Source organism: Lytechinus pictus, chromosome 12 (genome assembly GCF_037042905.1).
Source record: "Lytechinus pictus isolate F3 Inbred chromosome 12, Lp3.0, whole genome shotgun sequence".
NCBI classification, from domain to species: domain Eukaryota; kingdom Metazoa; phylum Echinodermata; class Echinoidea; order Temnopleuroida; family Toxopneustidae; genus Lytechinus; species Lytechinus pictus.
Genome location: NC_087256.1, coordinates 6,430,991 through 6,503,079, shown reverse-complemented (window position 1 = coordinate 6,503,079; position 72,089 = coordinate 6,430,991). Strand labels below are relative to the sequence as shown.

Here is a 72,089-nt window from a genome sequence, read left to right as displayed (position 1 = left end):
GAGTTTTAAAAGTGAAATACGAAGGCTTTCGTGCACACTTTTGGTGAATTTTGTGATAATTTTCAATAGAAAAATAAGTTTTTAAAAAATTAGGGGTCATCATGCCCCCGTATTGTCGTTGCGAGCATTTTGGGGCCAGGGTGAAATCGCCCCAAACGCCTCAAACAGACACTCCAAAATGTATTTGAAGTGCATTATTAGAACTGAAACTTATTTCTACACCAGGAAAAATTAACTTAACAAAAAAAGCAACAAGAAGGCGCGTTAGCTCAGTCGGTAGAGCGGGGGACTCGTATTCCGGTGACCCGGGTTCGATTCCCACTTGGTGCGCTAGTGCCCTTTGGTAAGGCATTAATCCTCAGTACCAGGTCCTTCGGAGAGGACCTTAAGCCGTCGGTCCTCTGGTTGCTTGCTTACAAGCATTCATGCTTTCTTAGCAATCAGGTAAAAAAACACCACCAATACCAAATATTTATAAAAAGTAGAAGGGCCTGTACAAGTACACTGATATTTCACTCTCTCAGCTCATATGCACTTGATCGACTTCCATCGAGGATTCGGGCTAAATTCCGCCCGCCACTTCCGGGGACCAACCAACGTAGTATTTCGATGAAGAGCACTCCGTCGATTCACCGGTTGTCCCTACCGTACACGCGCGCCTATGGGGATTGTGAACTGTAGGAAAAATCGTATAAAATTACACTTTTTGATATTTCTACGAAGACGAAGTTATATAGAAAATGAAGAATATTACAATCAGACCATATCCCTAGAAAATTGCTTCAAGAAATGTCATTATGAAGAGGAAATGGACAAAAATTTGTGAAGAAAAATCACGAAAAAGGAAATCGCATCATGAATATTCATATCATGGGCGGTCCCACATTTGCATGTTATAGCGAGTTTTCCATTATTTAATAAATAATGGCATTATTTAATAAATAATGGCATTATTTAATAAATAATGGCATTATTTAATAAATAATGGCATTATTTAATAAATAATGGTTATTTGTATATAAATAATGATTATTTGTATATAATGGCAAACTGTAAAAATTGTTTATAAATAATGATTATTTATAAATAATGGGATATTGAAACAAAATTATTATTTATAAATAATGAAGTAGATATTTCATTATTTAACAAATAATCTTTATTTATAAATAATGGAAAACTCGAACATTAAATAATGATTATTTATAAATAATGAGAATAATGGTGCACTCGAAAAAATTATTTATAAATAATGAAGTAGACGTTTTCATTATTTAACAAATAATCATTATTTATAAATAATGGAAAACTCAACAAATTATTTATAAATAATGGAAAACTCAACAAATTATTTATAAATAATGAAAAACAAATAATCATTATTTATAAATAATGAAAAACAAATAATCATTATTTGTAAATAATGAAAAACAAATAATCATTATTTATAAATAATGAAAAACAAATAATCATTATTTATAAATAATGAAAAACAAATAATCATTATTTATAAATAATGAAAAACAAATAATCATTATTTATAAATAATGAAAAACAAATAATCATTATTTATAAATAATGGAATGTCGAACTATTATTATTTACAAATAATGAAGTATTACTTGGAATTATATATAAATAATTAGAAATGATATTTTATATAATAGTAGTTATTTACAAATAAAATGTAAATTATATATAAATAATAGTTATTATTTAATAAATAATGATTATATAACAAATAATTGTTCTATATAATATTGGTACATTCGGCGCCTCATACCCAGTTGACCATATCAAGTAGTCATTTTTTACTGATTTGTTTTTAGAGTGTGAGAGCTACCTTGAATAAAGTTTGTTTTTCACGAAAGGATCAATAATGCTGAAAATCCAGATTTTATCAAATAAGATATAATTTCAAATAAAACAACAACAACAAACAAAAAACAAAACCCCAAAATAGCACATCAAGCCATTATATTGCACATTTTGAAAAAAAAGAAGGTAAGGTAAAGAAATAGAAAAAAATGTGTACTTGTAGATTTTCACACACAAAAACTAAGGTAGTTCGAAACAAACTGTATACGGTTAATACTATTCAGCAGCTATAAACAACGAATTGACAGTTAAAAAGATGAAAAGGCTTGAGCAGGGGGTATATCTATATGCGCTATTATCATTCGAAATAGTGCACAGTGCAACGAACTTTTATCAAAGATAGTAACCGGTGCAACGCACTTTTATCAACGATAGTATACACAGTACATCGGCGCACTTTCATTCAATATAGTATACAGCATTATATTCTTTAGAAACAAACCAAAAACAAAAACCCCCAAACAATAAAAATATCTGCTTTCAGAACGACTATAAACTATTGAAATATTATGATTTATTATTCAGTTGAAATATATAAATAGAAATTTGATTTCGATATGTTGAGTATGTTATCACTTGAAATGATCTGGCTGATCATACATTAACTCGCATTTTCAAGATTATCATGCTTTCACTTATTTGAAAAAGAGTAATCCAAAATGAATTGCCATTTAGGAAGAGTCTAAGATCAGATTTGATATCAAATGATTTGGTGTCTTTTCATATAGCCATGCACAGTCAAACTTTATTTTGTATTATTTCTGACATTTTGAGTGTAGGTTTGGTAAAAGGTGTGAAGTCCCGCAAAGCTTCAGTGATTTTATTCTACATGCGAACAATTTTTTACTTCATCTGTCGAAAATTTGCACATGTAAAATTGTGGCGGATTTGTACCAATCCAGAAGAAAAAGAGCAGTCATTCTGAACGTTCTACTGCCTTTTTCGCAATGACTTTCGTGGTATTGATCAAAGACTTAGGCTGGGGGGAGGGTGCACCCTCCCGCTGAGGTAGACATGGTAGAGGAGTTCCGACACTGGCAAGCAAAACGAAATTTGTACCCCTTCTGCTTTCAACATGCAGCTGATTTTCCAAACTTTAGTTCCACCTCCCCAGGATGTGCACCCCCATACCACCTTAGTTCAACCTCCCCAGGATGCGCACCTACCCATGCTCAAACCAGTCTACGCCCTTGTTGATAGAAGAAGATACCTGCCCATCAGCGTTAGGACGATGACGAAATAAATCATTCAAACCCGGGATCGGGATAGACGGAAAATACCGAGGAGTTCTCGGATTCCGATTACGCTTGAAAAACAATTCCCAGCTGTAGGCCTACAACTCATGTATCTAGGACTAAAACATCGAGCTATTTCCTAAATTTTACAATCTACCATCATGGGGCGTTAAGAGGCGACGTCAGGATATTTTGATAGACGGGGTGGGGTGGGTGGGGGGGGGGGGGAGTGAGGGGGCAAGTTGACCTACATGCGACGTTAGACTTTTTTTCATAATTGCTCAATTAAATAAAAGGATATGATACAGTTAAATCACCTCAATTCTCATTTTTATACTATTCTGTCGACTTTCTCCCCCCTATTCTTTAGGGGGGGGGGGGTTGTTGGGGTCGAAATTATGCTTTTGCTTTCATATTAAAACACTTTAATATATAGCCATGGGTGTCGAACTTCAGTTTTTGTTTTTATGTTAGTATGTGAGCATGTTCGAGAGAAAAAAGCAGAATGAAAGAAAGAAAAAAAAAGAAGGAAAGAAAGAGAAAAATAAAAAATAAAAGAAAGAAAGAAAAAGAAAAGAAAAAGAGAGGAGAGAGATAAATAGAAAGAAGGGGAGAGAGAGAGAGTGAGGAGAAAGGAGTAAATTTAAAAAAAAGAAAAGAAAAGAAAGAAAGAAAGAAAGAAAGAAAGATAGATAGATAGATAGATAGATAGATAGATAGATAGATAGATAGATAGATAAAATACATAATTAAAGACAGATAATAATTTGAAACCAGTCAAGATATTATTCAGAGAAATAGATTAACTGTGAAAACCTCCCCCACTTTCTTTAAACGCTTTTTAGTGACACTCTGCTTTCTACGTTAGATCTGAAAACAGTGAATGTAGCTTTAAAGGCAGTAGTTCCTTTTCTTTAGAAAGGGATACAGCCTATATTATATCACGTTATATTCATATACAGCCTCCTGTTATTCAGAATTAAACTTAAATGACATGTGATGATTTCATGTGATTAAATGATCATAACCTCGGATCTGAAAGCCTAAAAACTTAATAAATATTTCCAAAACTTCATCCTTTTTTTTGTTCGGTCATTCATCACCATGAACATTATTGTTGGTAGGAATTATTTTTCCAGCATGATTTTAAAAAAATGAATGTCACAAACGATCTTTATATACAATCGAACTCAAGCATTATCATCATCATCATCATCATCATCATCGTCATCATCATCATCATCATTATCATTATCACCATCAATATCATCATCCTCCTCTTCATCATCATCATCATCATCATCGTCGTCGTCGTCATCATCATCATCATCATCATGCATCATCATCATTATCATCATCCTCCTCTTCATCATCATCATCATGGCAGAAGGTCCAATGATTATCGTGATAATAGTTTTGTTTGGATGAAAGTTAGGCACACTTTAAACCTTTTTATAGCCTACGTTCTTCTATCTTGATACGTAATTTGACGCCTATAGCTCTTCAATAAAGTCAATAGATAAAGTATAGATAACCAGAAATGTTAGCCGAGTGTTGTTTAAAATAAGTCGGTTGCTAGGTTCACTTTACACAAATTAATTTAACGGATGGCTGACGCTTAACGGATGCTTTACAGGCCTGTATACATGCCAACGGGACAGAGGCGATACTAGAATATGGGGGGGGGGGGGAAATGAGATTATTAATTTTCATGACTAGACTCACTCTTTTCAATACTCGTCCCCCTATAGATTTTAGACTTATTTTTTCCGTTCACAAAATACAATCAAATTAACACCATTACAGAGTCAAACATATCACAGTGAATTTATTGTTTATTGTCAATCATCATTATCTTATAATGATTCACAGAAAAACGGGAACTTAGCTGTTTTTTTTTTTTTTGGGGGGGGGTAAAATCAGTTAAATGTAATAGTACTCAGGGGATTCCCAACAAAATGCTAATGTCATGTCCCCGTGACTTTGTTTCAATACATAATCATTTAACAAATCTTCTCTTTTAAAATTGTTTTTTTATCCCTTGAAAAATATATGAGGTTGCCCCCTCATACCCCTATTCTACCGCCTCTGCTCTCGTGATCGACTGAAACTCGGCAAATCTAGCAACTCCCCGCAGGCTACTATCAGTTTTCGCTTTTTCGTTCTTGTTTGCCCGGACCTTTTTCATCACTGTTATGAAACAAACTCAACGGAAGCATGATTTAAAGATGGAAACAGAAACTTTCTTTGGAAAATGAAGACGAAATGTTTCCAAAGGTAGAAAATGTGAGAAAATTTTATTAAAAAGAGAAACCGAAACTCTCGACTTTTAATTCAAGGGCGATGAAACATTTATAGATTTCATAAAATCCTTCAAACAGGGGTAATACGATAAGACCATTCCTCTCTCATCACTAATTTTGTTATCAATTAAATAATGAGCAGATGAAAGTTCAAATAGAGTGATGCTCAAAACGTAGGGAGCCCTGCCAGTCTTCAATTTATAATATGTTTTAGATTATTGTGAAGTCAGGCGATAAAATATTACTTCCAATAAAGTTTGTTTCTTTGGGATCGCCAAGCATTGCAGTATTGTTGCCTACGATCAACACACAGCATGAATGAGTGCATTTTGTGGTGGGGTTCACTAACTTTTGAGCACAACTGTATAAATATATTGTGAACGGCGCCATAGGGATTGGGACAAGCCCAATATGATTTTCCAATTGAGGGAAATTAATGGGGGAAAAAGAATGAATGCAGAAAAAAAAGAAAACGGAAGAGGAAAGAGAGAAAAAATAGAAACGTTAAGTATAACAATGATAATAATAGAATGGATTTATCGTGTGCCAAATTCACACTGCATAGTGCCCAAGGTACAGTGCAATAAAAAAGGAAGAGAGAGAGAGAGAAACGGAAGTATACGTATATAATGTAACGTTAAATTGAAGAATGGTAGTCATTGACAATTAAGAGATAGGCAGCTTCGAATAATGCATCTTTAAAAAAAAAAAAATTTATTGAATTTCTAGTACACGACGGAATCGGAGCAGTACAAGCTAAGACACTAAGGCAATAAAAATTGTTATACACTTTCATATTATATTTCATTGATTTCTGTCATTTTGTATCAATAATTTCTCTTATTTTTTCAATGATTGTTTTGAACACCTAAAGATGAAGTTGACTTTCCTCCTTTTCATTATTGTTAACTGACTCTGTCTAGATGTTATATAACTATATTTAATATAAACAACTTTCCCCTTGAAGGTTACATTATCAAAGAAGCTAAGAAACTAGGACGGCCGACTGATGGTATAAACATTATGACCATTTCTTTGAAGGCAAGCATCCACCTTTTTTTTACTTGCGTAAGATTTTTCGCGAAGAATTTTGTTTACTGCGTATCAGATGTGGCTGTCATCATAGTTTGACATAAAAGCCATGATTGTTGTTGAATGAATGCACGTGTCCTCTTAATGCACTGCCAGTTGCAAAACGCATCATCACTAAGAAGATAAGACGCCTAGATCATCCTCCGGATCGCATCCTTAAATCTTCATCCATGTAGCATCTCAGAATCCCTCATCTACTTTCCATCTCTCGACGCGCGCGTCGTCTTTCGGAAAGAGCGAAACGCAAAGTACTCATCATTTTTCTTGCCTTTCAAACGTCCCTTTAATGGCTCTTTTATTACTATCAAAAGCGATTCCGATATCAATTAAAGTTGATAAAGCACCCTGGACCGTGTAAAACCGGTTGTCATGGTAATTTCCGGTTTTCAGATATAATTTGATATTTTCTGGAGGCGCTACACTAATCAATCATTTTTTTATGTTAGGAAAACGTTCCACTGACCACAAGTCTTTTGCTGATCAATGTAGTCATGTTTGTTGCACCCTCCAATCTCGCCCCCTCCCCCTCTCTCTCTCTTCCACTCTCTCTTCTCTCCCCATGTTTCTTTTCCCAACTCTGTCCTTGAAGGCTAGCTACAAATGTCAGTACTTCAAAACAAATATTTAAGTGCAAGCAGCAAGCACATTATATTACAGTAAAACACTGCATCTAAAGGAATCTGAAAGGTTTAGAACAAAATAATTAAAAAAAAAGTTTATTCACTATCATCTTTATTACAGTATTTCTCTTTACTTATCAAATTTCGAATTTACGTTTACTTTGCAATTTTTGTTTGTATCAGTCTCCCGACTTTTTTAACGAGGAAGTGTTTTTTTTTTGCAATAAACCGAAATGAATCTGTATCTGAAATACAAGATATGAAAATCACCTTAAATCAAGTTTGTTTAATAATTAAGATTTTAATATTTCTTTATTCACTACACAATATAGTCCCATAAAAAAAGTGTATCTAAGCAGTAGCTTTGATCCAACTGAGGCATGGCGGCTTGTCATTGTTCAAAACGCCTGTACACCAGACAAAGGAAATTTGATCGGTGGTGTCGAGAATCTGTTTATCTGCACGGTCAATCGGATCGGGGCCGCCCTAGCTATGAACCCGTCTCTGTGGTCTAGTGGTTAAGGCACCGGCGATCAAAGCTTGGGGCACGGGTTCGATTCCCGACAGTGACATTTTTTCGGCATCACCAATTTTTCCAAAGGGCAGATAGCTCTGGGGAACCTTGATTTAAGCGACGCCTACCATTGTTCTCTTCATTCACTTCTTTCACAACAATACAAGAGTTGCCAAAGTTGTTGTACACAATATAGTATCAAACGGGAATAAGGCCAAATATAAGGCTTATAAGGCCAAATGTGTGTTGAGTAAGATTAAGGGTAACCGATAACAGCAGGAATTATTATAATCCCAAATGAATGTAAAATCAAAATAGATTCTTCTCCCTGTTAACATGTGTGTGTGTTTTTCTTTTTATGGACAAGTGCCCCTTTGCCCATATATATGTCACCTTTTTCTTTTAAGTCAAATTCCCTTTAGTTGAATTCATCTAACGCTGCTAGTTTGCGCAGAATGCAGAATTAAATCTTGGCATAGGCCTTATGATCCAAAAAAGACCATCGTCGGAAAGATTGGATATGAAGTACACGCGGGGAATAAATCTCGAGGGATTTAAAAGACCTTAAGGGGATATTCATCCACTCGAAAGAGAACCAAGTCTGGGAAGACAGATGAGAAGTGCATTTTCCACAAAAATCATTCTGTCATCTTGAAGCTCCAAACTTTCCATTCCATTTCAAGCTTCTTGTAAGTTTTATTTCTTGACGCTCTCCCCTTGTAGAAAGAATAAAATGAATAAGTAAAAAAAAAATACGCCGTATAAAATACAAAAAAATCAAATTAGTACAAACTCATGTATTAGAGATTACCCATCATTGTCTTTTATCTTGAAGATATATTTTCGGGTGGTGATGGAATCATGGGATGCATCACCCCATATTGAGCAAGAAACATCTTTAACAATAAAATAATCCTAAATTATCGATAGCGACCTAATTATTCATTTCATTGCAAATCGGTATCACCCAACCTATATTGGTATTTTATGTTCTTCTTGGACAAGACACCAAACGTCTGCATATAGCTTCCAATATTGCCATTCTTTAATTACCCCCTTTAAATTTACTTACGTTTGGTTGTTTGAGGACACCTTCTAATGTATTACCCTTTTCCTGTTCGGGCCTTCATGATGAAAGAAAAATAATATTCTGGGAAATAGGACGAGAACTATAGGGGAGAAGCAGATCTTGTTGTATATAGGACTCTGAAATGGTTAAACTTAAACTGATATACAGAATTGGAAAATTGATATACCGGGACAAGATTCTAAGTTTGAACGTCAATAGCGCGAGACAAAGGACCAACAGGGAATGTTAAAATTGAAGTCGAAATAAACAAATGTGTATGGCAGCGTGTCTAGTATTGAGATGAAATTCCTAAATTTGATAAGGGGCAATTTTTAATCAGACTGGAAAAATTGTAAACCACAATAATTGATCCAAATATACGTGGTTGGATAACGCTTTACACCTTTTTTTCATTTGTGTTGTTTTGTAAATCTTAGAATCGTTTCGATGAAAAGCTTCTTAAAATAAATCCCAAGCTTCGAATTATTTGCCGTCAGAGATTGATTTCTAAATGCACAGCGCCATTGGCGACTTGGGCGCCCTTCCTCTAATGGACTTGGGTGTTTTATAAAATAACGCCGATAGGAAAGGCTTCCGTACAGTTGATCGAATGAAACCATGTTCGTTTTTCTGTTTAAAGTGTATTTGGAATCGGCCCCTCCCTGCTTTCAATTGAAATCAAGATGTTACGAAGTTACCAAAGTGCAGTAAGAATAATTTCCTTTTATCGTATTCAAATTAAACATGTCTCATAAGTCGTAGTGATTCATTCTCCACAGAATACATTATACATATGGATACCTTTAAATATTAATATCATAGGATACCGTGGGTCCCGGTAAAAATATCACTCAGAACAAAATACATGCAATATTTTCGGGTAATAATACGAGTATGAAATTCTGAAAGTCACTGCATGGTGTCATCCTTGTCTTTAATACCATATGAGGGCACAGCCTAATTTCGTTTACTTGGTACTATCACTGCGGACAGTAACATCTACAAAATAGTATAAGAGAGAGAAAAAATGCGTATCCTTTACCAAAGAACCCGGTGTTCATCCAACCTTGATATATTTCATAGATTCTGATATCACATTAATATGACAAAAAGACTGTCAGCCTCCGTCATCATAAATCTCTCTGAAAATGATTGGTATAATTTACTTTTTCTAAGTGTTTTTAAAACAAAATCCGGGACACTCCGTATGCCTATATAATAGGTTATTAATCAACTTGATGGACTTCCGAAAACCCTACAAAATAAACATAAAGTAACAAAAGGTTGATTTGAGGTAAGAATTAACTAATGATATTTTCTTTAATGTGCAAATAAGGTCTGATGCATAAACACATATAATTTTGTGCGGAAAGCATGAGCAAAATAACGAGAAAAAAGAATTATTTGAAAATGCGGTAACATTTATCTGCATGACAGCTATAAAGCATTTTAAACTGAAGAAAATATTTCATTAACGGAGAAGACAAAGTAATCTTCTCACTCTAGCTAGCCTTCATTATAGTAATACATTTCAAAGAAAAAAAAACCCCGTTAAGTTCGAACAAGTTGAAAGATTGAAAAGTTTGTAAACGTATTCCATCGTGTTTATAGAAAAGAAGAAGTGTGATCTTGGTTAGATGTTGACAGAGCGTATATCAACATGCCTCCTAAACATGCTGAAAAGAAGGAAAGAGACCCTAGGGCGATAAATGATGCCCCATGAAAACTGCTTTGCAGCGACTGTGATTCCTACTAGACACTTATTACCTCTTATTTACACTTGAAAATGAAAGAAAGAGCAGAAACAGTTCCGATGATTTATTTAATGGACCTTCATAAATCCAGAGTGTGTGTATAAATAAAATAGAATAAAAAGGAGACTGCTTTAGTAAACACATTAGATGAAAATGAAAAACAAAAAATGCATGATCAAAGAGATTTGAAAGCTAGTTTAAGGTTCTGAAATATTGACACGTTTTACCGATTTTATGACTGCGCAGAAGCAAGTTGGCGCCATTTCCACTACGCAAGCAGAACATACAGCATGAATGATGTAAGTGCATGAATGTTACAAATTTTGTCAGAAGATGAGGGAAGTGATTATCAATTAGTACTTAAAGGGATGGTCCGGGCTGAAAATATATGTATATTAATAAATAGAGTAAAATCGGATAACAAATAACGAAGTTATTGAATTTTAAAGTATATCTATATTTTGTGAAACAGTTATATGCACATCGTCATGAATATTCATTAGGTGGGTTGATGATGTCATATCCCCACTTTCCTTTTTCTTATGTTATTACATGAAATCATAATTGTTTCATTTTTTTCATACACGTGTAAATGATGTGATGAATTAAGTTGCGGCAATAAATAACTAATGCACTTAATCAGTTGTCAATCCAATTGTTTTAGTTGTTTTTTGAATAAACCTAATTTCATATAATAAGATACAAAAGAACAAGTGGGGATATGACATCATCAGCCCACCTAATGAATATTCACGAAGACATGCCTAGAACTGTTTCACCGGAATAATGCAAATTTTAAAATTCAATAATTTTGTTATTTGTTATCCGATTTTGATCAAATTTTCAGCATTATGCTTTGTGATTTTTACTCTATTTATTGAGATATAAATATCCCCAGCCTGGGCCATTCCTTTAAAAGAATTATAATAATAATAATAATAAACAGTTCTTGTATAGCGCATATCACAATTATGAATAATGTCTCTATGCGCTTCCAAAGGACTTGGATATTATTACCCCAGCTGTAGCTTGGCTGCCGTAATTACTAAGATTACAGCGCACACGCATTTCAAGGAATAAATTCCTGCCAGGTACCCATTCACCTCACCTGGGTTGAGTGCAGCACAATGTGGATAAATTTCTTGCCGAAGGAAATTACGCCATGGCTGGGATTCGAACCCACGACCCTCTGTTTCAAAGTCCAGAGACTAATCCACTGGGCCACAACGCTCCACTCCAACGCTCCAATTATGAGATCACTCAATCTATAAACAAATTCCAAAATGGTCAGTTGTTGCGTTATCACAAAAGACTTTCCCGTGTCATAATCAGTTTTCTAAAAATTTATTCATAGTGCACTTTCCCGATGGGCAGTGATTTCTTTTTTAAATGAAATTCTTTAAAAAAAAGAAAAAGGTGGAACAAATTAATCTTTGGAAACATTTTGGGGAAGTATTGTCTATTAGGACAATGTAAAGGAGCCATCACTGTAATGATTACATAATGATAAAAAGACCTTTTTGTTTGACCAATTTAATATGTCAAATGTAATTGCAAGACTTGAACTTAAAAATACTCGATTCTCCCTTTTTTTTGTCCGTTTCTTTTTTTCAAAATTTCACAGATCTGCTCCTGTATTTTTCACCATTCCCTAAGCCTAATAACTGAAGTGTGGTGCAACGACTGTACTCTCTTACTGTTTTTTTTTTTTTTTCAATGCAGCCAGTGGCGTAGCTAGGATCTTTTTCCTGGGGGGCACTGGGGGGTCCTTGCTTTTTCAGGGGGGCACCATTTTTTCCGGTGTGTGTGTATGTGTCACAAGGGCGGATCCGACTTTCGCCAGTAGGGGACGGAAATCGAAATCATCGTCACTTATATCTTCCCCGATCAGTCACTTCTTAGTTTTATTCTTATAAAACAACATAAACATGAAATAATCTCATAAGCCTTATAAAAAAAAGTGCGAGCGCGAAGCGCGATCGTTTTTTTTTTCTTTCATGTATTTTGTCCTGAATATTTAATATTCTGGGCAATGTTATATATGATCCTGAACAAGATTCGTATGTAACTAGATGATTACTGCGAACGCCAAGCGCGAGCAGAAATTTATATTAACTGTTCTAGCATTATCGAAAAGGGACCTGTTAAGGACTGCTTACCCACGAAGACGGTATATATTTCAATAATGGGAGTGCGAATTGCAAGCAAATTTTTTTGACATTCCGACCTACAAAATGGTAATTCTAAGCACTTTTTGTATAAATAAATGGGATAGGTACGTAACTAAACAATTTATGCGAGCGCGAAGCGCTAAAGGAAGAAAATTGAGACTACCTAAAAGCGGCCGGGACACTCTATTCATATTTTGTAAATCATAAATAGGATATAGTTAATTGGGTATAATTAATAATGCGATCGTGAAGCGTGAGCAGACAATTATTGATATTTTGATGTGAAACTGGATAATTGAAGTACATTTTAAATAAAGAACATGCAGGCTAGCTATCGCGCATGTTTTAGATTTAGACCTAGAATCTGGGCATTCTGAATACATTTGTTTAATGGAACTTTATGGAATACACATAGACAATAGGAACTTGGCAAATCAAACAATGTGACCACGCAGCGTGAGCTTAAAATGCTGATATGTAGACCATAAAACGGACATTTTACAGAGCACTTAAATTTGTAAATGAAAAAAAAATAATGATAGCTCGATGTCCGAGCTAAAATATGTTTTGTATATTGAATTCAAAACTTGCTCCATATATCAGCCTATTAAGCAAGATATGAATCTCATCGAACAGGCAATTCTGGCGCGAAGCGCAAGAAAAAAATTTATATAGTAACATGAATGATTTTTTTTTTGCAAGTCTTCCCTCACATTATTTCATTCACTCGTCTTCCTCCTCTTATTTTCCTCTTCTTTTTTTCTTGTCTTTCTCCTTCTTTTCCTTTTTCCTTTTCTTCTTTCTCCCTTTTTTTTTGCTATGCCAATTTTTTTCAGGGGGGGCACCTGGGGGGCACACCAAATCTCAGGGGGGGGGGCACGTGCCCCCCAGGCCCCCCGTAGCTACGCCACTGAATGCAGCCCCTTACACAATTTAACGCAGTCCCTTAATTTTGTCGTATTACATGTATTACATCACTGCATGAAAGGTATACTATCCTTGTTTTGTTTGAAGAAATAAAATCTAATCTGATATACTACAATATTCCATTTCAAAATTCAGACATTGTATATTATTTAAATCAATTTCTGCGCATTATGGTTGCTTATTATTTGTACACAAACTAAAACACATGTTTTGTTCAAAGTTTTTACCCGAATATTTATTCTGATTAATACATAAAAAATAAAGTAAATTAATTTATGCTGTCTTGATTGTAATCAGAAAGGGGATCTACATGACATAAGATTAGTTAGTTTTTTTTTTTTTATAGATGAGATCACTCCATTTATCCTTATTGCCTTTGTTATCATTCCATAAATTGTCTTGTATTATCTGCCGTGCAGATTATACTTGTAAATAGTGTTATTATTTCTTAGTGAATGTTAATAATTATGAAGAAATCAAATCAAATCAATGAAATCAGATTAACATGATACAAATTAAACATCCCACAAATGGAATTGCAGACAGATCTTTCGATTGGAAATTAGAGGTCCTGCACCAAGGAATTGATATGAGAAACGAGTAAAGGTTCAATGCATGGGGGCTGAGTGGGGTGGTTTATTTCATTTCCAGTTGGTCTGATGCCGATTCGTCTAATTACCAACTCGTCTACTATCATTAATGCAATTTTGTCCACTCACCATTTCTTCTAACCCCCAGTAGGTCCAATAGCCATTTAGTCCATACACCATTTGGTCTAATCGGAAAAGTGTTACTAGTAATTGGGCGAAATGAATGAAAAGAAAATGGGCATTAGACCAACTGGTTATTAGACGAAATGGTCATAGACAAAATGGGAATTAGATGAAGTGGTGATTGGACCAAATGGTTATTGGACCAAATGGTTGTTAGGCGAAATGTTGATGGACGGAATGGCATTAGACTAAATGAAGGTAGATCATGTGGTTAGTGGACGAGTTGGCAATTTACCAGTGGGGTGAGGGTACCAAGCAGACAATACTGTCTTAGAGGAATTATTGGACCATCATCATTCATCTTTAAGTGACCAGGACTAATAAACAAAAACTTGGATTATCCACAGCCATGACCGGGGTTATGATGGTAAATAAATAGAAGATTCCTTGAACGGCATCATAATATATCACGCGAAACACAAGAGTATAGGTGGCAGGATATTTCGACGGGGGAAGGGGGAATGGCTCAAATGGGAATTTTGGGTGGATTTTGTTTTAGGGGGAATGGTAGGCTTTCCATTTATACTCAGCCTTCTCTTTCCCCACCCCATTTTTCTTCATCATTTTCATTATCTTTTTATCTCCACTTTGGTGTTCATCACCTGAAGAAAAAAAATCAGGGGGCGCCCCTCCGCTTGATGTGGCTCCACCCTAACACGAAATAGGCAGACTCACACAGCTTAGAACATCCCAATAATTACCGTTTGATATAAAACAGGAAAGCAGTCAGAGAATTATATTACAAAAAAATTGACTCTGCATTCCAACAAATCGGGGATACATGCAATGATAGAGCTCCATATTTCATGTAGTTATTGACATTGTGCTTCTAATTGCCAATAAAACATAATGCTAACAGCGGAACTCATAACTTTCTTGGAAATGGTCACGTGCACATTCTAATTATATGTCGTCCATATACCGCATGTTTCTGACAGATAAGGTATATTGGTATAAAATATATTTTGCTTTAATAAAGGGAATTAAAATAGTCATATTGCACACGTAAGGAAAATCATTATAAATATTCATCGTATATATTGGAAAGTCAATTAAAGAATCTATTTTTCAAAAAAATGATTTCGAATTCAAAGTTGATAATTCCACGTCGAAAACGATGTTTATTTACAATGGATGGGATAATAAATGCAAATTATGTATAAAGATGAAAGATAGAATATCTAAGTTTTCAAATTCAAATTGAAATTTGTTTTATTAATTTTTCACAAATAAAATGGTCGTTAATAATTACAATGACATTTGCAAATAAAACTTATGTAAACAATATAAATTGAGGAAGGTACAATGTATGATATTTTTCATAAGTAAAACAATTATTATATAAAAGCAAATTATCATGCACATTGTAAAGATCTGAGAAAATAAAGAGATAAAATGGAGACTAAACAAGCACATGCTTTAGTGTGTGGACCCATCTACAGACAGAGACTTCCCGGTTGACACAAAAGGGTTTTCAGACAAGCCTAACATAGTATATAATTTCCAAATCCCTTTTCATAGTCTCAAAATTAAGAACATTGATAACATGTTACCGACGAAGTAGTTTTCAATCGTTGAACGCTATGCAGCCGACCCGTAGACATGGTAAATTGTCCCTCGAAGGGTATTTCACATTCTTGTAAGGTCGGTGTATTGTATTGTTCTGTATCGGGTAAATATTTACCTTACTCCGACGCTATCAAACATTCGGTGGTCGAAAGGGTTGTGTTTTCTTGGAATTCTAAAATATGATGCCAGTCATTATCTTCGAAGCATAATACAATTGTGGGCAGAGGTGGGTAGTGCCCGGGGGGGGGGGGGGCACTCGACCAAAAAAGTGGTAGGGGTGTGCCGCGGGCGAGACAAAAAACGGGGGCCTTGGAGCGGGCTAATTGTAAAAAGGAGGGTCCTCGGAACGGGCTTCGGAACTACAAATATTTGTGAAAACGGGGGTCCTTGGAACGGATCGCCAGCGTGTGATGAGTGCGTATGCATCCCTATGGAACGGGCATGCGTGCATGATGCAGCTAGCGCGGCCTCCGCCGGGTGCGCTCGCGCAGAGGTGATGGTCGGACAGCGCTCTGCGGCCGCTTTTCACCAAAATGCAGCTCCTTGTAGCAGATCAATGCGACCGGAACGGCGTAACGAAAAATATGCGAAGCTTTGGAGCGGATTTTTTTCTTCTTTTTTCTCGATAAGAAAAAAATGCTATGCTTTGGAGCGGCTTTCTTTGTTCTTTTTCTCAATAAGACAAAAATGCTATGCCTTGGAACGGAAATTTGAGTGTAAAAATGGGGGTCCCCTCCGCGGCACATACCCACTATGCATTATATACTGAGTGCCCCCCCCCCCCCGGGGGGTAGTGTCAGAAAAATAAGGAGGAGCTACGTGTGACGCGTTCCATTTTGAGAGTGATTGTTAAAAAAGACGACAGAAAAATGGAGTAAAAATAGAAAGAGTAAATATGCATAAACATAACATGGTTCAAGTAGTTTCATGATAATGCTCGTAGTTTTTTTTTTGAAGATATTTTAGATATCTTCAGGTCATTTCGACCCTCCTTATATGGCATCGCCTGTGCTTTTGGGAGTAAAAAAAAGTTAAAATGGCGGAACCATACAACACCCGTTATAGGCCTTCTATAATATAAAAGGAAGGTTAGAGTAAACATTCGATTTTGTCATGTAAAAGTAAAAAAAAAATAGTTCATTATTACTCAATATTGTGAAAATTTTTACCCATGACACAGCACACGAAAAAAAACCATAACATTTATCCAATAGGCATATTTTACTTTACCTCTCTTCGTACCCCAAAGCACTGTTTCTATCATAAATTCTATAACTGGTTATCTTAAGTTAGAACGCTAAAGATATTTGTTAAGTTTAACTAATTCTTACCTCGATTTAAATGTGTTATTTTTATTACCTAATGGTTGTTAATAAAAGGAGAATGAAACCCTTGAAACTAGCTGAAAACATATCAAAGAGAAAAATCAAAGAAACATATTGTTGAAAGTTTGAGGAAGATTGAATGAATAATAAGAAAGTTATGAGCATTTGAATATTGAGATCACTAGTGCCATGTAGATCCTCCCATCGGCAATGCGACCAAGATCTGTGATATCACACACGTACAACTCCCTCATTACTTTAGTACTTATTTCACTTATATTCTCACTTTTATAGAGTCTATCACAAGGTTAGGTGTTTTTTTTATGAGATGACAAGTACAGAGGTTTCACAACATTATATCATTGATGAATCGTTTGTCATATGATTAGAATGAGCAAAAAGAGATGTTTTGGGGTATATTTTCAGTGTCCGAATGGGAGAGTTGTACGTGTGTGACATCACAGATCTTGGTCGCATTGCCAATGGGAGGATCTCCATAGCATTAGTGATCTCGACATTCAAATGCTCATAACTCTTTTATTGCTAGTCCTATTTTACTCAAAGTTTTGTTGATCTTATTCTTTGATTTTTCTGCTTTCACAAAAGCTAACTTGCTCCAAGAGTTTCATTCTCCTTTAAGATGAATAGAAATGGATTGTCAGCGGAATATAATTGTATGCCGATTACTGAACTTTCTTAAAGATGAGACTTATTGATTTAACCACGACTTTAAATCAACCATCGTCATGGGAATCGATAAACCTATTTGGGGACGGTAACTCATCGACGGATGTATATCTTAACATGTTTGAAGCGATAAAATAGACTCCAATTGAGTTTCAGTTTCAGGCTTTTAACTTGTTTGGGGGAGAAAACGACCCCGAAATGAATATTCGTTGTTTGGAAGTTCCTTAAGATATTCCCTGACTTGATATAAAAAGTAGATACATCCGACAGTATGTTACTGATTTGGAACATCCTTTGAACATGGTAAGAGATTTCTCTCTTTGTGCATGACCTAAATATTCTAGTCTGCAGACAGCAGACCCTGATTGAAACTTTGATCAACAAGTGGGTCTCCACGTAAAGACTAGCACATACAAAACGAGCGAGAGGGCCTTCAGTACATAAGGCATGAATATAGGCTGCACATTCAGACCCTTCACTCGAGTGAAGGGTTTGTACAGCAGACTACCAATACGGTAAAGGTGCCACGAGCCTAATTACATCAGGAGGGCTAAAGATATTCGTTCGACCCAACCCATTCGAATTTTTTCAATTTGATATCGCTGATTGACAAAAGTGTATGAATATGATTCAAAATCTAACACTGATTCTAGAAATGGTAACTACTGAACTTCCTTTTTCAAATTGGGAAGATATATCAATGATTTGGAACTATTTTTTGACTGGCGGATGAATTGGGGCTATTTTACTGTTTCAGTTGATGAATTTGATCCCAACATAGTTATCTTCATAAATGGCGATTTATTTTTAAAATGAGCGGCTACGATACCCTTCTCTGGTCAGATATGGAATGTCAGATATATATCCTATCCAAAGGTAGTAAACATTCGACCCTCTAATTTCATATTTATTTTTTATGAATTTTTCTTAAGTGCCATTTTAACACACAAGTCTATGGGGAATGTTTTACGCGCGTGACACCCTATATATTATGGCTGTATTCTGGGCAACCGGAAAGTTAAAACAAACTCGTCAAAGAGGGAGTTATCACATTATCCACTCAGGGGGGTGAAACTCCGCTTCTGCATCCGGTCAGACATGGGGAAATTTTGGAAGGTCAAAAGTGCACACTGCTCCCATTTTTCGCGTACAAGCCTATGGACACCGCAACTTTATGACACACCAGCGAAACGGAGGCGTGGTCATAATTGGCCTGCGCGCACAGCGTAAAAATATGCAAATAAGTGTATTGTCACTAATCAGCATAATGCGCGACGTGATTGAATATGAAATGAATTCATAGAGCATGCGATTAATATGGTTGGATAATTGGTTCGTTGGTTGGTAGATTATGTCATTCATTTCCCCGATGTTTTCATCTTTCATTGCTTACATATTTTTTTCTTATTATCCGTCGCAATTATTACTACATCAATTAATACAAATTTTTATTTGCAAATTAAGCTATTTCCCTGGAAGACATGGAATGGAAGCCTGCAAGGGATTCATTAATAGGGCTGAACTAAGGGGTCTGATTGTTCTGTTCATCACTGCATATCATTTATTTTCATTACACATCATTAAGATCCATGATTATTTGTATGTTTGTTTGGTGTTTTTTTTTTTTTTTTTTTTTGGGGGGGGGGGCGGTTAAATGCTTAACTTACCAAAGATATCTGAGCAAGAGAGCATATCAATCAGAAGGTCATTTTGTCTTTATTTTGAAATTGAAATGAACAATCTAGTGCAAATCTTATAAAGATTTTTTTAAAATCTGAGTTTGGGATGGGAGCAAAAGACAGCCCAGTACCCCCCCCCCCTGCATGAATTAGCTCTCATCAAGGCTATCTTATAAAGGTCCCTTCCAAACAAAATACAATTTTTGTACCTGCCCGTCCCCAAAATCTCTATATCAATCCTCCCCCCCCCCCTCTCTCTTCCACACACACACACGTACATACCAGCATACCACATGATTGTGCGAGCAAACAATTATTCTCATGTCATTTTTATTTCTATCCCACTCTTAAATCAAACTCATTTATCTCTTCAGGAAGAATATTTAATTTTGCTGTGCCTGATCACAGTATGCCATGTTGTAATGGCTTTTATGGGCTATATTGCCATGCATGGTATTTTGATACTTTGATACTCTTACCTGTTGTACCGTCTAGTATTATACCTGACAAACAAAATCAATCAATCAACCAACCAATCAATCAACCAATCAACCACCCAACCAATCAACCAATCAATCAATCAATCAATCAATCAATCAATCAACCAACCAACCAACCAACCAACCAACCACCCACCCAACCAACCACCCAACCAACCACCCAACCAACCAACCAACCAACCAACCAACCAACCAACCACCCAACCAACCAACCAACCAACCCCAACCAATCAATCAATCAATCCACCAATCAATCAATCAATCAGTACCACCATCATATTCCAGTCATATAGAAGTATTCTTCATTATCATCACCATCATCTAAATAGTGCCATTTCATCACAACACAGTTTGGTAGCAATGACATCATCATCACATATATTTCATGCAATATGAATTGGTGGATTAAATAAATCACAAATATCAAAATTAGAAAGTATATTTCAAAATAAAATGTTTATTAAGGAATCAATTTTCAAATACGTGATTAAAATATTCCTAATCCTATCCTTTTTTTCTTGCCAAAGCATCACATAATATCAGCAAAATGCATATAATGAATGCAACAGAAATTGCAAGGCTGTTACAAGGGAAGGGATGTAATTTTTTTTGTAAAATCTAGAGAAGAAAAAAATTATGTATTCACTTTCATGAGTATTGATAAGCCTTATATAGTCAATATAAGGGGGCATCAAGGGTGTCATTAAAGAAAGATTAACGATATACCTCTCTCTCAAAGTCGGTTACTCAAATATCAAGTCATTTTTTAAAGCATTTACTGACAAGAAATAGTATGCTAATCTAATCAAGGGCACTTCACAAAAAAGGGGAGCACATTGCCACATTTCTCTAAAAAGTGCCTTTCCAAATCTGCACATCAGTATATCAGTAACAAAATTACTAATTGTCTATTTGTTGTGAAGTGCTGCTAGAGCTGTGTTCTATTTGCAAAAAAAAAAATTTTTTCAGAGCTAATTTAGTTCATAATACGGGATATGGACAATACAGTGTTACAACATGGACCTATTACGAAATAGGTCCATGGTTACAAGAACAACAAGAGATTAAAACCGAACAAAATAGTGCAACTTTTCACTTCCCCCCAAAAAAAATTCAACATCCTAATGTCTAGCACTACAGGTCATTGTTTCATAAAGACTTCAATTATGGTAAATTTGCCCTGATTGTCACTAACAACTAGCATAGGAACCTCAATGCTGATCTGTTACTTTAATGTTTCCATGGTAATTACCAGAATGGCAAAGTTATAGTGGTAAGTCTTAATGAAATGGGGTCCAGAAGTGACGGTGATTTTTTTTTAAATCCTTTGTTCTCTCACCTTTTTTTTTATTATGCAAAATTTTCAATGAAAATCCATTATTTCCATTCCCAATTTCCAATCCATTATTTGTCTTAAAAGACTTATGTATGTCTGTAGGCATGTATGTTGATTGTTGAATAACCCAGAGCTCAGTAATAATAATAACAATAATAATATAGGTATATTTACCCAGGGTAGCCACTTCAGTTTCGAAAACTGTTCTACCAGCGGGCTCTGCTATTATTATTAAAGAACCATTCTAAATTTATTATATTACAAAAAACCTATCCTTTTCAAACTACTAATGTCATTAAAGTTCTTTCATTACTATAAGTATTACATTTAGATGATTAGAACATTAACAGATGTGTAGTTCAAGCAACAATTAATATGTATCAAGTTGACACATTTATTAAAATTGGTTCAATTCTTAAAATGTGTAATTGCGATGAAGAACTACTTGTTACAAAACTGGGCCTACATATTTCTGCTCAATCTGCCCTTGTGATACTCAAACAGCCTGCGAAACCTGCATGGTAAACAAAAAGAGAAAATAACAAAATAAGCTGCTGATATAAATTATTCTTACTCTTCTAGTCCAGTTTATTAAGAAGTTTTAAACTTTTTATTATTCTTCCACGCAATATTCTTTAGATAATGCACATGTAGAATTTTTTTCTACTATAGCCAGATAAAAATCATAGATCAGTATTTATAGATCATTCTTCATATGACTTTTTATGACTAAATGTGCAAACTCATTCAAATATATATCATAAGATTACTCTCAATATTTTGTCCTTTTTTATTTGTATACAGAGTAACTGACTTTTAAAGTTATTTATGTATGACTAATATAGATAAAAGATATGGACAATAAGTATGCATTGATGATAATGGAAATACTGAATCTAAATAAATATGAACTCTCAATTTAGCTTTACTATATGGGATAACACAATGCAGAAAAAAAAAAGTTGCTATAGCCCCCTCCCCCCAAGGAAATAGGGGCCTTTTTAAACAAAAACAAGCATACCTTGCAAGTTTTCAGTTCAGATATCCTGTTCCTCATCAGATTGTAACTCTTGGTGATAAGCAAATGGTAGTTGACTTTGTACTTCTGACTGGGCAGGGACTGCTAAGAACTTGATCCCATTGGATCTGCAATTTAAAATACACACAATACTTTACAGTTTAGAATTTTAGAAGTGATAAACAAACTTCCTCTTTTTAATTTTTGTTCTTCAAAATTTCCAGCTAGTCATATCCTAAGCCTATGAATATTCCCAACTAGAAAAAAGGCTGGTCTGGACCCAAAGCTTCCTTCTCTCTATATCATGTTCTACTGAAATAGGCATACCTGGCTGTTTCCACTGACCATCTTCATTGTTAACAAGAGTCAGTAAATGGTTCAAGCATACATGGCCTACTATAGCGAAGCCTTTTGTCAATCTTCAAGATAATGTATATACACCAAGCCAGCTTTGACAGATGTAGGATAATTGTTATTTGTATGGTAATTTGGCTCTCGCTCATTCACCAGTGCGAGACAATTATTTATTTTCTTGCACTATAGTATAGACATGTGAATCTCTACGTCTAAGTGATTTCCTCTTTAAGTTTGATTTTGGTTTTAAAAAATGAAAATAAAAAAAGGTTAGCTTGCTCGCAAGTTTAAACGACCCTTTACCTTTTACCATAAATACGGTCAAGTGAGGACAAATAAAAACAAATTGGATCAGCCCCTTTCTCTGCTTATTCTGATAAAATTAAAAATGGGGCACTTTAAATTTTCTCAACCCTTCCCATAAAAATTGCACACTCATGTTAGCCTATACGATAATACAGCAGTTTGAAACCTGTCAAAGAAATGTTGGCCCAAACAAAATAAGAATCATTTAACTCCGTTATATTAGGCTAATCACATACTTTAAGTCCAACGGTCCAGGCAGGGACTAGACTAATAAAGGGGTTAACTTCAATCTTCGTAGAAAAAGTCAAACCAGACAGATCTAGAATTTCATTTTCAGAAATCTAGATCTAAGTTTAACCTATCTCAGGGCCTTACTTAGTTACTTTTAGTTTTAGTAAAAAAAAGACCAATGTTTTAATCTATCTCAAATCATTCCATGACCATTTCCATGGGCTTGGTCTTGGCAGTATCTACCAATATCATTCCGAATAAAATAGAATTTAGGGGCCGAGCCCTAAGTTAGGCCTTACTTAGTTAGAATGTGAAATAGCGGTGTAAAAAAATCAGTAGGCCCAGGCCTAACTTTTAACTTCAAAGTTCAACTCTAACTTTAGGCTTAGCTTGTTTGACACCAAGTCCCAACACCTATACAACGGCAATTTCGCAGCCGGCTGGCACCGGCGGTACCGAAGGCTGTGTCCCGCTCTGACTATTTGGCTTAGATTTGATGCAGCTTTGCCGTTACTGAACAAGTCCACATCTACCCCTGATAGTGATAGAACTGAAATACAGATTTAATAAGGACACACATGAAGCATTTCAATTAACCAACTTTGCTCTACGAAAAACTGCATTACTTTTTGAGAAAATATGTCAGTAAGATCTCAGATTTATTTGGGATCAGGAAAGAGAAATGGAAATATGGAAATTGGTTTACGGTACGCAGTACGTAAAGGCCCTGACTGCGACGCCGAACCCCAGCAAACACATTACAATTACAATTGAGATCAAAGCACGAAATTGAACTTAACTTACTTTTATTTGTATAGAATACCATTACTTTGATGTCGATGTTCCCTCAAAGATTTTCTGCTCAACTGAATTTCACTCAGAAATCATGATTCCTGACACTAATTCTATAATCAGATAATTAGTCTTGCTATTGTATTTCAAAAAGTTGAATTTCGCAGAGTCAAAAAGAACGACACTTCGCACAGATATCGTAGGGAATTGTGGGACGGGGAAAAATGTTTAATGCATGAGGACATGAATAAAACATTAGCGTTTTATCCAATCATACAAGTGCATTATGCGTATTTTGACGTCATTACTCATGAATTAAACATTGACCTTCCAAAATCAACCTTCAAATTGGCCAAATGGCAGCCATGTTTGTTATGTACAAAACCTATGGAAAATCAAAAACGCGCGAAAAGAGTTCCCTCTCTAGCTCCCTTCGGGAGCTTACGTATACGTAAGATCGTATCTCTGTGTATCCACTATGGGCTGACACAGTACACATTGCTGCCACTCAATATTGGTTTGTCTTATAGTAATAAACATAAACTCGAAAATGCGAATATTTTACTGAGCGTTAAAGATGATTGTCTTCTTTCTTTTTAGTGAATTCAGGTAGTATTATTATCACAAGATAAGAGGTGTTCGTTGGAACCTTCTGTTCCTCCATTAACAGCGAATGAACATGCATTTTCTCTAAACTTCTATATACACTAAACTTCTATACCCACACTTTTCAACTTTCCATAAGTTATGACAAGTATGGGATACCATAGTCAAAACTTATCATCATCATCATTATACTGACAATAGTGACTGAACGAAAGTTTTATGGGGGGGGGGCAAAATACGAAAATGCTAAAAATATATAAACCTGCGGGAGTAAGGGATTTTTTCTACACACTCAATGGGTGTCATTTTGTGACCCCCCAAAAAATCTGCTGGTACAGAGGGGACATGACCTCCCACCTCCACCGTTGTGCAATGATCATGTAACTGATGAGTAATGAATCACGTATGTATTTACTCTCTCGATTTAAAAAAATATCTTTCAAGCAATCCGCTTATGACTTTCATTCTCCCGCAAATTGTGAATATTATAATAATTTGTTGTAGTAGATCATAATTATTTGTTTAGCATGATATCTTTGATTAATTTTGTTTTCTTTATGATTCACGCCAAAGACAGTAATCAATGTACTTTGCTTGTTACGTAACGGAAATACGAATGAAATGAATGCATAAGAAAAAAATAATCAAATCAAACTATAAGGGCGTGGTTTTAGTGGTTCTGAATCTTCCAGCCGCGCCTTTCAAACAGAGAGTCATGGGTTCGAATGCTAGCCCTGGCGTGTTTTCCTTCAGCAAGAAATTCATCCACATTGTGCTGCACTCGACCCAGGTGAGGTGAATGTGTACCTGCTGAGATTGATTCCTTGAACGCACTGAGCGCTGTTGAAAAACTGGTAGCCCTTGCTTAAGCCGGGGTAATCATAATTATAACAGAGCTTTGTATGCTCACCCAAAAGGCGCTTCATAAATTCAGGTATTATTTTTAAAATGTAGAGTCAATATTGGGTAGGTGCACCTGACCATGCGCTCCCTCGATTACGCCTGGACATCCATACCACATAATTTAAATTAAATAACTGGGCCCCGTCTTACAAAGAGTTACGATTGATCCAATCAATTGTAACTCTATGGAAATCCATCTGTGTCATAATTTTTTTTCCAGGAAATTTGCGAAATGTCCTTTGTAAACAAAGAAGAACACACCACGTCAAAAAAATCAATGAATTTATGGATATACATTTATATCTATTACAAAAAAACCCATGCATTTTAGATGTTGACTTTGCTGGCTTTCCATAGTTGCGATTGATTGGATCCGAATCGCAACTTTTTGTAAGACGAGGACCTGGAGTACCTAACTCAACCAAAACAAACACAAAACATGATTGTTCTTCTTGATACATGATACAATATAGAAACATGATTGTTCTTCTTGATACATGATACAATATAGAAACATGATTGTTCTTCTTGATACATGATACAATATAGAAACATGATTGTTCTTCTTGATACATGATACAATATAGAAACATGATTGTTCTTCTTGATACATGATACAATATAGAAACATGATTGTTCTTCTTGATACATGATACAATATAGAAACATGATTGTTCTTCTTGATACATGATACAATATAGAAACATGATTGTTCTTCTTGATACATGATACAATATAGAAACATGATTGTTCTTCTTGATACATGATACAATATAGAAACATGATTGTTCTTCTTGATACATGATACAATATAGAAACATGATTGTTCTTCTTGATACATGATACAATATAGAAACATGATTGTTCTTCTTGATACATGATACAATATAGAAACATGATTGTTCTTCTTGATACATGATACAATATAGAAACTTAAAGGGGAAGTTCATCCTGACAAAAATTTATTGTAAAAATAACAGATTTTTTTTTGCTAAGTAGACTGACTATGAACAAATCAGAATTGCTCTTTGAAATTAGCGATCAATCGCTAACCTTTGTGTTACGGGACCCTGATCATAACTTTTGCCGGGCAATCTCAACGACGAAGATGGCGCTATACTGAAACGAATCAGATGACATATCGACCAAAAAATACCTATCTAATGTAAGAATTATTGAAGTTGATATTCATAGTATATTCAGCCTATCAAATTGTTTTATATTCCTGTTTCTCGACTGTGTTCGTGAGAAAAGCTTTCTGATACGTTTGAAACATCTGTAAAATTACGAAACTCAAAACAAAAAGTTGACTTTTATTCTAACTTTTAGATGTAGATAGATGCTCGGGTCATATTGACAAACAAGAACTATTAACAGTGGCGGATCTACGGGGGGGGGGGGTGTGAGGTTTAGGGGGTTTAACCCCACCCCCCACCCCCCCCCCCCCCTTATTCGGCTGCCAAGTAAAACAAAAAGTAATGACCTATTTTTTGGAGCCAACGCTAAATTACCTTCATTTTTTTTTTGGCTTGCTTGCTTGTCAAATTTCTCGTTCAACTCAACTCCTGATAAAACCACCCCCTCCCCGTTGAGTATTATAGGCAATTGCCTTTTTTTGTCAAACGCTTTTTAGATCAATTTGATGATCGAAATCTGACTTGCCAGCTCACAGTGTTTCCTTTCTCCACTCCCAAAGGAACAGAAATAAAACAATTTAGGCCTACCTCCGTTCTGGCTCACAAAATCATCTCTCTGAAATTACTCTCAAGACCAAATCATATGGGGATCGGGCATTCCAAAAAGCTGCACCAGCACAATGGAATTATCTTCCACCGACATTACGAAATATTAAAGGTATTGTTTAACTTTGTGAGCAGCCGATTTAAGTTCTCAAACCAAGATGAAACATGTGTACAAGTGCATGTATTAGAACTAATAAACCCTGAAAACAACCATTATTGAGAATGAAAAGCTAAAACTACAAGGCAAACCCCGATTTTGTAAAAAGGCGTCTTATAGACGCCTAATTAGTACACATAAGTGTATGGGATGAAATTAAGATGGTGTTTTCGGTCACTTTATATTTCAAATTTTGAAGCACTAAATAATTGTTTTCGAACGCAATTTTTTCTGGGCTTCATTTTTGTAACATATCACAGACACAGGTGACAAGTGTAACCTTCTAGCTCAGATTAAAAAAAAGTCAAACCAATGTTAACCAATCACTTTAACCAGCTTGAGAAATTCAAAGTACAATTAAAAACCCACCTCTTTCAGACTGTTTAACTTTATAGTCACATGTATATTCAATCCATGTTTAATACTTTTTGATGTTATGTATGATTATGTGAGGGTCTAATTTTTAACCACGTTTCCTGCTTTCCTCACGCATAGAGACCTGTAGGTGTTACGCGAATTAATTACCTAAATCCTACAAGTAGCGCTAAAATGCAAAACCGTAATAACGATGGCGTGCACTATAAATGTGGACGTAGAGAGACCAAATGAAGAGCAGTTTAATCCGAATAGGACTGAGGTTGCATTCATCCTGATTTCTTTTTCAAACTTATAGCAATTTTCTTTGGACTTCCTCAGAGATAATTCAAATAAAAAAGGATTGTTTTTTCGAATTTATGAGCTTTCGTTAAATCACCAAGTGCATATCACAATTCATATTCATCACTAGATTATAATGGCTTACAATGTGAAAGATGTAGAATAATAATAAAACGAGCTGAATAAACTTTGCCATTTTACTTCGAAATTCATTTTAATCAAGTACCTGATCAAAATATAACATCGGCGTTTATTTTGTGAAATAATTTTGTTACCATTAATACACTTATTTCAATATAAAACACGTGCTTTCTAATATCCAAGTGCTCAACGGTTCATTTTGAAAAATAAAAACATTACGGAGAGAGAAAGAGAGAAGAAAGATAGAGGGAAAGAGGAGAAGGGGGGGGGGGCTCCGGATATTTCAAAATTTATATTTTCACAAAGAATACAGTGACCACTCCAATTTTGTAAGACTATGATGTTCGGGTATAATTCACATGATTGACCCTCTACCAAAGATTGCATTTTTATGATGATCGATAATATCATTTGTAAGCTTTGCTTTCCGTATTAGAAAGATGGTATTAAGACGATGCCTCATTTTATATACAGATTTATGAAACACTCGTTTCAAAACTGACAATTAACTAATCATGTATATATGTGATCGTTTCCAATATTGAAGACGCATATATTTTGACTAGGTTTAGCGCTCTGAGAAAGATGTGAAGCATTATGCCTACTTTTGATAAACAAAATATACAATTTCTTATGCTAAAATGTGAATTATTATTATTTTTTTATTGTATGTGCATGTTAATTTACAACAGTTGGTTTATCACTCTTGTCCAAGTACCACTCGGGAAACATTTCCTTTTAATGGAGGGGGGGGGGGGGGGTGGGGGACGTCATATCATATGATATTGCTTAGGGGCACCAAAACTTGGTCCGCGCCTCCCATCCAACTACCACCCCCCTCGGTCTGAAATCCTGGATATGCGTAATATGGTTATTACTTTTTATTTAAATTCATGAGGAGATTGACTCAATTGCCTTCGGGAATTCATCATTTCCAAGAGGTTATCAATAATATTCCTGAAGGATATTCCAAAACGACTAACAAAAGTAATTACAATTCCCGCTCATTATTCTATAGTGGGGCCTACTCTGATGAGAAGTTAAAACGAAATTGTTTAAAATATTTCTTTTTAAGAATAAGGGCATATCTTTACGATTTAACGCATGCACTAATAATTTTTTTATATCATTGTACAGACTAACTGATTAAACGAGATTGTAGATTACAACACGCATCCAGGCTTTCGTCGCCAATGCGCGGACAACGGCCGAGATACGTTTTTTCCAGTCATGATCATGATCATCATCATTATCCTCATCATGATTATCATCATGATCATTATCATCATCACACCCTCTCTCTCTCCTTCATAAGTAGACCCCACCTTGACTATTTGAGCTTCAACATATTTGATACCTAGAAATATTAAGTTGTTGCCGCCCATGAATGCCATGGTATGAGAATAAAGCAATGCATTATATTAGAGTAGTATTCGGATACAACTATGACAACGTGATCTAAAACGTCGGTTCACGTGGGGAAGTTCATTCTATTATCAGTCTGGGATCAAGGCAGCTGAAAATGAGAAAAACAAACAAACAAGTGGAGCGCCTCTGGCAGTCTCACCTGCATCACGCGATTCAATATAGCAGCAGTGCTGACTTTGAAAAATACTATAAAATAATTATTCACAAAAAACACTTTTCATATTATGATACATTACTATGTTCATTGACAATAAATGACATTTGACCTTGATCATGCGACCTAAGACTTGTCAGTGATACTTGACTACCCGTCTATCAACATTTTCTAAACTATATCTACAAACTTTGAAAGTTATGACAGCAATTTAATAATTACCTCCAAAATGGCCAACGTTTATTGACCTTAAATGACCTTTGACTTTAGTCATGTGACCTGAAACTCGCATGAGATGTTCAGTGACACTTGATTACTCTTATATGTCCAAGTTTTATGAACTAGATCCATATGCTTTCAGAGTTATGATGGTTATTCAACAAATACCCCCAACAGACATGGTAAAAGGTAAATTAACGTTGGCCTTGTTGGGGGTATTTGTGACCTGAAACTCGCACAGGGTGTTCAGTTATACTTGATTACTCTTATTATTACTCTTATATGTCTAAGTTTCATGGATCAGATCCATAAACTTTCAAAGTTATGATGGTAATTCAACAGATACCCCCAACTTGGCGAAAGTTCACTGAACCTAAATGACCTTTGACCTTAGTCATGTGACTTGAAACTCAGACAGGATATTTAGTAATATTTCTAAGTTATGCTGTCATTTCAAAAACTTAACCTTTGGTTAAGATTTGGTGTTGACGCCGCCGTCGGAAAAGCGGCGCCTATATAGTCTCACTCTGCTATGCAGGTAAGACAAAAAAAGTATCAAAGCGTATAGGTTTGACATCAATGAATATTGCTGTTAAATATTACCGAATTGATATAATGGGAGTGAATTTCATAACCCTAATAAAATTCAAACTTAAGTTTTGCATTCTTAAATCTAATTCCTTCAGCCAGTACAAACATCCCCCCACTTTTTACGAAAGAAATGAAAAAAAAAATCACAAGAGATAAGTGTTTTATTGGTGAAAATTCTTCCTGAAATACCGCTTAACAAATAAAACAATATTATTGAATCATAAAATGCAAATAAAGAGCCAGTTCACCATTTCCAAACGAAATTCTTATGTCCTTATTATAACATTGAAGAGAAACTCCCGTTTCTTCCAATTCATCAATGTTGGGGTCTTTGGGAAGGGATTAAGATGGAATGTCAATTCTTTTTTAATGTAATCTCTAATAAAATCATTAAACCATCATGGGGTAAAAAAGATAATAATATTGGAGGGGTATTTGCCATATGGACATACAGTGGCGTAACTACGGGGGGGGGGGGCATGGGGGGCACGTGCCCCCCCCCCCCCCCAATCGGCTGACCAAAAAAAAAACGGGGAAAAGGGGGAAAGGAGAAAAGAGGGAGAAAGGAAGAGAAGCGTATAGTGGGAAAGAAGAAAATATTATTCATTATAACGTTATATTATAATTGTGTTATGTTACATTACTTAAGAAACATTTTTATCATAACTTAATGAAACATAATTTGCCCAGGGCCTACGTCCAGGGCCGTAGCCAGAAGCATTTTGTTGGGGGGGTGTGCCGGCTAAATTTGCCAACTAAATTTGGCGTGACAGCGCCAACGTGAGCACAGGGGGAGTCTGATGGGGGATGTGCCCCCCCCCCCTACAATAATCACATGCTAAAGGATTTTGAATTTTTAAAATTGAATTAGTGGCATTTGGTGAATACTTTAAGGTAAATTATACAAATATATACAAAGATATTTGCACTTTAAAAATAAACATTTTGGATCAAAATAGATAGGCTAGTGTGCCGTAGTTGCTAACTTGCAGTATAATGATATACCCTATGCATTAATAATATCAAAATCAAAGATTTTTTAATTTTTTATTGACCTTCTGTGCAAGATGTCTCAACTAAAATTTCAAGTGCTACTGCTAACAGTGGCGTACCGTGGGTCACGGCATTGGGGGGGGGGGGCACCAGCAAAAATTTAGAGTCATTAAGTGGGCGCGCGAAGCGCGCTCAATTGCCAGGTATACTGACCTGATAGAGACATTTTAAGGACTGTGCCATTAAACGGATATGTATCTTAGTGATCAAATAATGCGAGCGCGAAGCGCGAGCTGAAAATGTTTGATATTCAGTCCTAAAAAGGGACATTATAAGTAAAGTTTTGTAATCATGATACGTACCTGTCTTACAAAACAAACAATGCGAGCGCGAAGCGCGAGCTGAAATTTTTTGTATAACTTAACATTTTCAGGACTATCTTTTGGAATTTATGAAGTGCGTACGTATCTCATCATAGTCATCTAATGCGAGCGCCAAGCGCTTGCTGCTTTTGTTAGAATTACACTGGCACATGAAGCACTTTTTGTGGTCATTGTAATCATGAACATGATACGTATTTCACTAATGAAATATTGCGGGCGAGAAGCGCGAGCTGACAATTTTTGAAATTCAGACCTGAAGAGGGGCATTCTATATATGGCTTGTTTGTAGGAATTTACTATTTCACTAATTAAGTGTAGCGAGCGCGAAGCGCGAGCTGAAAATTTGTTATAATTAGATCAGAAAAAGGGACATTTTAGGACTGTCTTTAGGAATTCGTGCACTGCAAAAACGCCGGTGTTGATTTAACACCAGCCTGGTATCTATATCGGTCCACACCAATGCGAACGTAAGCACATACTGGAAATGTTTTATTAAGGCCTTAAAAGGGGGCAATCACTTTAAGTATATAGTCATGAAAAAAGCATATGTCACTACATAAAACAATGATAACTTGAAGTGCGAGAAGATAGTTTGGTGCATAATCTTTGTGGACTTAAAATACAACAGGACTATATATCTCATTAGTCAGACAATGCGAGCACCAGGAATGATGCAACCCCAACCTGCCCCCATCCCCACCCTAAGCACCTTCTGACACCATAAATAAAAATAAAAAAAGTTTAGTAAAAATAACTTAGAACATTTTTTGTGTTTTTTGCCAACTGCAAACTTGTATACAAGTCTACCAGTTGTAGACTTGTCTTCATGAATTTGCCAACTGCAGAGTTACCAGTTTTGTAAGTCTTGTGTTCTGTTCTTTTCAAATCTGAAACGGGGCAGTATACGTGTACATCACTTTGCTGACTGGTAGAGCGTATAGTGTTCTGCCACTTTAATAGGCCCACTTTATAATTTGCCAACTATACTTTGGCTTTGATTATTCAACTTAAACCTTGGAAATTCATCCCACCCAATATTTATGTACCTATTCTTGCCTCTAATTTTACAAAACTAATGTGTTTGTTAAATCGTCAATAATTGTGGTATAATTTGCAAACTAACAAGCTTGTTCATATTGGGGGAGGACTGGGGGCTTACTTTGTGTGTTATTATAGCTCCATCTGTTTTGTACTCAGTATTTTGCTGACTAGTAGGGCTCTAAGCCTGGCTACATGGACTTGGATTTGCCAATTGGTTGTCTTTACTCTAAAAGTCGTAACCTTCTTCGAAGTTAGTACCCCTATTTTTCTTTCCTTTTCTTTCTTTCTTTCTTTCTTTCTTTCTTTCTTTCTCTCTCTCTTTCTTTCTTTCTTTCTTTCTTTCTTTCTTTCTTTCTTTCTTTCTTTCTTTCTTTCTTTCTTTCTTTCTTTCTTTCTTTCTTTCTTTCTTTCTTTCTTTCTTTCTTTCTTTCTTTCTTTCTTTCTTTCTTTCTTTCTTTCTTTCTTTCTTTCTTTCTTTCTTTCTTTCTTTCTTTCTTTCTTTCTCTCTCTCCCCCTCTCTCTCTTTCTTTCTTTCTTTTTCTCCCCTATCCCCCCCTATCCTCCATTTTGCCAACTGGTACATGATTTTGCCGACTGCCACGAATGTTGGGGGGGTGTCACACCCCCCCATACCCCCCCTCTAGCTACGGCCCTGCCTACGTCTTCATTGTTCCTGGTGCTTGCATTGTCTGTTAACGAGATATATAATCCTGTTGTACTGAAACATCCCGTTTTCAAGTCAATATAAACCAAATATATTTCCTAGCACTTGAGTTATCATTGTTTTATGTAGAGACATATGCTTCTTTTACATGACTCAAAAAGTGATTGCCCCATGTTAAGGTCTTCGTATATATGAAACATTTCCTGTCCGTGATTACGTTCGCATTAGTGGATTGGTGAGATATGTCTGCTCTTCATGAATTCCTAAAATCAGTCCTTAAAATGTCCCTTCTTCTGATCTGAATATCGCGCTCGCATCATTTGGATATTGAATTACGTATGGTCCTAGTTAATTCCTACAAAGAAACCTTAGAATGCCCCACTTCAGGTCTGAATTATCTAAATTTTCAGCTCGCGCTTCGCGCTCGCAATTTTTGATTAGTGAGATGCGTATGATAATCATGATTGCAATGACTACAAAAAGTGTTTCATGTGTTCAGATGTAATTCTTATAAACCAGCAAGCGCTTGGCACTCGCATTAGATGACTATGGTGAGATATGCATACTCTTAATGGATTCCTAAAATATATTCCTCAAAATCTCGCTGTTTGGGGTCAAAATATAAGAAAACTTCAGCTCGCGCTTCGCGCTCGTATTGTTTAGCGAGACAGGTACCTATCATGATTACACAAATTTGACAATAATGTCTCTTTTTAGGTGAGAATATTAAAAAAATTCAGCTCGCGCTTCGCGCTCACATTATTTGATCAGGGAGATGCACATCCGTTTAATGACATTGTCCAGAAAATGTCTCTATTAGGTCAGTATAACTGGCAACTGAGCGCGCTCACTCAGTGATTCAAACATTTTGCTGGTGCCCCCCTCCCCAATGCCGTGACCCACCGTACGCCACTGTGGACATATCAATGACAATTCCTTGCATATCTAAAAACATGTAGCAAAAAAAAAATAGCCAAAATATTTCAGTCATCCCTCCCACCCATCAACACGGATTTACGCCAGTGCCTTCAGCTGATGTAAGGATTGAGAAACTGATTTGGCATTTTACAGCTAAAGCTTGTAAGTTTCGAAAACTTCGTAATTCACGAACAGCTTTATGAAACGGCCTCAAGTATGGTCATCTCGCAGGGACGGATCCAGCCTTCGCCAATAGGGGGGGGGGGGCAGCGGATTTTTTTTCAGCCACATTTTCCCCGATCGGCCGCTCGAAATGGATTTTTGATTCTTTGAAAGGGTAGTCCTAATAGTCACTTCTAAGCTTTATTCTTATATATAATAATCCCAAGCTTTACTTGAATAGTGCGAGCGCGAAGCGCGAGCTATTTCTTTATTTCATGGATTTTGTCCTAAAATTTAAACACTCTGGGCAATGTTTGTGATCCTAAACGAGATGTTTATCCAACTAAATGATTACTGCGAGCGCGAAGCGCGAGCAGAAATTCTTATTAGATCTACATGTATACGTTTTTGTCTGATAAAAAAAGATCTGTCTGCGGCTGCTTGCAGTTAGCCATGAAGACATTACATATTTCAACAATCAAATAATGCGAGCGCGAGCTGAAAATGTTAACATTCTACCTGAAGAATTTAAATTTTGAGCACTTTTTGTAATCGTGAAAAGGGTAAGTATATAACTAAACAATTGATGCGAGCGCGAAGCGCGAGCGAAAAAAATCGAGATTTACACCTAAAAATGGGACACTCTATGCATGTTTTGTAAATCATGAAAAGGATGAGTAATTGGAAATCTTCCTACATTAATAATGCGAGCACAAAGCGCGAGCAGACAGTTTTTCATATTGTGATCTGAAACTGGGTAATGATTTAAGTAGAGAACAAGCTGCGTATCTGAATCAAATATGCGCGCTCGTATTTCAGACTTCGACCTTTAATCATGGTATTCTAAATACTTTTTTTTTACCATGAAAATCAACAAAGCGACCGCGAAGCGCCAGCTTAAAATATTTGATATTTCGATCTGAAAAAGGGTCAATTTAAGCTTTGTATTCAAGCACTTTGTAGGAAATTGTGAGGTGGATATGGATCACAGTTAAAAAAAAAGAGCTGATATGTTTCATTATTATTACTTTGAGTTTTGACATAGCACCGGGACATTCTAAGGACATTATGTCATCATATGAAAATGATGACTATCTTCCTATTTCTCTTCCTAAGCGCGAGATGAAACTTGTCGATATTCCATTCTAAAAAATAGACAATTTGGTTATTGAATCAATATCTTACTTTTTTTTTAATCTAATAAGCCTAATGAGAGCGCGAAATCTGTTAATATTATGGCCTTAAAAACTGGACATTTAAAGCACTTTTGTAATTATGAATAAGATGCATGAGTTAACATATTTACAACAATCAATGCGAGCACAAATCGCAGGCGGAAATTTTTGATAGACTGTCTTAAAATGGGGATTTTAAGAAGTTTGTTATAGAATTATTATTGAAATATACATAACTAATCAATCAAAATGTGAGCATGCAGCGCTAGCTGATACGTTTTGACAATCTGACCTGAATAGGGATATTTTTAAAACTTTATGGAATACCGGAAAATAGTAGGTACCTGACAAATCAAAATTTGCGAACGCACAGCGCGAGCAGAAAATGCTTATATTTAGACCATAAAACATACTTTTTTACAGAGCACTTAAAAAAAAATCGATTTGTAAATCAATCAAAATAATGAAAGTTCGATTGACGAGCTGAAATTTGTTTTGTATATTGACATCAAAATTTGAAATTTTAAGCTCCATATTAAGCTAGATATGTAAATCACCTAAAAGGAAATGCGAGCGCGAAGCGCGAGCGAAAACTTTACATAGTGATATAAAAGATTAAAAAAAAATATTTTCCGAGTCTTCCCCTCATCTTATTTCATTCACTCGTCTTCTTCCTCTTATATGTTTCCCTTTCTTTTCACTTCTTTTTCTTTCTCCCCCCCCCCTTTTCTTTTTTTTGCTCCGCCAATAAGGGGGGGGGGGCTCGCCCCCTGGATCCGCCTATGCCTCGGTATACATTGCTGACGTCATAACGACCCTCCAAAGATTTTGGTTTACAATGCATCTCTTCCAAATTATGTCACCCTTTTTTCTTTCCCATCCTTTTCATCCAGCACCTTCTCAAGCGTCTTCCTTGAATAAACGTGTGCATTTTCATACTCCCAACTCCACGAAGTCCTGAAAACGTGTTGTTTTTACAGATTTCTGATGTAATTAGTCATTTTAGTTTGGGAAGCGCACACGAGCTTTGCCTCAATCAACGCCTTTATAACCGTTGAAATCTCGGATGCGACTTCGCGAGCCCGCGCCTGCACGTGCGAATTATCACACCTTTCCTATATGAGCTCCAATAACATACAGTGTGTCTTCTACCAGTAGTTTCCTTCACAAAGAAATTATCTCTTGAATTAATTCATCGATCTTACGCAAATAGACCATAATTTTGTTTTTATTTGTGAGATGCATCTTCCCCAAGATTGTTAAGGTAAAGCCTGGGCCTAATTACCCCCTGATCACGAAATTGCCATTTTCCCGCCAGCAGAGGATGCTGAAATCAACGCCTTTGCATGACTGTATATTCCATTGACTTCATGGTGGACATTATATACCAGAAGTAATTTTTGTATGATGTCAGTCTGATTAAAAGAGAGATGGGGTAGGGAGGGGGTATTCATACATGATGCCTATATAGGCTGAAAACTTACATCACAACTTTCTTTTTTAAGTACGTCTGCGTTCATGATACCAAACAGATATAAATGTTCTTCAAGACTGTTTCTCTTTCCCTTACTTACAAAAGGAAACACTGAAATGTTGCAAATTGGTCAATTCATTTAGAAATAGGATGCAAGTATTGAAAATATAAAGGGGTTTGTGATTGTTAGCAATTAAAGCTAAAGCTTTATAGTCCTTACAGTCTCGCCAGGACTTGATGGAGAAAGAAAACAAAGAAGAACGAGAATATTGCTCGTTGTCCATGACGGCCGGGTACTGAATGATGGGTGACGTGTGAGATGATAGACCACTAAGTACAACCCTGGCGCACCATCTTCAAGAGAACTATGTGAGAAGCTTACTTGGGTCCCTTTGCATAAAACGTTTGATTTTGTGGAAACCTTTCCAATACTGCAGATGAATTGTCACTAAATCTTCAAAAACAAAATATATGTTGTTTAGCAACTCTATAAATACACTTCCTGTTGATATTATTTTAGATGGAACTCCCTTGGAAAATGTATCCCATATTAAGTTTCTTGGAATAACAGTCGATAATAAGCTCTCATGGAAATTTCACATAGATAACATATGTAAAACTATTTCACGCAACATTGGTATAATTAACAAGCTTAAATTTTGTTTACCATTATCGTCCCTGCTTACATTATATTCATTTTCCCCTTATATTGCCTTATTTAAATTATGGAATTTTAGCGTGGGGTAATACACAACAAACACTCTTAGACAAATTACTCCTATTACAAAAGAAGTCTCTACGTATTATGTGTCACACGGCATATTTGTCTCATACTGACCCATTATTTTTTTAACATAAAATATTGAAAACTAAAGACTTATATTTGTTTAATCTCGGTCAGTTTATGTATAACTATAACAACAACAACCTCCCAAATGTATTTATTTCAATGTTTCCAAAAAATCAATCTATTCACAACTATCCAACAAGGCGATTGGGTGAATTTCATTTACCACTTTTAAGAACTTTGCGGGCTCAGAATACATTTATATATGATGGACCGAAGTTATGGAACTCACTTCATAATGATATAACAAATGCAAAATCTTTGAACTCTTTTAAGACTAAATTCAAATTATCTCTATCAAAACCTTATAATATACTCCCAAATTAAGTTTAATTCATCATCTCTGTCAAGTCATCATTATTACTTTAAAGACTACAATTAAAACATAAAATAATTATTATCCTTTTTTATTAAAAAAAAAATCTGACACAAGTCCTTCTCACATGTGCTCATTATTGAACCTCATACATTATTGTGTCTATCCTCTCTATTTTCTCCTCTCCTGTCCGCTTATCCGCCTTCCTATCGGTTATTTGTTCACGGCATCAATCACATTCTTCGTGCATTATATTCTTTCCAGGTTATTTTATATATTTTTTTCTCCTTTTATACACATCATTGAATCCAGTTTGCTTGAGTCCACGACGGCATGTGTTCTATCTACGTACAGCAGCACCCATCCATCTTCTCAGGGCATTCTCCCCTTTTTCTTCTCTTTTTCTGGGGGGGGGGGGTGGGGTGGGGAAGGGTGGATATTTTTAGGACGGGTTGTTTTGTCCTTTATCAAACTATATATTTTTGATAACTTTCTATTTATTTTGTGAGTATTTACCTCTCATGTATTTATTTTTTTCTCATTTGATTATCTGTATTTATACTTTATTTTGTTATCTGTTGTGTTATCTATTTTTTGAGGGGCCCACATTGTACAAGCATTGCTTTTTAGTGGGTCCCCCCATTTCCATCTTAATTTAATTTCTATTGAAAAATAGTATACATATTTAAAACCTACAATGTGTTGCCCAAATTGTCTAAGTGTTTTTTCACAACATATGTATCATTAATTTTTTTTGCAACGGATACAAATATTTATGTTTATATATGGTATACAATTTGTTTTTGTTTGATGGAAGTGAAATAAATAAATTTGAATTTGAATTGAATTGAATACCATATAACCTTGATTTCACTAATTTCACGTTACCATGGTACTAACCATATTTGCAAAATACCATGATATAGCAAGCTCCCATGCAGCTTGACCCAGATAATGTTTTATTATTTTATTGTTTCACTATGTAAATCAACTGATCCACACACTGTCAAAGGCACTATTGATGACACTACAGTGCGTATCAAAAAAAAGTTTACACTTTGAAAAAGCCCTGGGAATTCAAAAATATACAACATGAGGGTAATTTTTTCACATATAATCTTGGGTTTGGGTCTCATCCATCCAATAAAAATAAAAGTTTTGACAGAATGTTACACTTGAGTGAGCACTGTCCATTTTTGTAAAGCTCGCAGAAATCTGTTTGCGCAGAAATGCTCGTTTTCACGCTGTGTCAAGGGGAAAGGGCGAAATTAAACTTACCCTGCGAAACATTTCTCATACATTTCCCTTGCACTTTTGGTCAATTGAAATAAAACGGATACATTCAAGCATTTTGTTACAATTTTGCCACCCAAATTGAAATTTCAACACTTAGTAAGCACAACCTTTACCCTTTTTGTGCTAGCTGGATCTGAGGACATAACTGAATCTGAACAAAAGTTTATATTAGACATCTCCAGCATTTTATTCACCAAGTTTTTATCATTTAAAGTGGGTTTACATTTCATTTTTCATTAATACTTGTTTCTCCACACTTTTCCCAAGCTTTACAATGATTAACAAAATTAAAGTGAAGCCTAAGCCATTTCATGTAAATCACAGCTCAGTGTAAAGCAAATATCGTCACGATGGCCTCGGTGTGTGGGGGAGTGGGGTGGGGCGCAATGCACTCTTCGAAGTGTTTTGGGCAAGGTAACAAGTTAAAAAAGGTAAAAGATGTCTTCAAATCAATTTTACAAGCTAAATCCAACGCATTTTTCATGATTAAGGTCTACTTTTATTCGCATAACTATTTCAAAGTTCTGCGCAAATCATTTTTCACTAACTTTTCAAACGTAAGTGGTGCCCACTCAAGCGGAAATATTTTTTTACAGTTATATCGTCATTTGCTTAAATAGATCTGTACCAATGTTTAAATGTGGAAAAATGTTCAGGATATTACAAATGTAAAATTTTACAGGATTTTTTCTAAGTGTAAACTTTTTTTGATACGCACTGTATATCGATGATACCACTTCAAGAGAGATGTATTCTAAGTATGTGCAAAGACACAACGGTCAGCAGCGCGGTGCTACGATACGCTCTCAATCGCCACTCGGGACATTCTGATGTCAACAACCTGACAGACACGAGCTTAATGTTGAGCAGGTTCTGAAGTAGTTCACCAGTTTCCAATACTTTAGACTAAATGGCAAATATTGCATCAATATTGTGACATAATGGGTATATGCAAAAAGAGGATTGTAATTATGAAGCAGAAATAAAAAGAAAGTGAAAGGACTTATTTACGACATTAATTTTACTGTACATACAGCACAAATAATCTTAGACGCACTGTCTCTCTCTACCCCTTCTTTCCTGTCCTATCGTTCCTGTCCATTTGTATTTCTATGATTATATATGTATTGTGTATGCTTATGGATGTCATTTTGGGCCATCCAAACAAGCCTGATGAGCTTTCACTTCGTCCACCACTGTTTGAAAATGTATTTGTATATTGCTTTGCATATATTTTAATTTTGTGTGTGGAAATAATTGAAATGAAATTAAATGATGATGGTGATCATAATAGACGAAAGAAGTAGAAAGAGCAAAAGAGGGAGAGATAAAGAGAAAAAAGTCAGACAGAAAGTGAAAAAGAGACATCATCTTTATCTATTCATTGTAGGACTGTCACAGTACGTAAGTAAATACAACAATAAATACATGTAAATATTTTGGAGACACAATTTTGACAAGTTTTCTCAAAATGTCACCCTTTTGTGTAGCATTTACTCAGGAAGTGTGACAATGATTATTTGCGACGGAGAAAATACGTAAGAATGAATGATTTTTAGGCGAAACCACTTGTAGATTAGGACTCAATAAATATATCGCAACATCTCTTATTTCTTCCTTTATACTTCGATGCCTCATTACTGGTCTTTGTTTAGGGCTCAACTTTAGCGGGTTTCACTTGATGACGTAAGTGCGCAAATCATATGCGCAGAATGTCATAATCGTGATAACAGAGAATGTTGATGAAACCATACAACCTGAGTATATGTGAAAAAATACTTTATCTAACGGAAATTAGTTCGTAGTCATGCCAGTCTACAAGAACAATAAGACGGAAACACTGAACTGTATTTTTTAGGAGTTATGAATGATAACTATTTTATACAATTACAAATATCTAGAAATAATAAGTTGAGAGAGAAATGTCATATTTAGAAGAATTGCAACTGTTTCATCCTTTGTCAATCCTTTATATTCCACGAAACGCGCAAATATATCGCCCATCCTTTCTGAAACACCGCTAAACTCGATCAAGGAGTAGTATTATTTCTTTAATTTGTACTCTTTTGGGATGTCGCTTTCAGAGCGAGCAAGAGCATTTTCCATCGACGCAATTTTGTCGTCAACGAAATCTCCAGAAAAGGTAGATAACGACAATGTTGACGCTTACAGGCCGACGTTTCATCCAGGCGTCCTCAAGGCTGACGATGTCACCCACGACACTGACTACGAACGACGATACGAAGAGGATTATAATCCTACCGGGTTTGAATTCAATAGTGATATTCATTTCCAGCCACGGATGTCATTGTGGAGAGGACGAAAGGCATCAGTCTCATCGAGCACATCGACGTTGAATTCAGCCTCGTCAACGACTGATGTCAACTTCGGTAGCTCACACAGTATCCGCAGAAGCTCAGACGAAGCCGATGGCGCGTTTCCAGGCACCCCCTTCGGGAGCCGTTTGGGATCGCTGGCTGTTAGTGACGATTCCTTAAATTACGAAGACCCGATGATCGTAGGCGATATCGACGATGACGCCCATCCGATCAGTTCGACAGTTAATGGGATAACGATCACGTTGGCGCAGTCTTCTTTGTGGAGGAGGTTCCACGAATGTGAGACAGAGATGATTATCAACAGGTCGGGAAGGTAAGTAGTCATAGAAGACAAATCTATAACAAAATAAGCCTATATCAAATGCAGACCTTCAAACAAATATTCGCATGATGCTTATATTATATAAATATATACAGTTCTGTTGTGGTTAAAAGTTAGTGAACCCCAATACAAATTGCACTCCGTCATGTTGAGTGTTGAATGTATATAACACGTTATACAATTTTCGGCGAGTCTAGAAAAACAAACTTTTATTACAATTTATCACCTGACTTCACAATTGAAATATATAAACATGGCAGAACTTGAACACATTATGTTCATTCTCTGGTGGGGCTCACTAACTTTTGACCAATATATCTCTCATCGAAATAAGGTCTGTAATGTATCACAAATCAGATTAGAATGTTACACCACTTCACTCGAGATGTCTTGTTATATTCCAATAACTATCGTGCCTGCCCGTAAAAGCGTTATTTTGAAGAGCAGTCCCTTGCTCTTTCATTAAGGCTGGTTTGGTTTATTGCAATTATTCTCACAAAACCAATTTATTCAATAATTACCCCCAAAACTAATTACTACCAACAAGAGTAAAATACTGAAGATGATTAGCTGCAAATATTGTAATGACAATTAGAATAACTCAAGATTGTTGGTTGTTTTCAAAAAGGACTCTGCATTGTATTTTCGGAGACGCGGTATTGTTTGTGGGATATCTACGTTAGATCGCAAGTAACTATTATGTGAATACCATTAACAGATACAAAATTTACCACAGAATTAACTACCTAGTAGGAAATAAAAAAGGAAACTTGTAATTGACCAAAAAAATGTATATGACACCAGGGGAGTGTTTCATGAACGGATTTTATCAGTCAAGTCCTGTTTTATCCGATAATTACCATAGTAACAGTACTTCTCAGCCAATTAGAATCAAGGAAAGTTGCCAGATCTGACAACTTGTCGGACAAAAATGTTGATGAAACACTCCCCTGGGCTATATAACTCTCCATCTGACTCGTATGCAAATAAAGCCTAACAAACATTTCCATCTCTAAAAAGACAAATCATGAACAACATCACTTCAAGTTGGTACACCCTCTGTTGAAACCCGTCATCTATCTTTCTTTTTTCCTACCTTCTTTCTTTTTTTCTCTATCATTCTTTCTTCCTTTCCTTTTTTCTTTCTTTCTTTCTTCCTTTCTTTGTTTCGTTCTTTCTTCCTTTTTATGTCTTTCTTTCTTTCTCTCTTTCTTACTTTCTTTCTTTCTTCCTTCCTTCCTTCCTTCCTTCCTTCCTTTCTTTCTTTCTTTCTTTCTTTCTTTCTGTCTTCCTTCCTTTCTTTCTTTCTGTCTTTCTTTCTTTCTTCCTTCCTTTCTTTCTTTCTTTCTTTCTTTCTTTCTTTCTTTCTTTCTTTCTTTCTTTCTTTCTTTCTTTCTTTCTTTCTTTCTTTCTTTCTTTCTTTCTTTCTTTCTTTCTTTCTTTCTTTCTTTCTTTCTTCCGCCCCTTCTTTATTTTATTGTAGGAGAATGTTTCCATGTTTTGCAGTTACGTTGTCAGGTTTACAACCGGATGCCCTTTATCGAATTTCTGTGTCTATCACGTCAGAAAACCGGTGAGTATTAATTGAAATGTATCTTCAAAGAAGGGATATTATTTGGAAAACCATTTGGTTTATTAATATTTTCCCTTATTGTCGAGCGCGTCTAATTTCCTTGCATATCTTATCATATCTAGTTGTTTGAACCTTATTCCAATTAGTAGGTTAATACGTTTTCATTGGAAAGAAAATTCGATATGAATTTTCTAAAGTTGAATTCTTCTAAAGTATAAATGTTTATGACAAATGTTTTAGATTTGCAAGAAAATAGTGTTTTTACTCTCTGTGTTCGTCCGCTCTCGAGTGGTGAAGTTGTGTCGACTTCACGCTTCCAGGTAAAACAAAAATATTAGTTTTCTTGGTATCTGCATGGATGAGTGGCGTTGGTGTTAAAAGTGTAAATAACGAACGCAACTTATTCCAGTAACTATCGTTAAGGTTGCTATGGTTAAATGGGAGTTAATGCTCAAAGTAAATTCAAACAAATTTTTAACTTGAAAAAAAAATCACATTTGCCTTGCATTCTTGATTAACCATCATAGTAATCGTATCGATATTTTTTTATACCAATACAGAATTTTTTATACTCTCTAGCGATATTGCATCGTAGTTCATAATCAGAGGCAGCTAATTAAATGGCAATTTGTCGCCACGTCCAAACTTGTATAGATTTCCCAACATGCTCCAAAAATGGCTTCCATCGTAATGTGTGTAAATAAAACACTCCACCATCATCATTAGGAATAGCACAACCCTGGGAAGAGGAAGCCTTTCAATCCCTGGTTTCGAAACCCTTCTATACTCTGCATGGTTAGCCGTAGTAGTCTGGTGAATAAAGACGGCACGGGTCTATCTTCATTGTATCTATAATGTAATTAGTAATCCGGATTCATATCTTTCTCTGTTGAAATAACTTCTGTAGGAATTCAGCACCACAATTTTATTGTATGGCCAATGCTAATGACTAATTTTGAAAATGCTGCGAGCCAGAAAATATGACTACCATGTTCACGATTTTGCATAATATCAACTTTTGAAGAGGTAATACTTTGAAACGAATTCTGAAATCGGCAAGTAGATCTGATTAATCTGCCCGGGTGCGAATACTTTTTACAGGAGTCGCTATAAGTTCATAAATGGAAAATGGCTGGCTGTTGGCAAAGCCGATCCGGAGGTTCCAAACGAACCCTACGAGCATCCTCTGTCGCCAAACCGTGGCCTCTTCTGGGAGAGCAACGTCGTGAGCTTTGTAAAACTCAAGATCACCAACAACAAGGACACCAAAGCGAAAAATGTAAGATTATTTGATATTTCTCCATGCAGTTCTTTAGTAAGGCTGTTTCAGTATCAATCTGATTCAATTTGATACCCCCCGAAAATATTAATTCAAGCAAGTTCAGCGAAAATAAGGAGAAGAAGAAGAAGAAGAAAGAAAGGAAGAAAGAAAGAAAAGGGAGAATAAGAAGAAGTAGAAGAAGAAAAAAAAAGAAAAGGGAGAGGAAGAAGAAGAAAAGCGAGAAGAAGAAGAATCCTTCATTGGTATTTTTTTGTATTTCAAAATTTTGCAGTGTCAGTGGTCAAGTGTTTTTTTGTTGTAAATCAATAGCAAGTTCGAGGTTCATCCATTTTGCAAACTGTCTTAAAGAAATTTTTATTTAAAGTTTGCCTTTGGTTTTATTTAGTTCCATTTCAGAGCATCGTTGACATGCTCGGCCGACTGACAGAGTAGTTGTGTTACCCGGGTAGGGGGGGGGGGTGGTGGGTTGGATCATTGGATGTGATTGTGTCATTAAAAATATATTAATATCTTATATGAAATATTCACGTTGAGTTAATGGAGCTTTAAAAAAACAATTTCAGCAAATCGTTCTGCATTCAATGCATACTTACACTCCTCGACTGTTCATTGAACGACTATCTGACGAACCATCTCCAAACAATTCCAAAGGAGAGAGAGACTTGACGTCCGGACCGTCGTCATCGTCTCATTCGACCTCGATATCATCTCCTTCTACCTGGATGCACATGCAGACATCAGACTCCTCATCCAACGACACAGCATCGACGTCGACAGGGGTCAGGCATCCAGCGGGTTCCATGTCGTCACCGATGACGAGAAGCCCATCACACGATCACCGATTGGAAGAGAAGACATGCATATCATTCCCGGAGACATCTTTCATCGCTGTGACTGCATACCAGAATGATCAAATCACTCAGTTGAAGATACAGAACAACCCGTTTGCAAAGGCATTCAGAGATGCCGAAGTCGCGGCGTAAGTGCTCATTTCTTTAAACTATACATGTTTTCACATGCGCTCATTATTTTGAAACTTCATTATTCTGCTTCCCGAACCAGAAAGGCATTATAAGGTCTACTTTTTTTTCATAGACCCTTTCCATTAACGTTCCTCCACTGCGCCTTTTTTCTGCATTATTGTATAGTCACTTTCCTTCCTAAGAAAATCAAATATGTTAATCAACCTGTAAGACAATTTATTGCATTTCATTTTGATAATATTCAAGAAGGGAGGACCCTTTTTAAAACTATTGAATTATCTGTATCCAGTCTCTTGGTGAAGACATTTACATTATGAACATTTTTAGAATAATGAGCAATCTATTTACTTTGTTTTTTCATTGAAACAGAATGTTACAAGGATCTCCCATGTTCCCGGTTGAGCACCATCTACTTGCTGATTACAGAGAGCGAGGAGGTATTTAATTCTCTTCAGAATTTGATGACATAATATGAATTATACTCTTGATCATCATAATCATCATCATCATCATCACCATAATTACCCGGTTAATTATCATAACGCTCATCTGATTTTATTCATAGTTTTAAATAGATTCTCATAGACTGTTTTTTGCAACTTGTAGGCTTCGTAGAGCTCGGGTTGCACCAGATTGCAAAATTGAAATACTGTTTATAGACCTAATAACGGGGGGGGGGGGGGGGGGGCTACAGGTATGCCTAACGAACGATAATGTATTCTCCGACAAAGCAGCACACCTGACCGTTGCCTAACCAGGGCCCTGGGAACGATTTTCTTTTACAGGGGGTGCTGATGTAAATTTGACAAGTCCCCAAAAAAGGGTTTCACTAAAAAGAAAATGAATGTCATTTGGGTCCCGAGACAAGCAAAAAATAAAGATTCGATACAATACAAACGTCATTTAGGCCACAATTTTCCATGTTGTCGCACCTACAAGAATGCCAGGGGGCGCTGCCTATGGAAAATAATACACGCAGCACTCCCTATAGGAAAATCTTCCCAGGGTTATGTGCATAACAAATTGAAAGTGTTTTATTTCTTTTGGAACCCCCACCCTCCAGTTAAGGCTGCCACAAGTTACAGCGCTCTGTAGTCGAATTAATCATGTTAATCTACAGAAGAATACAGATTTCACAGAAGTGGGGAATGGGGTACGTGAAAACACCATTACATTAAGAGGGTGAGGGTCGTGAGTTCGAATCCATGGCAACCTAATAATCCCTTCTGCAAGAACTTTGTCCACATCATAGGATCACCTATCCTAACAAATGAAATAAATGGGTACATGGTAGGATCATGGGGATAGCTTACCTCCATGGTAAAATGCATTCCTTGAATGAGCCGTGGAGATGATGTTTATGAATGAGCTATGTGCAAAGAGTTAAAGGGATCGTTTAACTTTGTGAGCAGCTGATTTAAAAAATTCTCAAACTGAGTTGAAACGTGCGTATGAGTGCCTGTATTTGTCCTCAAAAACCCTAAAACAGACCACAATATAGGATGAAAAACTCTAATTTAGATACAAGTAGCAATTTATTAGCCTGATTTTGAAAACCGTCTACTAGACGGGTTCAGCTTATGACCAGTTTTCTCCAATTCAAAAAGTCCGTTGGCTATTTTGACTGCCTTCTGTTGTGTGTATCTCCTAGCTGCACTGTACATTCAGTGTATTTACACACTGTATGTAGGTCATGCTGTGTTCATCTAGGATTAATGTGTTGTGGTGCACAGATTCCCTGTATACACATAGTCATTGAAACCAACTCCCAATTATTTCAAACTTTGGTTTACATCTCCAAGGTTTTAAAATTGATCCTGTTAATACAGTATAATATTTTGAAACTTTTGGGATGGTATTTTTACACTATAAGCCTAATGTTTAGCCCATTTTCAGGAACCAAAAGGAGAATTTTTTAAATCAGAACAAAGTGAAATTATCACTTTAAGGCGTTCGAGCTACATTTTGGATGTAAAATGTCTTCCAAAGTCCGCGCGTAAAGACGCTATCTCAAAATGCGAAAAGCGCTGTACAAGCACATTATTAGTTTAGTTTATACTTTAAATGTTCCCCTTTTATTTGACAGCTTTTTCATCAACCCATTCACTAAATGGTCACATGATTGGCAAGAGAAGAATCGGTTTACCCGTTAACATGCAGCGCTTAATACCTCACCTCGGTGTCGTTCCGGGTCATCATCAACCACCACCCATGGCCAGATCAATGGCGAATATGCGAGCAGAAACCAATGACAGTCCTAACCCAAATCTTCTTGGACATGACCTGAACTGGAAGGTATGTAGGTATAACGATACAACGATCACAGATGAAGGAAGTTTGTTGGTAGGCAGAGGCAACATGGTCAAATGAAGTTTAAGACGGCCTCAAAATGTCACGCACGGTATACCCGATTTGTTTATTTTCCACCCTTTATGCCAATTTCGAACTGATGATTCAGGTCGATGGCTTGAAGGGCAGTAGCTTGGAAAACATCCTAAATCCACTCGAACATGCCCTCTTCACGGGAACGCCACCGCACTCCTTTTCCCTGTATTCCATGGCATTGTACAGATAAAAGAGCGGTTCTCTAAACAAAGAAGCTCAGCGGGCAACCCCTTACGGAACGGTGTTGCCACAGTGAGTTCACATTGTTGATTATGTGTAAATTGTGTGTTAACTATGTGGTCACAGTGCTCTCACAGTGTGTGACTTCAGATCACATAGTTAACCACATTATACCCACATAGTCGGCATTCCGAACACAGGGTGGCACACATATAGCACAGTGTAGTATGTAATGAACTATGCGTAAACCATTTGTTCATAGTGTTGTCACAGTGTGTTCTCTTAGTTAACCGTTATGATTGTGTGTTAACTATGTGGTCACAGTGTTGTCACTGTGTGGAACTTCAGATCACATAGTTAACCACATAATTGCCCACATAGTTGGCATTCCAAACACAGAGTGGCACACATATACCACAGTGTGGTATGTAATGAAATATGTGTAAAACACGTGTTCATAATGTTTGCCACAGTGTGTTCACATAGTTGACTATGTGTAAATTGTGCGTTAACTATGTGGTCACAGTGTTGTCACAGTGTGGGACTTCAGATCACATAGTTAAACACATAATTGCCCACATAGTTGGCATTCCGAACACAGAGTGGCACACGTATACCACAGTGTGGTATGTAATGAACTATGTGTAAATCCTATGTTCTTAGTGTTGTCACAGTCTGAATTTTAAGTTTATGTGATTTTCCACATAATTTCTACATAGTTGGTATACTGAACACAGCATGGTATATTTTGAACTATGTGTTCACCCTGTGTTCATAGTGTTGTAACACTGTGAGTGTTCAGATAATTCATTTACCACTTCTCTTTCCCCACAGACTTGGCATCTTGAACACACAGTGATTCGTAAGCTTGCCACAGTGTAATGCTTAACTATGTTTAAACCTTGCGTGTGTTCATTGTGTTATCACACTGTGAGGTTTCATATCATTCATTAATTTACCACATCATTATGAAGTAATTACGACATCATTTAATTATCAATCAACGACGGGTAAATTTGAATCGACACTTATGAAGTGATTATTTATTGATTAATCAACGACGAGTAAATGTTCAGTTCTATCGGAGTGACCAGATTCTTATTTATTTATTTACATTTCCAAAACGTTCCTCAAACGTTTTTTTTTATGTATTTGCGCATGGCCCTGGGGATTGGGGGTGCTTCCTTAGGCGTGCTGTGTGTATTACTCTCCATAGGCAGCACCCCCAGATATTCTGGAAGATGTGTAAAAATTGAAAAATGTACCAAAATGACCTTTATTTTCTAGTGAAACTTTTTTTTTTGCTTTTCAAATTTACATCTTCACCCCAAGGCAAAAAATCGTTCCCTGGGCCCTGTATTTTTGGTGACTATTATTATTATTGTTGTTGTTGCTTTGGTTACATCATTATCATTATTATCATAATGTATTTTTCTAATTTGTTCACTATTATCAGGTCTACAATTTTTCAATTTCTTTCTTTCAACAAAACTACTTTATATTGGAGGCACTCACGAAACATGCTGCGTTCATACTGAAAAAAAGTGCAAGCAACACAAGAAATAAAAACAGCATAAAACTACTGTGTTTGCTAAACATGATGAAGTACTTACAGATTAATACTCATTATCATCAGCTTTAACGTTAAATTGCCAGATCAGCATTCAGGTGACTCCAAGGAGGAATCTGCAAATTGTAAGACTAGCTCTATATGCACAGAGCTAATGCGATATGCCGATGCATGCGCGCCATATAATTCGTGCATTAAAACCAATAGGGTTAAAGGTATTGTTTAACTTTGTGAGCAGCTGATTTAAACAATTCTCAAACCAAGATGAAACATCTGTACAAGTGCATGTATTTAGAACTAATAAACCATGAAAACAACCATTATTGAGAATGAAACTAAAACTACAAGGCAAACCCCGATTTTGTAAATAGGCGTCTTATAGACGCCTAAATAGTACACATAAGTGTATGGGATTAAATTAAGATGGTGTTTTCGGTCACTTTATATTTCAATTTTTGAAGCACTAAATAATTATTTTCGAACGCAATTTTTTCTGGGCTTCATTTTTGTAACATATCACAGACACAGGTGACAAGTGTGACCTTCTAGCTCAGATTTTTTAAAAGTCAAACCAATGTTAACCAATCACTTTAAGACTACATTGGCGTCGATTCTGCAGAATCAGTACTGAATATGGTTTATTCAGTCATAGTTACTACTCCTCATGAAACAGAACATAGCGTAAATTCCAACAAGTGGGTCCGTAAGACTGGTGTGGCGTAATTGGTAAAACAATGCGATGTTGTGAATTTACTGTTCTGCTGACAGGGGTTCGAAATACAGTGTTACCACACGTCCCAAAATCATTTACCACATAGTGATAAAACCCTGTGTTTAACACTGTGTTACATACTGTGTTACACAATGTTACCTCACGTCCCAAAAAACATATATTGCACACACTGTTTACACACTGTGTTGCACAGTGTGGTAACACTGTGTTTTTCCAAAAGGGACCCGGTTATCCAAACCTTCATTTTGTAATAAGTAGAATGAATTTCAGCTCCTTTTGGAACAAATTTTGCTCCTTTTAGACCCAAAGGAACTACAATTCACACTGAAAGGATGTACAGTTCTCTCCAAAGGCAATGGTCCATATAGTCTCAAGGAGATCAATATAATGAGGCAATGAAACAGAGTCTAGGGATAATTCAATGTGTTCCTTAAAAAAAATGACAATAAAATATGAAAATGAAAAATAATTGATATACCTTTTTGATTACCGACCTCATCGTGCACTAAATACAAATTAAAGTGAAACCATATCACATGAAAGGGATTTCTGAAAGTAAATAGTATTGCTAAATAGGCCTACTGAGTGAGTGTATGGAAAGTCGTTCAGTTGGCTACTGCCCCTACTCCTTGTTTTCAACACCATTGTCTGATATATTTTTTGTTCCAGGTGTCATCTGCGACTAACCTTGCTGGAAGGGTCAACGAAGGTGCGATCCATGAGAGTTGTGGATTCCTTCCGAGCCTAAGTTTATCACAAAGAGCAAACAGTGATGTAGAACTGTCCGCCAAAGCCAATGCCAGTAGGAACCAGTCGTTGATCTCTTCTTTCCCATTCGGAGGTCTGGGCATGGGTTCCGATGGAGGGTTTAGGAAACGCGCCCTTTCAAATCTTGGAGATAATGGAAGAGAATCTGATAAGTAAGGGCGGGGTCATTGTTTTGTTTTTGTTGTTGTTCTCGTAAGGAAGGGGTGTGTTTTTCTGAGATTGTACCCTAGCTGTCTACAGAGCTCTTGGTCTTCATGTTTCACAAACAAATAACTTAATGAAGGAGTTTGCAGTAACTGGTTCGAAGATTCATAGACTATGGGTTATTGGGTTACAGGAGCCAGCTTCTTGTAAACACCATATTGCTTCTTTGGTATGCAAATTCATTATGGTTCCACAGGTTGCTCAAGTACTTTGTAACGTACTGCCTGGCCATTATATTCGATGGCTTGCATCTAAAACTGTCATCAACTATACGTGAAGCATGGTTTCACGCTCAACATCCATGGAGAAGTGAATTTTATGCTTTGCTAATTAGAAGGATGGGCCAAAAATAAAACAAGATGTATTTGAAGAGAAATTTATTTAGTGTTATACGTTCTTTTAACGGATCGATGCACACCAAAAATAAGAAAGGCCTCAATTTTCTTTAAAAAAAGGAAAGATGTATTTGCACTTGGGCCTTGTTTCAGTAGGTCTGATTTTAGAGAAAATAGCTCAAAACTAAACACTTTTATATGCGACCCTGTCTTTTAATTACGGTATGAGCATATCTCATGACGCATCTTGTTATATACATTCCTTTTTTAAAGGTGGATGCTTAGGAATTCTTTGATAGATGCAGCAAAGAAGCATCGTGGATCCCAACCAATAATCTATCCATCTCAGTCTCGGTTCTCGGATAAGGAACAGACCACCAAGCTCTACAAATCGCTACCGTGGTTCTTAGATTCCCCTCAGATAATTGTAAGCGATACGGCTAAGGCGGAAGGTCAAGAAACACCATCCATGCCATCGGCAGAAGCTAAGCCAGTCCCCTCTTCTTTTGATGATAAAATGAGCACAGATGATCGAAATACGAAAAGGAATTCGGCGGGTAAATTGGATATAGGGGACATTCCGAATGCAGAAGAATCCGGAGGTTCATCTGGGAAACTGATGGTCCCGCCAAACCAGGCCTCTTTGACCCCGAATCAGCGATATCATTTAGTAATGAATAGAGGGGACCTTACGAGACGCGTGACCATCCACACCACGGATTCCTTCCGATCGCGCATCAGAGATTCGCCGGTGATGAAGCCCCGGCGAAGTCTGGATTTGGCAGAGATGTCAGCAAGTCTCTACCACTTCCGGGGCTCCAGCCACTCGCCAAGGCTGGGCAAAAGGGATAGTGTGCTTGGTACGGAGTATACTGGGTCGTGTGGAAGCCTGAACGAAGAAACACCAGAAGATCCAATGGAACCACACCATTAAGATTGGGGTGCGAATATGCTTTTGCAGACACGCCCACCCACACCCACACGCACATTCCCATCCCACACACAAATATGACTCTTATTATGTGGGTTTCTATTTTACTTGTCAGTGGTATTTGTCGGTTGCCTGAGTTCGGTAAGTCGTTTCTATTCACTTCAATTCAACTGAAATCAATTAAGTTACGATCTATTCACCAATAATAGTCGAATTATGTTGAATTCTATTTAGGGCCTTTTCACACGTGAATCTTGAATCATCATTGTAATAATGATTGCTATTGTAATTGTTACTGTGGTTAGCGTTCGTGATTCTAATCATGTTCTAGTTTGGTTTCACACGTGCTAAATATCCGTCATTAGCCTTATTTTTCACTGGAATCATCATTCAAATTACGATTTTTTTTTACCGTATGATTAGTTCCGATCACTTCCGTTTAGTTTAGTTTTGTCAAGTTTCTTACCCTTTAGTTATTATTATTATGCGTGTTTCCATTCAATTCTGTTCAGATCAGCTCAGTTGAGTTGATCTGAGTTCTGTTAGTTTTGTTCAGTTAAAATCAAATAGGCATACGGTTCAATACTTCAGTTCATTTCAACTCTGTTGTGTTCAGTTACATTCAATTTAGGTCAGTTTTGTTATATTTAGTTCCGTTCAGTTCAGTCGTGTTCAGTTACGTTCAATTCAATTCAAGTCATTAATTCCGGAAGCTTAACAATGCCAACCAGATTAGGAAATGATTGAGAGACAACAAGAAGGGTTAAATAATGAAAAGACGGGTTGTTGAAACTTGGCAAGTCGATTTGTATGGGACAAGAAAACAAAATGACGAATTGTTGAAAATGCAAGTCGACTCGTTTGGGATGATGAGTTGTCGAAATTTTGAAAATCGACTTGTTTTGGACAGGAAGACGAGATCGGTTTTGTTCATTTACATTCAATTCAGTTTATCTATTTAGTTCAGTTCAGTTTTGTAAATTTACATTCCATTCAGTTCGATTATAGTATTTACTTTAGTTCAGTTCAGTTTTCTTCAGTTACATTTAGTTCAGTTTTGTTCTGTTCAGTTTCATTGAGCTCTGCATGCTTAGTTCAAATTAGATATGACTATAAATACCACCTTGTAAAAATTGAAAGTTCAAAGTATATATATATATATATATATATATATATATATATATATATATATATATATATATATATATATATATATATATATATATATATATATATATATGTATATATTATATATATATATATATGTATATATGTTTATATGTTTATATGTTTATATATATATTCTAAATTTATTTGTCAAATGATTTCTTCGAATAGAGCTATTATATAAATGACTCTATAAATAAAGTGTCCGTTCTTTATCAAAAAAATATGTGCGTTATGTTAACACTTTATTTGTAATTTAAATCATGTTTACACATTATTTGGACGTTTACTTTGTGGTGCTGATAATGTGGAGGAACTGTTCACCACGTGGAAAGTACTGGGGCCCGTAACACAAAGCTTAGCAATTACCGTGGACAATTTAAAATCAAGCGTACGATTAATCGTTAACCTTTTTGTTACGGGACCCTGAAAATATCTGTGAAAACTGTAGAATGAAGAGAACATGATGAAAAAAAATAACAAACTGCAAGAGGGAGGAATTCTGGGATGAAAAAGATTAGAGTGAAGGGAGTATCATTTCTCTTCAATCATCCTTATTTCGTCTACTCTTCATCTACTTCAAGTCATGATATCTCATCCAGATTTCAGTCCTATATTGCCATCCTCGTTAATACGCCGATTTGCATGAGTGATATTGAAAAACAAAGAAATCTGGCAAAAAATAGGAAAGTTCTGGCTCTTTGAAAACTATATCAATAAATATGTGAAAATCTCAAACCTGCATCTTGGCGAGGAGATGCATCCCTTCTATATTAGTCTTGTTCTTAATCATCATATATTGTTCTCCCCTAAAAATCCTTTCCCTTTGGGCTGTAAGCCTTAACAAGATATATCCTCTCTATGTTGAAAATTTAAAAATCCTCATAAACGAAAAAAAAAAGACTTCGTGAGTGACACTAGAAAAGTGCAAGATTTTGATCATAGTGCATGTGTATTGGAACCAATGGAGGAGTTGCCCCTACCCTACATAACAATATGACATCACCTCTTTCGCCAAAAATATTATAACATAATTTTTGCCGTTTTCCCTAAATTTTTCACAATTTTCCCCCACTTTATTATCTGATATTTCTATTTTCTTTCAAAATAGGTTTCGTCATCCAATCATTCCGCTATCCGGAACAGCCTTTTGTAGGGAATATCACATGGTGAACATCAAGTGCGTTATTTAAAAAAAAAACATATTTTCTATCATTATTTTCACTGTAAGATACAACCGATTGCACTCCGGGATCCGTTTCATAAAGAGCTATAACTATAGTAACTTTGCTATTATGGCAGTTACCATGGTAAGATTTTCCATAGCAAATGAGCACGCTGAGAATTTTTTTTTATCTGAGTACCCAGTCTGAATATTTCGCCTTGATTTCAAAAGTTTTTTTTAGAGTCCCTGCATGGCTTATTATTTTGTACATCTTTGTGATTGTAAATGATTTGATGTGGACTTTTAAGGTCGCCATGTTGCCGAATATATTCAACTTAATTTCAAAATTTTAATTATAATTCAAGCTTATCACTTGTATCAACATTTCAAAGGGCCTTCTGATGTCATTTTTTTTGGTAATTGCTGCCATGTCCTGACGATTGTAAGAAAGTAATTAATTATATAATTCAAATTTTCTTCGGATATAGCAGCCTCGCTCGGAGTACCAACTGTACAAAGGGCATTCTTAGGTCCATTTTTTATAATTGCTGCCATCTCTTGTGATTCTAAGAACGGCATCAATTGCGGAAGCTTAATATAAATGCCGACCAGATGACAAGATGAGTTAAATAAGGAAAAGAAGAGTTGTTGAAACTTAGCAAGTTGACTTGCTTGGGACAAACAGACAAAATATCGAGATGTTGAAATTTGGCAAGTCGATTTGTATGCGACAAGAATACAAAATGACGAGTTGTTGGATAAACGCAAAGTCTATTATTACTGTAATCATTTACTAGGAGCTGAAGTGACTGATTGATGTAACATGACCAACGATTATATATCAAGATTAAGTACATTTGACTTGAATTTAAAGACATTTGACATTTGAATTAAAGATCAAGTCCACCCCAGCAAAAAAAATCAGAAAAATCAAACTGGCATAACACTGAAAATTTCATCAAAATTGGATGTAAAATTAGAAAGTTCTGACATTTTAAAGTTTCGCTTATTTTTTTTTTTTTTTAAATACAGTGATATGCACAACTTAGTGACTTGCAAATGGTGATGTTCCCCACTATTTCTTGCGTTTTTTATTGTTTGAATAATACAATATTTCATTTTTACAGATTTGATAAAAAAGACCAACTTGCTGAACCATATAGTATAAACCAATGATAATACCACATGTTCAGGGAGGAATTAATCGTTGTTTCACTTGACAATGAGGAGGAACTTAGAATATTACATATAATAAAATACAAAAAGTGAGTGGATGACGTCATCAGTCTCCTCATTTGCATACTGATCAGGATGTGCATATAAATGTTTTGTGAAATTAAGCGAAACTTTAAAATGTCATAACCTTTTTTATTTTACATCCAATGTTGATGAAATTTTCAGTGTTATGTTTATTGAATTTTTCTCTTTTTATTCAAATTAACTTTTTGTTGGGGTGGACTTTAATTTTAGGTGGTGTTTAACCCGGACCCTATTCACTCTGGGATGTGTTTCCTAAATCTCTGATAAAGGGTTACGTTTTGTACGACAAAGACCGACCTGAAAATTGTATTTAAAAAAAGAGGGGGAGGTCTGTTCAACTTGTTACCAGTAAGTGGGTCTTCTTCTCCTCCCCTTTCTCTTCCCTATCTCTCTTTAAATTTGACTATTGAGAAGAGAAATCATTATTTTTTAAAGGGCAGGTGTGGGTTAATAGCAGGTTAATTAAAAAAAATCCAACTGGAATTAACACTAGCAATTTCATTCAAATGGGGTGCAAAGTAAGAAACTCGGTACAGTTTGATTTTGAAGTTTAGCATTCGTTTTATGAATCAGGGATGTGCATTATCCTGTCTTCTTTTCCTAAACAAGTCTACTTTCTAAATTTCAACAACTCGTCATCTGGGTCCCGTATCACAAAGGTTAGCGATAGATCGTACGATTGATTGTACATTGTAGTCAATGCAATCGATCGTAGAAAAATATTCTACCATCATTGCTAAGCTTTGTGTTGCGGGCCCTTAGTCTTCATTCTCCATATACAAGTCGACGAAAAAAGTTTTAACATCTCGTCATTTTTTTTCTGGTTCAAACAATTCGACTAGCTAAGTTTCAACATTCCATCATCTTGTCTATTTTTCCCAAACAAGTCGACTTGCCAAATGACAACATCTCGTCATCTTGTATTCTTGTCCCAATAAGTTCAAACAACTCGTCATTTTGTATTTTTTTTCCAAATAGTCAACTTTCCAAGTTTCAACAAATGTCTTTGGGAATTTTACCCATCTTCTCGTCTTCTCAGCTCGATCGTCATCTGGTTTGGCGTTATTAGCTTCTGTAATCTACAAATATGGCCTCGAAATTTATTATTTAGAAACAAACGTTGTCTGCATTCTGCAATGTTTACAATCAGTGTCACTATCAATTCTTTATTTGCAATATACATTTGGTATAATGTTCACAAAAATCATGGAATATGGTGATAATGTTTCCACCTGATGAAATGTGTTTAAATAAATTGAACATCATGTGTAGGCCTATATGATATGAAAATACAATGCAAACTTTGTTATTTATTGAAGTAAAGAGGTTTTTACGTTATCACTTTATATCACTGTCTTGTGAAAAACAAGCAAAACTTTAAACTGTTATCATAACTGTCTGATTTTTTATGCATATTTACGGAGCCTTTAAAGTGCCATCGACTTGACGATTTGGCGAGATACTTTATCTTGCCATGTCGACATAATAACCTTATTATGTCGACATGGCGAGATACGTTATCTAGCCAAGTCGACTTATAAAAAGTTATACGTCGACATGGCGAGATACGTTATCTTGCCAATTTGACTTATAAAACGTTATATGTCAACATGGCGAGATATTTTATCTTGCCAAGTCGACTTATAAAACATTATATGTCGACATGGCGAGATATGAAGACTTCAGTGTCCGACGCCCGGGGAGAGTCCAAATATCTCGCCAAGTTGACATATAACTTTTTATAAGTCAATTTGGCAAGATAACGTATCTCGCCATGTCGACATATAACTTCTTATAAGTCGACTTGGCTAGATAACGTATCTCGCCATGTCGACATAATAAGGTTATTATGTCGACATGGCAAGATAAAGTATCTCGCCAAGTCGTCAAGTCGATGGCACTTTAAAGGCTCCGTACATATTTGATTTTCTCAAATCAACCTTTTATTCGGTTGGACTTGTCCTTTTCCAACATACATCTGTTCATTGTCAAAGAAACTTGCCTACTTAGCATGTCTAGTTTTTTTGTTTGTTTTTTAATTTAAATCTTTTTAGCTTACATCACATTTATACAAGCATTAATTATACAGGGGATCTTTTTTTTAGTATGTGTTGTACAGAGGATCTTATTGTTTGTCCCAAATTGTTCAAAATTTAAACTATGAAAGCATTCTTTCTTTCCTTTATTTCTCTTCTTTTAAAAAAAATAAAACCTGCTTAGTTTTTTGTTATTTACACATTCATTCATTGTACAAAGGATCTTATTTTTGTCCAAAATTGTTCAATATTTCATTATCACCTTCCTGATACAGATAATTCAGATCATGATACAATTTGACACAAAGCATAAATAATAATAAAAAAATACATCGAAATATGAATCGCTGAAAGACGCAACAAATTCGATTAACACCAGAGGAAATGGCGCGCAACACTGGATGTGATAGAAAACAACCTACTTGAACACATAGCTGAAAACAGACTATCGTTATTCTGAATGGGGGGGGGGGGGGGCGAGGTAGGTGATGACCACTGACGGATTTTCTTACATGTATATGTTTATCTATTTACTTTATATCAAAGATTGAATTTATTTCATTTGTACCGCATTTATGAATATATGTATGTGTGCTATGTATTTTCATGATGTTTATGGTGAATGTAAATATCAATAAAACCATAAAATTAAAAATAAAAATAAAGTAAAAAAAATAGTGCAGTCAAAGGGGTATCAATATTTTTTTTGAGGAATGAGAGAAATCAGACATGCAGACAGGCAAAAATTTGAATAAAATTAGACAAATTACTATACCCTTGGAGATTTCAAATTTGCCACATTGGTGATTTTACAGTGATGTATTGCTTTCAAAAGCTTTACTTTTCTTTCATGAAAATATAACATAACAATATGCTATTTTATTACTTTTTATTACTACTCCAGGGGATTATGTTCTTACGAAACCCACCCCCAAATCCCTGATAATTAAATACACAACCGATGGCCAAATTGTTCATTTGTCATAATGTACTTACCAATTACCAATTTGAAATTTACAGTCTTGGGAGTGTTGCAACAGCATATTTGTAATCAATTGTAAATATTCTGTTGCAATTTTCCAAATGATTGATCAATTTTAACTGTAGCCAATCAGATTACACTCCTTGTTGCAAGCAACAGATCAGAAAATTCCCAGAAATTAATCAAAAGTTTACAAATAATTACAAGACATATGATCAATTAAGGGACCAAATATAGACTTTAAATCTATTGCACGTTTCTTACAATGCTCCATAAGTGAGCTCCTTTACAAAAAGAGTCATAAGTTTCCTATTGCTTGCCCATTTATTTTCAAACTTTCAGTTTTATCTATCTATTTATTTTTCTTTCTCATTCACCATTGTATGACCAAGATTGGATTCTCTTTAAAGGGGAAGTTTACCCTGACGAAAGGTTTGTGGTAAAAATAGCAGAAAGAATACTTTAAAAGATATTGATGAAGGTTGGAGGAAAATCCATTGAATATTAAGAAAGTTATTAGAATTTTGATTTGTGACGTCATAAACGAGCAGCTGTCCCATAATACGTTATGTAATATAAGAAATTCATAAATTCCATTTTTAATGGGTCGTGATGGCTTCTTTTTTTTAATTTGTTTTAGGAGCGCGTGTGGAATGACTTGTGTATTGATATAATGAAGGTACAATAAAACCATTTTCAATTTTCTGAGAAAATGACATTTCATTGATATTTTTACCAGCAAATCTGCTCGCATATGACATCACAATTCAAATAATGAAAATTCTGATTACTTTTGGATTCTTTGATGGGTGGTCCTAAAACCTTCGCCAATATTTTTTTTTCTGCTATTTTTACAATAAACTTTTTGTCAGGGTGAACTTCCCCTTTAACTCAGGAGGGATAAATAAATTTATATTATGAAATTTGGGAAACCTTAAAAAAAGAAGCTTTGAGAAAGATCCCTAGAAGGATGTAATTGAGTAAGTAAAGAGAGCGAGAGAGAGAGAGAGGGGGGGGGGGGAGAAGGGGGAGAGAGAGAGAGAGAGGGGGGGGGGGGTTGGATGGTTGAGTGATACCAAGTATATATTTATTTTTACAATAGACAAAAATAAAACTCTTGATGTTTAGCATTACAGTTATGCACAAATCAAACTCAAACTCTCTCTAGAAAAGAAAGGGATTCAATAGTCAATAATACCTCAGTGTATTATTAAAAAAAGTTTGGTTGGATGATAATAATGAGCAGTCCGCATGCACAGACCCTTACGCTGCAGTCATATTTCCCCTACCATGCCTACGGCGGTACAGCGCGATGATTCGAAAACAGCCGTTTTAACATTTGTGTACCAGCTACATATAGGTGGTTTGAATAAAAATGAATAAAACGGCCGTTTTCGTATCTGTACGGCCGCCGTAGGGGAAATGTGACTGCAGAATAAGGGTCTGTGCATGCGGACTGCTCATTATTATCATCCAACCAAAGTATTTAGATAGTACATACACAGACTCCACTCTGATATATCCGCTGACCACGCTATAAGTTTGAATAGCATTATTGACACAAACTGCCCACAACAACAAAAGATATAAATTCTGTTATAAAATATAAATTCTGTTATAAACTGTTTTAGTTTATTAGGCTATATAGCTTTTGATTTCCTTACAAAAATTAATACTTTCACAAAAAGCGCATAATGTATATCACATAATAATCAGATCAAGGCACTCAATAATATAGCCCAAATATATATGGTAGATTACTCTCATTCCCCTAAAATACATTCCCCCCTCACATAGCTTGTATAAAATGAAGTTACAGATAAACATCCAAGTCAAAATATGTGACTGCGATCATGCTGATTATTGGCACTGATTTCTTAACACTCAAATTTGAGGTATAAGCTGTAAATACATGTATTACTCTTAAAAATACAACAATTAGGTTCATACTGGTACATAAAAAAGAGGAAAAAAAAGATAACTGGATTTCAAGTACATTATACTCCTGTTTAATGAAAACAAGCTAAACACATCAGCTTGCAAGCTCCAAGAATCACAAAAAAATAAATATGTAATTCAGGGACGATGCCATGGAGGGGGAGGTGAGCAAAACAGGAGATAGAAAGTTAAAGAGGAGGTAAAAAGAAGAAAATTGAGAGAAATGTATCAAAAAGAGGAAGGTGTATAGGTTTTGCAACTCCATAAACTCAATAATCATCATCTTACCCCCCCCCCATCATAATACCCCAGCGTCACTATTGATGGAGTCATTGAACATATATATATTTATAAACATAATATATTACATTTAGATGTTAAACATAATAAATTACAAAAAGATATGATCCATTCAACAGAAGAATCTATATAAAAAATATTTCGAATCCTGCGATGATAAAGATTATCAGGTTCCAAGTTAGAGGTTTGGGGATTATGGTGAGGTTCAAAGAAAGAAGCAATTGTTTTATAGAATCATGGAGAATAACCTCTTTGCTAAAATAATCTCATGTAATAGCTTGTCAGTCTACTCCGAACATCACAGCACCCATGTTAATAACAAATCAAACAACTTTATCAATAGCCTTGTCTCAAATGTCATTTCTATTCTAGATATTGGAATACTGCACTTTCTAAGGTATCTCCAATACTTGTTCGTCATTGTATATTAAGAAGCACGACAAGGTTTTACAAAAATAAGCCTCCAGATGCTTGATATTAATGTTTAATTCTACAGAATTGTAAAACTATTAATAACTTTGAAGGCTTTGTGCTCTATTACAATGATCCACAATGCATGCTGATCATTATTAGGAATCGACTAGCAATTGTTTTTGTGCATGATGACATTTCAAAAACCAGTTTTGAAATAACTTGCAGAGTAAGAGAAAGATACATGTAGCATTGCAATTGTGTTCATACATGGCCAGCCAATTAAGGAAGGAAAAGCTATTCTCAAAATAGCATGATTGCAAAGTACATATTTTTTGTCATTATACCAAGATATTATGTATATAATCACATATGAGACAAAAGAAAAAATAATTTGCAGCAACCTGAATATAAAAAAGAGAATAATTTGCAGCAAATAAAATAGGCAATGAAATATAATGTATAGTTGATGCACAGCTTATTTTTCAAAGTATTGAGAAAAAAATTGTTGGTATTCACATACCAGTACCTTATGAAAACTGAAACAAAATATACATAGTGGAACTTATTCTATGTGATTGACAATATCCCTAAAAGTTCATAAGATTAAATTTTAATACAGGAAATTGCTCATACATTTTTTCATTATGAAGTACTTTACAGATATAATATACAAATATGAATAAATAAAATAACTATAGTATAGCATATGCATTCATAAGCAATGGTAAAGGAACATGAAAAGCAAACTAGCTTGGGGGGGGTAGATCCATATTTTGGATAGGGGGGGGGGAGTTATATTACAGAATTCTGTGTGCAAAGCACTGCAAAAAAGTTGACAATATTGTACGTTTAATAGCATATTTAGCACATGTTTAGTGGTGTTATAGTGCTTTCCAATGCCTTTTAAGCAAGCTGTATTGCATGAGGTTAATCATATTGATTTGCTCCCCCCCTCAATTATTTTCTTGGGGGGAGGGGGGGGGGGTGATCACCATCCACCATGCCGGAATGACACCTTTGCTTCCATGTATAAACCAACATACATTTCAATTGTGCAATGAAAATTCCTGTCCTTTATTTTGTTGGATGTTTACCAAAAAGTGTACAGTATTTCTATGCCAACCAATTGCGAGAGGAAAAATGTTTAAAGTGATGTGTGTAATTCTGGTTGCATCTGAATAGGTGCCAATACCCGCCACACAGAAATAACGTGAAAATGCAATATATAGGATCAAAGTCGTTTCATATGGTAAAAAATAAAAGAACCAACCTCCATTTTTTTCAAGATTTCAATTTAAGGCAGCTTTGAAACAAGTTTGCATTCTAACCTTTAACTTGATCCAGAACAGAAAAGACTGGATAGAAAGGGAAAAAACACCTAATTGAGTTTAAACTTAAAGCTTTTCCTTGTTGGTGGTGGAGAATTATTGCATCTACTTCCTTGTTTTGTAAATGGGAAAAAACATCAGTTCATTCCAAAAGCAATCAGACCTTATAAGGTAGACGGAACAATATTCCACTGTGCAGAATAAACACAGTAGAGTGAAAGAAAGGAGGTAAAACTGCCATCAATCACAATTTTAGGGCCTATATACTTAAGTCAAATCATTCTTAAGTGTACTGGTGAAAATCATTTGTAAATATTTGCAAACTTACTGGAAGCTTGCTAGGATTGAAAAAAATGACAAATTGTCTTGAATATCGTCTATTCTGTGGCTCAACAATTTTCTTGTTAATCGATTTTCGAATTTTCAACTATATAAATTCCAAATTATCATTTAAAAACTGAATCCAAATACTGACAAGATGCCAGGTATGAACCTGTAAGTGGAAGTGGGAGGACAACAAGATGTTGCGGACACACTAACTGGACTGCATACAACGAAAGCCGAGGGATGGTGCAACTAGACAAGGGAATCTTTAGGGCCGCACATAACCATAAAAGCTTGATTAAAAAGCTTGTAATGGCTGAAAATTCCAACACAAGAATGGGACAAGTATTTAAATTTTATCACATTACTCATATCAGCACTTGTGAGTTGTTTGAGTTTTGTTCATAACAATGAAGAGTTGAAAAGTTAATCGTATTTGTTGGCAGATTTCCTATATTTAGCCACACATGCATATTTGAAATGTTGGGCAACATACTGTCCACTGTGTTGGGTATATATATATATATATATATATATATATATATATATTCTGGGCAATTATTATCAAATTGAGCAAATGTATTACCCAATTATTAGTTTTTATTACCCAATTTGGGCAGATTTTAACCAGTAGTTGTGTGGACAGTATGTTGCCCAGGGTTGGTTAAAAGTTGGGCACTTTGAATGTGACAGTTATCCCCTTCCAACTGACATATTTCAATGCATTTTTTCATTATTTTTGCCCTGAAACTGCTTACCCTAATCGTTAATTACTTTGGATGAGATGCTTTTCCATAATTTAACAATTCAAAACCTCTGAGTTCTTTTTAAAAACATCATTATCATGATCGTTAGCATTTTGAAATAGCCCTTCAAGAAAAATAAGGCTAAAATGTTATTGTTTGTTTATTCTCCAACACTTCTTGTTGCAGCTAACCTCCAAACATGCACATATATATGAAAGAAAGCACTCAGAATGATTCATAGCTGGCTTATAAACAGCTCTATTCATGTGATGTAAATAAACTTGAAGATCACACCAGAATCTATATCTGAACAAGACACAAATCAACTACCTTAGGTGAATAATCAAATTGGTTGATTTTTACCATATTCGGTGAAGTCATGTCTTAAATACCATTTTTGTGCCCTAAGCATGACTTTACGTCAGACTTAAATTTTTGTGAAATTCCCCCATTTTTATTCTGATAATGTCTCAGACATCATATATCGATGTGCCAACAGCAACATTTGGTGGTTTCAGACCGCCTTGAAGTTTGTTAGGAATTTTGTCAGTGTGAAAGAAAATTATGCGTAATCTTCCCTGAAGAAAATACCCCCTAAATAGTAGACACTTGTCAAAATTACGAGAACTTTCGCAGGGATTTTTCCAAGGCCGCAGGTATTTTGGCAGTGTGAAAGCAAATTATAGAAATTTAAGCCCAGCTTGTAGTTGGGCGTGGGCGCCATGGGTGGTAGTCTAGTTCTAGACGATATTAAACGAATTTATTTGCACCGATATATACGTACTATTCCGTGCGTACGCCCAGCCGAGTGTGCGCGCAAAACCGAGAACCTGTACTCCGAGGAAATATCGTCTAGATCAGTTGCTCAGCGGTGACGTCACTCCCTCAGATTTTTGAGGGAAAGTCGTTAAAAGTGGACACGCCTCCCGTTCAGCTGCTAGTCTTTGTTAACAGCAGGGAAGATTACTGGGTTGAGAAATATGGTGTGATCTACCGATAAAATGAATATTAATTACCTAAGAAAGGACTTTTCGTTGTAAATAATTTATAAAAGAAATCAAATTAAACACACAAAAACATCATAAATGAATCGTATCGTGTATGTTTCCCCTGAAGGTTTTTGAGCGTAGACTATCGTATATGGATTACATAATCAATCGGATCGCACAAAGCAGCACAACATAAGCCATAGACTTGTGTACTGTACCGTCTGCCGTGCTGTTGTATTAGGGAGACTCCCAACTCCCTGGTTGTATTGTGTACTGTAGGCCTATACATAATTATACAGCGCGCGGTTTCCAAATTCAGTTTCTTGCGTGTTTACCAAATCAGACAAGTCTTGATCACTTATCTTCGTTTTTTTCATATATGGTGTGATGGCGACGGGAAATTAACGTCATTCTATCAGAGATTCCATCCTGCATATTTCCAAACAGTTGGGAACAACGACTTTGAAGATCCTACAGAACAAAGCTCTCGAAAGTTTCCTCCGAGGCCACGATGTCTTCTTGAATATACCTACTGGGTATATATGGAAAGAGGGTAGCGACTTTATATCCTTCAAAATTGACACTCCCCTTGATTTGGGTTAATTATGTAATTTCTTCATGATGCCAGTTTAATTGAAGTCACATGGCCCCAAGTTTCCTAAATGGAGTCACTTAAAAAGCAAGAAATTCTATATTTCCACATGTAAAATGACAATGACAATTTTACACATTTCCTCATAAACTTGTTCCACAGAGTTGCTTCTTTTGTTCGCATGACAGTAATATATAGCAGGAAAATAATGGCAAAGTCATTAAAGGTCAAGTCCACCCCAGAAAAAAATGATTTGAATAAATAGAGACAAATCAAACATGAATAATGGTGAAAATTTCATCAAAATCGGATGTAAAATAAGAAAGTTATGACATTTTAAAATTTGGCTTATTTTTCACAAAACAGTTCTATACTCAACTCGGTGATATGCAAATGAGAGAGACGATGATGTCACTCACTCACTATTTCTTTTGTTTTTGTTTGAATAATACACTATTTCAATTTTTACTAATTCGACAATATTAGTACCCCTTTGCTCGAACCACAAAATGTTAGAATAATGGAATTACATGTGTTCAGGGAGGAATGAAACTTTGTTAACAGACAATGACGAGAAAATCAAAATATTTCATATTTCATAAAATAAAATACAAAAGAAATAGTAAGTGAATGATGTCATCGGTCCCCTCATTTGCATGCTGACAAAGATGTGCATATAACTGTTTTGAAAAATTAAGCGAAACTTGAAATTGTTATAACTTTCTTATTTTACATCCAATTTTGATGAAATTTTCAGAGTGTTTGTTTGATTTTTCTTTATCTATTCAAGTCAGCTTGTTGGGGTGGACTTGTCCTTTAACTGGCAAGTTTGGTCTGAAATGTACTGTTCTTTCATAATATGGCTGACCAAACAATAATTGGAATTTGCAGTAGAACAAGAATACAGTAATTGTCTCCCTTTTGCATATATTGAAGTGGACTGAGTAAACTCTCTCTGGAACAAAAAAAATCCTAAAGAACCATGACCAAAACAAAACTCACAAGTCGGTCATATTTGTACGTACAGTATAGCACTTTAAACAGTGGCGTACCTACAATTTTCCACAGGGGGGGGGGGGGGGGCAAAACCGTCCGCCAAAAAAATTGACAAGCAAAAAAAGTCTTCAATCACAAATAAAGGACTTCGTACCTGGAAAAAAAATTAACAAGCAAAACAAAAAAAGGTCTTCAAGCTCGTCAGGGGGGGGGGGGCAATAAAGGTCTTCAAGCTCGTCAGGGGGCAAAAAAGGCTATTTTTTCAAGCTCGTCAGGGGGCCAAGATAGTCCTTCGCCCCACCAATAGAAATAATTGGGGGGCAAACATATCGTTTTGCCCCCCTCCCCTCCTCCAATAATTCCGCATGTACAAAAATAAAATAAGATGGTAATGTTACACAGAAATCAGCAAGCGATATTGAGCTACACAACTCGTTCTTTGTTTAAAATCGTGCTCAAATTGTCCGCTTTTCAGATTGGAATACAAAAATTTTCAGCTCGCGCTTCGCGCTCGCACCATTTCTGTAGCAAAACCCCACACTTTTCATCATTAAATAGGTGAATAGAATGTCCCGTTCTCAGTTCTAAGCCTCAAAAGAAGTCCCGCTTCGATTTGCAATAATCTTTTGTTGGATATAATCTTGTTCTTTATTAAAAACGTCCATTAAACTGTCATTTTTTTCAGATCGAAATATCAAAATTTTAAGCTCGCGCTTTGCGCTCGCATGTTTTGTCTTTTTTAGATACCCATCTTAATCATAGGTACCAAAATGCAGAGGATATCAAGCTTTCTGGTCAGAATATAAAGAAATTTCAGCTCGCCCTCGGCACTCGCATTATCTGTGTAGTGAGATATGTATTCTCCTCATGAGTTACTACAAACAGTCTTTAAAAGGCACCTTTGTCCTATTTTCAGGTCAGTTTACTAAAAAATTTCAGCTATATATATATATATATATATATATATATATATATATATATGAGTGTGTGTGAGTTTGTTTGTTTTGTGTGATCGAGCGCCGTTGGAAAGTTGATTCATGATTCCCCCCCCCCCATGTGAAAAAAAAGATCGACGCCCCTGTGTATATATAGTAAAAAAATTGCATCTCAATTAATATACACAAGTATCGGCCTCATCGCAATAAAAGGGTTAGTACACGAGATTTTGTGTTACTTTTTGCTTGTTTCTTTGATAAGTTTTTCAATCTCTCTCTATATATGTCTAAGAAAGATTATATGTCTAAATTCATGTATATTTTATGTTGGAATGATATATGTTTAAGTGGACTTCAGGGAATGGTCGTACGCAGCAAGGGGGAAGGGGGGGGGGGGCAAATTCCCGATCAGTTGTTGTGAAAACACATTTTTTTCCCTTAACATTTCATGAAAACTATGAAAAATGTGCAAATGTGAGATGTCACGGTGTACCAAATACTTTTATTACACTTTATAAAAAAAAAATAATCGCCACATGAGCAGCTCGGTCCGTTTTTATTTTTCAAAAATATGTTCGAGATTTGCCCCCCCCCCCCGGAAATATTATCTGCGTGTGGTCATGCAAAATGGCATGACTGGAAATCCTACATTTTGAAAAGAGCATTTGACAGGGTCAGACTTCTGTCAACACAAGTCCTTCTCAGATGTGCTCATTATTGTGTCTATCCTCTCCTCTATTTTCTCCTCTCCGCTTATCCGCCTTCCTACCGGTTATTTGTTTAACGGCATCAATCACATTTTTCGTGCATTATATTCTTTCCAGGTTATTTTATATATTTTTTTCTCCTTTTATACACATCATTGAATCCAGTTTGCTTGAGTCCACGACGGCATGTGTTCTATCTACGTACAGCAGCACCCATCCATCTTCTCAGGGCATTCTCCCCCTTTTTTCTTCTCTTTTTCTGGGGGGGGGGGTGGGAAGGGTAGATATTTTTAGGACGGGTTGTTTTGTCCTTCACCAAACTGTATATTTTTTATTACTTTGTATTTATTTTGTGAGTATATTTCCCTCTCCTTTATTCATTCTTTTCTCATTTGATTATCTGTATTTATACTTTGTTATTTTGGTATTTGTTGTGTTATCTATTTCTTGAGGGGCCCACATTGTACCAGCATTGCTTTTTATTGGGTTCCTCCATTTCCATCTTAATTTAATTTCTATTGAAAAATAGTATATATATTTAAAACCTACAATGTGTTGCCCAAATCGTCTAAGTGTTTTTTTCACAACATATGTATTATTAATTTTGTTTGCAACGGATACAAATATTTATGTTTATATATGGTATACAATTTGTTTTTGTTTGATGGAAGTGAAATAAATGAATTTGAATTTGAATTGAATTTGACTTTACCCCTTTTCATTTTCATTTATAGTGCAAAAATATGTGCGCCGCTCGGCGGTCCCCCTCCCCCCCCCCCCTTTCGCCAAAAGCTGGATCCGCCTATGCAAACTACATGTAAAAGTTACACTGCAATGGAATAGTTACTAGCAATTTAATTAACTGGCAAGGTACATGTAGATCTGAACATAATGCTCTTTCATAATGGCTGCAAAAAATATATTTCATAAATACTGTACTTCAAAGGTAATGAGAAAAGGTGCCTTTATTTATAGATCCAGACCGGACCCGAAAATGAAATTCATAAATTATATACCAATCGAAAGCTTATAAGCTACTAAATACAGCAAGGTATGCAATATTAATTTTCACCGCTTCCCAGCTGAGTATTTTGCTTAAGAATATTCCAATTATCGGGCTTCGAACCCCGCTTAGAAAATAGGCTTTATTATGCTTTTCACTTGCCTCGAGACCGTAACGTCACGTTGTGTAAGAAGCGTCGTGATTCCATAGGTTTGTACACAGAAACACTGGGTGATTTTTTTTGCTTTCCAGATAACGCATTTCATTCTCTTCACTTCTATCACATAGGGATATCACATATATTTTTACCCACAAGCTTGAATTTATGAAATCTACAGTTTTGAACTAGTTTTTGCCATATTTATTTCCTGCTTACTTGGCGCAAATTTCAATTCTATCTGCATTTAGATTATGTATAATAACTTTTCCTGACATAGCAATTTAGGCCCAATAAGAGCCAAACAAAGAAATCACAAAAAAGTAGTGAATAGTTGTAGGTTTACAACAATTTGAACAGTGAATAATTTTGAGTGCCATTTTCATCTGAAAGCGAAAAAAAATGGATTCATAACATGGAAATGGAAGAAAATACCCAATGCTTTTGTACACAAACCTATGGAACCACAACCCTCCTGACACAACGTGACGTCATCATTTCCAGGCGACATGGGGGTGCTCAATCGAAGCGTACTTTGGAGGAGTAGTTTCTTTGATTTTTATTTAATATTTTTAACTATTGGAAGAATCATTACCTTTATTTTAATATATGATTGTTTTTACACCGGTCAGGGTCTTTATCGAAGAGGCTTCATGTACATCATTGGCAATATCATTTCCTGGCTACATGTAGCTAGATAATAATGTAGCTGAACAACAAAAATAATTGTACGCATTATCTATATGTTCATGTAAAGTAAATAAATAAACTAAAAGTTCCAAGGACCATTGTAAAGATTTTCTTCCAAAATCTGATGCACGCATCAAAATCCACATTTGTGAGATTAATCTACTTTTAAAAATCAATAATGATTTTTATTCTGTTTTCCTTATCCCTTTCACAGCTCTGTACTAATCTGTACAAAGTACATGTACTTCTCAACCCTTTTTGTCATACTCTCTGACCATGGGTGTCGATCGGTATTCTTGGTTGGGGGGGGGGGGTGATTGACACAAATGTTCTTGTGGATGGGGATCTTTCAACATTACCCCCACTAAAATTACAAGTTAGGACATTTGAGAGTGGTTGATATGCATGGTGTTCTTGGAAATTGCTTAATTGTTGCAGTGTACTTTACTTATATAATTTTATTTAAATTCAATTTGTGTTACAAGTAAGCTTATTATAAACCCATACGAAAGAAAAATGACAAAAATTGTCTGGACCATGTACAAAGTGATATGTTTATTGAGCATGATGTATACAACTTCTCTCTTAAATCTAACCCGACTGGCAATATCTTTTTTCTTCTTAATGCATGATCATGATAAAATGCACATTCGGACAAAAAATATAAGACTAGCACAAATTACAAACTGTGTGGCTTCTCGTGTCCCATCGGGCTTACCGTCATTCCTTAGACGATTTTAACCCTGGATTTTAAC

At 35.7% G+C, this 72,089-nt stretch overlaps 1 protein-coding gene across 1 annotated transcript; it reads left to right on the top strand.

The window, feature by feature from the left end:
- The first annotated feature begins 41,846 nt into the window (after positions 1-41,846).
- On the top strand, positions 41,847-54,546 carry LOC129273245 (uncharacterized). The gene is made up of 9 exons (XM_064107653.1): positions 41,847-42,652; positions 44,145-44,234; positions 45,336-45,513; positions 46,080-46,495; positions 46,869-46,936; positions 48,586-48,794; positions 52,037-52,287; positions 52,948-52,978; positions 53,024-54,546. The coding sequence occupies exons 1-9, from the start codon at positions 42,072-42,074 to the stop codon at positions 53,606-53,608; spliced, it is 2,409 nt and encodes an 802-aa protein (XP_063963723.1). The 5' UTR covers positions 41,847-42,071; the 3' UTR covers positions 53,609-54,546.
- The last annotated feature ends 17,543 nt before the right edge of the window (positions 54,547-72,089 follow it).

Excerpts from the sequence above, each read along its gene's own strand:
- LOC129273245 (XM_064107653.1), top strand. The coding sequence starts at position 42,072 with ATGTCGCTTTCAGAGCGAGCAAGAGCATTTTCCATCGACGCAATTTTG. Across the intron at positions 46,496-46,868 it reads AGAGATGCCGAAGTCGCGGC|AATGTTACAAGGATCTCCCA; the intron begins GTAAGTGCTCAT and ends TCATTGAAACAG. Across the intron at positions 48,795-52,036 it reads GACATGACCTGAACTGGAAG|GTGTCATCTGCGACTAACCT; the intron begins GTATGTAGGTAT and ends TTTTTGTTCCAG.